This window comes from Coloeus monedula, assembly GCF_965178545.1.
Source record: "Coloeus monedula genome assembly, chromosome: 3".
Classification (NCBI taxonomy): domain Eukaryota; kingdom Metazoa; phylum Chordata; class Aves; order Passeriformes; family Corvidae; genus Coloeus; species Coloeus monedula.
The window spans coordinates 25,912,727-25,983,483 of NC_138783.1; the positions used below are offsets into that span (position 1 = coordinate 25,912,727).

The 70,757-nt window shown below is 44.8% G+C and overlaps 4 protein-coding genes across 5 annotated transcripts; 1 reads left to right on the forward strand and 3 right to left on the reverse strand.

Annotated features, from left to right (window-relative positions):
• Nucleotides 1–12,059: 12,059 nt before the first annotated feature.
• On the reverse strand, nt 12,060–28,887 carry LOC309570758 (protein spire homolog 1-like; the record flags this gene model as incomplete). The annotated part of the gene is made up of 16 exons (XM_082277771.1): nt 12,060–12,231; nt 13,390–13,532; nt 13,936–13,963; nt 14,808–14,872; nt 16,179–16,310; nt 17,234–17,385; nt 17,928–18,003; nt 19,687–19,811; nt 20,258–20,390; nt 20,866–20,934; nt 22,947–23,108; nt 25,962–26,027; nt 26,305–26,430; nt 27,181–27,345; nt 27,794–27,825; nt 28,647–28,887. 16 exons carry the CDS (start codon nt 28,885–28,887, stop codon nt 12,060–12,062), a joined length of 1,887 nt encoding a protein of 628 aa, XP_082133897.1.
• A 1,249-nt stretch (nt 28,888–30,136) lies between these two features.
• RMP64 (ribonuclease MRP subunit p64) lies at nt 30,137–36,579 on the forward strand (the record flags this gene model as incomplete). Its single annotated transcript, XM_082277886.1, has 9 exons — nt 30,137–30,290; nt 30,463–30,617; nt 31,398–31,474; nt 31,582–31,713; nt 32,077–32,154; nt 33,031–33,392; nt 34,064–34,125; nt 34,576–34,826; nt 35,281–36,579. 9 exons carry the CDS (start codon nt 30,137–30,139, stop codon nt 35,675–35,677), a joined length of 1,668 nt encoding a protein of 555 aa, XP_082134012.1. The 3' UTR covers nt 35,678–36,579.
• Nucleotides 36,580–36,691: 112 nt separating this feature from the next.
• Nucleotides 36,692–39,161, reverse strand: TAF13 (TATA-box binding protein associated factor 13). The gene is made up of 4 exons (XM_082277887.1): nt 39,105–39,161; nt 38,904–38,982; nt 38,332–38,429; nt 36,692–37,344 (listed from the first exon to the last, which is right to left on the reverse strand). The coding sequence occupies exons 1-4, from the start codon at nt 39,129–39,131 to the stop codon at nt 37,174–37,176; spliced, it is 375 nt and encodes a 124-aa protein (XP_082134013.1). The 5' UTR covers nt 39,132–39,161; the 3' UTR covers nt 36,692–37,173.
• A 1,428-nt stretch (nt 39,162–40,589) lies between these two features.
• On the reverse strand, nt 40,590–45,440 carry GTPBP8 (GTP binding protein 8). 2 transcript variants are annotated; one of them, XM_082278477.1, is made up of 7 exons: nt 45,126–45,440; nt 44,680–44,778; nt 44,087–44,217; nt 43,633–43,732; nt 43,103–43,221; nt 42,532–42,658; nt 40,590–41,938 (listed from the first exon to the last, which is right to left on the reverse strand). In XM_082278477.1, the coding sequence occupies exons 1-6, from the start codon at nt 45,417–45,419 to the stop codon at nt 42,574–42,576; spliced, it is 828 nt and encodes a 275-aa protein (XP_082134603.1). In that variant the 5' UTR covers nt 45,420–45,440; the 3' UTR covers nt 40,590–41,938; nt 42,532–42,573. The 2 variants fall into 2 exon arrangements, with proteins under 2 accessions (XP_082134603.1, XP_082134602.1); XM_082278476.1 differs by having other exon boundaries at nt 40,590–41,941.
• Nucleotides 45,441–70,757: the final 25,317 nt, after the last annotated feature.

Genomic DNA, 70,757 nt, shown 5'->3' on the forward strand with positions numbered 1-70,757 from the left:
GTGCCTTCTTCTCTTCCCTCTCTTGAGATGAAGCAGAGCTCTGGTTCAGCAGCTGGCATCTGTCACTGATTACAGCGGCTTAAGGTTTTACCTCTGAGGAGCAGAGGGGGAGCACACGGGGATCCCCAGCGTGTGTAACTGCACACAACTCTGCTCTGGCACTTCACACACAGTCACTCCTCCCTTCTAGGTTTGCTCTTCCAGACCTCCTCAAATCAGCCCTCTCCTCCATTAGCCCTCTTCACACATCATGCCCATGAGACAGATCCTGTTGACCTGCCCCATCCCAGGACCAGAGCTGAGCAGCACTGACTCGACGGCACATCAGACAAAATGCACTTTGCTTTATACTTTGGGTTAATCAGACTAATCCAGCACTTTGAATCCAGCCTGCTGTGGCATGGCCAAATGCAGTATCCATATTAGGCCCTACAGCAGACATGCTGTCGTTGGATTGAGGTTTCTGAGTCACGCTATTGAAGCCACACTCGTGGAGAAGCATTTTATTAATAACTTTTGTTGCAGAACTTTATCCCAACAGTCTAAAAATGGTACTACTCATAATTGCACTTAGATCTTGAGCATGGGGTTATTTTGTAGTTTATTTATGTCAAGTGGGTTTGGGTTTGGTTTTTTTTTTGCCATTTTAAACTTTCTTCACTGTAAGCTGAAGGCTTGCTCCTGCCCTGCTTTAGTTGCTGGAATACAGCTCTGTTTACTGAAGCAGGTTTTTCCTAGATGGGCAGACCTGAGGGTTAGTTCTAGTTCAGGTCTAGGACAAGACGGCTAACAGAAGCCAGATAAGTAGAGACAGCAGGTCACGGACACAGCTGACCAGAGCAGAGACTCTACAGAACTCAAGACACGTTGGTTTGAGTATGGCTGGTGCTGAGGAGGCTGTAAGAAAGAAACAGCTTCTTGCAGCACAGCAGCAGCAGGCTGTGGGTGGCAAAGTCTGTGTAGCACCTTCCTGCACTAAACTTGGACCTAGTCTCTGGAAATCTCTCACATTCCCCTGGCAACGGATTCACTTTCCAAAACAAAATGAACTCAAACAGAATCATTTCCTGTGAATGAAGTCGGGATGGAACATGAAACCCAGGCGGGGAAATATAGATGTGTGACATATTTGAAGCAGCAGAGAGAATGATTTCATCCAGCATCCAGCTGACTGGTAAAGAGTCAGCCGCCCCGAGGAGAAAGCCATTAACACACAAACACATTTTATGCTGGCCAAGGTGAGAAAGGAAGGGCTGTAGGTACTGAGGTGACAGCTACTTTAGGATCAAAGGAGAAGGCTGAGAGGAAACAGTAAAACTAACTTCAGATCTGTGTGGGGGAGGCTGTGTGAACAGAGGGGGAAACTTAATTAAATGTGGCAAACAATGACTATATTTTCTGGGAAAGGAGCAGCAATGATTTCACTTCCAAGATACTACACCTGAGCAAACATTATCCAAAGCTGGCTTCAACTAGGACTTCACTGCCAGTATGGTAATGCAGATCTAACCTTGACTTTGAAGGCTAAGAAAAGTAACTGAGTGGGGAGACTTTAGTCTGCCAGTGGTGCTCAGTATTCCTTCCCTCTCCAGTGGAGTAGCTGGAATGGATAATTGCTGGGCGTGGCAGGAGATGTGGCTGTCTTATTCATGCCATTAATTTCTGACAAGACCTAAAAAAAGAGAAAGAAGGTGGCACCAGTGCTGAGGTGAGTGACCCAGAACTTCTGCCAGGTAAAATTCAGTAGCTAGTACAGCTCAGGGAGAACACAGGAGCATCAACAGCAGAGGGTGGCCTACAGGTCACCAGGTGTGGGCCTCATCATCTTGACAAGTGTCCTGCAAACCATCGAGCCAGGAAGAAAGTAGCAGACTTCAGGGGATTTTTTGCACCCAGCTAGTTGCTGGGCTAGGAAGGCAGCAAGACACACTGTGCCCAAGCAAGCTCTACACCAGTGCAGAGAAAGGAATATAAGTACAAGAAAAGAATAGATTGACTAGAATGCCACTGTTGACCTTGAGCATAAAGAAGACATCTTCACAGAGTGAAATCTAGGCTGATTTTCTAAGAATTAATACAGAAGCATAGCAAAAGCCAGGGAAGTTAAAATCCAGAAGTCTTTGGGGAAAAAAAAAAGAAAAAGAGATGTAGAATTATAGGCTAATTAATTCAATTTCAATTACAGGAAAAATTCTGGAATTAGTAGTGAAAAAAGCTGTTTGTAAGAAACTGGAATGTAATGGGATGAGTAACAACCAATAGTCTGGTCTTCACAAACCCATCTAATTTCCTTTTAAAACAAGCAGACAGACCTCACAGGCCAGTAAGGAGAAGCAGATGTCAGTATCTTGACTCGAGTGGGTCCTTTGACACTGTCTTGCATGAAATTCTCATAAACCAGCAAGGAATGTGTGGTCTATCTACTGCAGAGCAGACACAGCACTGATACTCAGGAGGCTGGGAGCAGGACTTCACTCTCCACAGACAGGAACCTATTAAACAGAGATGTACAGGTCTCTCTCTGTCTCCAACTCCAGTCTGTTGGTGACTTGGACTGTGGACTAGAAGAAAGATGATTAAATTTGCAGAGTGCTCAAATCTGGAAGGATCTGCAGGGACATCAAAGACAGGATTAGATTTTTTTTTAAAAAGTAAACAACAGCCTGACAAATTCAAGAAACCGTCAGGGGGAAAAAAATGAAAGGACGTAGCAGGAATCCATACGAGGGTCCAAACTGAGGAATAACTGACTGCACAAATATGGACATGGAACTACTGGAGCTGAGGTTTAATGCAGATTAAAACCTGAAGTGTTTGTCATCAGTGCCATGCTCTTGGAAAAAGAAAAAAGAAAAAAAAAGTGGGCTAATTAAATACAATCCAGACAAAACCAGGAAGCATCATCAGAGTCTAGAGAACATGATCTGGGAGGAAAATCTGAAAGTCTTGGTAAAATTTAGCCTTAAGAAAAGAAGAACTATAATAAGCACAGCAAGTCTTTAAGTTCATGAAAGACTGCAACAAGGGGAGAAAGACACCAGTCACTTCTACCTGCCCAAAACAGAGATGTTCAGTAATAATAACAGGCTTAAACTGCAGCAAGAAAGCTTCAAACTTGATGTCACAAAAATGTTAGGGCAAATAGATGGAGGCAATGCATAAAGTGTCCAGGCATGAAGCCTCCCTAAGGGGAGAGCTTCAAGAACGCTGGGTAGCTGTCAGCAATGACAGTGGCGTCCTGCCTCAGGGGTTTGGAGAGGGAGCAGAGGTTTAGGTTTAGTCTGCATCTCTCCTGGGGGAACTTGACTCAGGGGAAGGGTTGGGAAGGGTCCACTGTACATGGAAGGCCTTGTTAGGAGTATTTACTAGGACAGGAATGAAGGAATACTAGGATGTTTCTCCTTCTTCTTTCCTCAGTCTGCCCCCCCAAACTTCCTTTTCCCTCTGCACAGGGCCTGTTTCCACTTACTCCCCTTTCAGTCTCTCATCTGCAGCAGGTGTCACTGAGCTTTCTGCACTTCTGCAGCTGCTGCTGAATGCCTGAGGATCAGGAGGTGCCCATCCAGACCAGCCTTGTCCTGGGAAGGTGAAGGGTGCAAGGCTAGATAGGAGACCACTGAAAAGCCTGGAGGTAGGGCTTGCTGCTCCCAGTGCCACTGGAGAGATGGGGTGAGGAAGCAGCTATGGCTGCTGTAGAAGGAAGCTCCCTGCAGCCAGCATCTCCCGTGGTGACAGGAATGGAGGGACAGGCCTGCAAGGGGTGACACACCAGTGCTTCGCCTTTATGGTCTGTGTCACCACTGGTGCCTGTCTCCTCTGCACTAAGCAAAGAGAATGATGGCAGGTCTGGCACCTGAGCACTGCCCGTGCTGCCTGTGCCTTAGGGCATGTTACACATCCCAGCGTGAGGGGCTTCCCCACAACAGCCAGGACAGCAGATGTCAAGGCCAACCTGCACCTCTAGCCTGATCTCAGCAAGGTTCCTACCCTGGCTACAGGGCAGCAGAGGATGACACTTTGGGACCTCTGAATTGTGCTTCTGTTATTTGGGATCAGAATACAATTGTTCCCCACTCACGTGACAGTATAAACTCAGCATTTCAGCTGCTAAGTGCCCTCTGAATCACTTGGAACTGCATGTATCTGCTATACACTAGGACCTACAGCACACTCTTAAGAACCCCAACTCCAATAGTGAATTAAAAGCTAGCCCCTTAAATATTTAGCTTTAATAATGACTCTGATGATCAATAGAAAACTTGGAATAAGATTTTCAACTCATGTAAACTGGCTGATTTAGATTTTATTGAAAGTAACAATGCCAGCACGTCAACAAAGCAACCTGGCCCTATGAGCTCACAAAATCCAATCTAAATCATTTACTTTCAATGAAAGATTAGTTGTAAGTGTTTTCCTGGCCTTCTGAGTGTTCACAGATTATTTGTTCAATGGCAGTTTCATGTGCATTGCTAATTATTGCCAATAATAATTTTGCATTGCACTAGCAATTCATCAGAAATGTACTTGTTAGTACATCAGCATTCTCTTTCCTTGTGTGTTTTTACTGGCAAAACCCATCTCTGAGGGTTTTCATTCAGCTGAACATTGGTGATATACATAGAAGGACCAGGAGCTGCCATAAGAGCTGCTATGTGCAGCACACTATATTCCTTTGGGTCAAGTCCTCTCCTAGTGTAAATCAGCATTAAAAATAGAGCGAGGCACAATGTTATCACAGATGTAGAAGACTTGTCAAATAATCTTCGTCCCACACTCCTGCCTTCCAGGCCATGTCCAGAGCACATGGCACAGCCCCTCCTGCTTCACCCTTGGCACCAGCACTGTACACTTTGCTACCACGTGGTTCATGAGCCTCGACTCCTGCCGAGTCCCCATCCCCTTGGCGAGGATGCTCTCCCTGTGTGCCAGGACAAACAAGCACCTTCAGCCAAACCCCAGTGCAGCCAGGGAGAAGTGACAAATGTTTTCTTGGTGGCAGAAGCAACCCCATTGTCAGAAATCAGAAGAATAATTTCCTGGTTACAGTAGCCTTCAGATACATTGATCCAACTTCAACCCACAAATAAAACAATGGGAGTGATATATTGGCTATTCTGTTTCGGTGACTGAGCACTCGAGAGCAGGAATGCAGCTCCCAGAGGCGCGACACAAGGACTTGAAGAGGTTGGCTGTATTTTCTTCCACTTAAAACTGGGAGAGGTGAATAGCTGGTGAAAGTGGGGAGGAGATTGATGGCTTTGGAAACTGCAAGGCCCTCTTGCTATGTGGGACAGCTTTGGTACAGAGAGTCAGCTTCAAGCCTGACCTTGCCCTCCCTGACCTGTCAGTAACCTCAACCCTGACCTTGGAAGGACCACCCTTCTCCTGGAGGAAGAACAATTTGGGGAATAGTGGGAAAATGTGAGTGGTGATCAGGTTAAGATTATTTTATTTTCCAGGAGAAGACAGGCTGTGAGGCATGCAGAAGCTTGGTGTCCTTCTCATGCTTCGGTATTCAAGGTACAGGAACCTTGTGGTGCTCACACAACATTAGCTCCAAACATGGTCTATCTCGTTACACTTCTGCATGGAGTGCCTTCCTGTCCGCTCTGCTGAATCCCCATCTTCATTGCATTTTGGATTCCATCACAGCAATCAGACCACATCCCTGATGGAATTTGTTGAGTCTCTCCTTCTTCAAAAGTCATCAAGATTCAAACCAGGCTCTTTCCAGACCCAAATATTTCAGCAGCAGGAGCCCCAAACCCATCTTGTAGCTCTCTGCTTCCCCCTGCAAGATCACCCCCTTCCCTTGGAGTTGCCTCCCCACTGCTTTCCCTTTCTCCTAACCAGCCATCCTTCACTGTCCTGTGTCTATAAAACACTCAGTACACACGGCAGCCGAGGGGGAGGGACCGAGGGGCTGGTGGAAGCCACTCAGATTTCACATTTATTTAAGAGCCGTGGCTGTGCTTGTTTGATTTATCTTCACACATACGTTTGACAGATATGGTCTCATAAAAACTCCACGGAGTAAAAACAGCAGAAAGGCCTGCAGCCATACTGCGTCAGCATTCCGTCTGGCTCCAGTGCTAAGCACAGATCAAGCTCACTGCAGCTGGCAGCACCCCTCACTTGGGAAACTTTTGAGTTTGCAAAGCCTGAAATGCAGAGTGCTCAAGTGTAGCTGGTCCTGAGTTTCCCAGGTGTCTGGGCAAAAAATGAAAAAGGTCGTGATTTTCTCTTATCTTGAAAAGTCCCGCTGCATTTCACATAAATTGCTTTGTTCAAATAAACTTACATTTAGGTGGCTAATCTCATCCTTTCCCCAAATCCTGTGGGATACAGCAGTGTTCAGAATATCTCGAGAGAGTTACGGTTTTTATAGCATTTCCAAAAACACCTCTACCAAATTGCAGCAGTTAAGGAGTAAGCTTGCTTCACCCTTACCTTGCAAGGGCCTTATAAGCTTGCTCTATTTGTATTACTCCCAACATTCCCTTAAAAAAATGAGGTCTTATTTAATGAGTCAGATTCATACTGTTGTGGTTCTGATAAATACGTTTTCATTGGAGCGGAATTGTAAAATTTGTGCACAAAGCAGCTACTATATAGTTTGGGTTATAGGCTCCAAAAAAGCACAGCCCACTTCAATATATGCATATTTCACAGTGCTTTTTTTAAAGGGGAGCACACCTGAAACTCTCATTCCCAGCATCAGGAGAGGCAAAGTGAAATAGCTGTCAATAAAGTCGCTGCCGTGCTAATGTTGCTCGAAGGTAGGACTCCAGCTGCATTCAGGTGGCGTTTTATTACGCGTATAAATAACAGCCCCGCCACGTCTGGGAGCTGGCAGCACGGTCTGCAAGAAGGAGCTCAGAGCTGAGAGTGAAAGGCCCTGTGTTCCAACCTGCTGCCGTGGTGGCCACTCCGTTTCTTTATACGTTACTCACACATATGAAATAACGTTCCTAATGCTTGTCACGCAGAGATAAGACAGATCTTGCTCTGTTAACAAAAGCAAATGTGAGGGCCCATGTAATGGGCCCACAATTATCTTGGCTGGTTAAAACCACTGGATGAGTAGGAGAAATTGTGACTGCTTCTCTGTGGGCAGATATTTGTGGTCCTCTCTCTCATTAGGGATGATTTTTGTCAGCTATAGAAATGTCACCTTTTCTGGTTTAGATAGATAACTAAGGAGTATGCAACAAAGTTTTGGAAACCTCATGTTTTCCTGACTTTGGATAACCTGTTCTGGCTTATGGCTATCTCCTCTATCACTGATCTCCTAGCTCTGATCCTCTTGGTGCCATATTCACCCAGTTTTCATGGTCACACTGAGCAGCGTCACCCCTTCACCATCCATACATGCAGCTCAGTGCCTGGTAGAGGGTTATTTTCCAAAGGTGAGGGCTTTCAGGCACTGGTTCCCTCTCTCCTTAGGGACAGTTTTTCCCAGCTATGGAAATGCCATCTTTTCTGTTTTAAGCAAAAAACAAAGGAATTGCAGACACGCTGCCTTCAGGACACAGTCGCCAGCTCTCCTGTTTTCCAACAGCACTAGTCAAGGACCAGATACTGCTCATCGTGGCCTGGCTTTTTCACTCCCTCTTCCCCTGTTGCTGGCAGATGAAAAATGTAATTCACCTTCATTAGTAACTTCAGGGGACCCAGCCCCAGGGCCAACTTCAGACTTCTCTCTGGAATCTGAACCATTTGAAGAGACAACATTGGTGGACAATGTATTAATTATAGCGCTTATTGTTGTACACATTGTTACACAGACATGCCACACACCTTGGGCAGTGTCTGGGCTTGGACACTTATCATAGAACCATAGAATTGTTAAGGTTAGAAAACACCTCTAGGATCATGGAATCCAGCCATTAACCCAGCACCATCATGTTCACCATTAAACCATGTCCTCAAGTGCCACATCCACAGGGTTTTTGAACACTTCCAGGGACGGTGACTCTGCCCCTTCCCTGGGCAGCCCATTCCAGGGCTAGACAACCCTTTCAGTGAAGAAATTTTTCATCATATCCAATCTAAACCTCTCCTGGTGATTTCCTCTTGTCCTGTTACTTGTCACCTGGGAGAAGAGACTAACCCCCACCTGACTACAGCCTCCTTTCTGGTAGTTGTAGAGTGTGATAAGGTCCTCCCTGAGCCTCCTCTTGTCCAGGCTAAACACCCCCAGCTCCCTCAGCTGCTCCTCATAAGAACTGTGCTCCAGGCCCCTGTGACAAACCAACAGCGAAGACCTGTGGTCTGACGTGATTCCTTTCAGAAACAGGCCAGCCTCGGCCAGAGGCAGGGCAAGACAAGCTCCCTCAGAAGGCTGCAGGCAACATGGAAAGGCAGGTCCCCGGAGTGCACAAAATGAAATAACCATGTGTGAGACCCAGCTATCCCAAGAGGGGGACCATATCTCCTGCATATAAATGCAGGAAAGGAGGGCACCCTCACACTGGTGGCATAGCCACCAACATGCAGCACTTCTATCCCTTCTTTTTTATTGTGTGTAGTTACAGAGCCACAAGGAAGGTACTGACAAGCAGTCAAGGAATTCAGTTGCTGGTTCGCTATGCAGGACTTGGGAGCTGGAGGGCGAAAGTGATGCATGGAAATTAAGTTAATTTTAAACCGCAGGCAAGAGAAGAGACTTGCTAGCAGTTACTTAAGAGAAGCTGCTGACTGTTTAAATACCATTAAGAAGATTAATGTCAGCCCGCAGAACCACTGAAAAATTAAGGCTGAAAGGGACCTTGAAAGGTCAGACCAGTCCATTCCACTAACCCAAGCAGGATCACCTAAACCTCGGACATCCCTGACAGATGTTGCTTAACTTCATCTTAAAGTTCTCCACTCCCTAGGCAGTCTATTCTTTATTATCCCTGTCATTAGAAAGTTTTTCCTAACATCTAAATTGAGCCTTTCCTGCTGTCACTTAAGCCTTCTTTCTTTTTTTTTTTTTTCTCCTCTCCTCCATCACAGACAAGGAGCAATGATTATGCCTTTAAATGTGCTTAAAGACTTCAGTTCTCTCCTCCTTTGGGTTAGAGAATTTCAGTTCTTTCAGGCTTCCCTGGTAGGTAATGGTTTCTCCATTTCCGTTTGTTCTCCCTGCTCTCTGCTGGGCTGGATCCAATTACGCCACATCTCCCCTTAACCTATTTTCTATCACCTCAACACCATGACATAGCTGACTTACATTCAGCTTTTGATCCCTTTTATGAAGAATTGCTACTTAACCCATCACTCCCTCCTCTGTACTCTGGGAGTTCATATTATTGCTCACGTGTATGACCTTCCACTTCTCTGTATTCAACTGCCTCCTGTTTCTTCCAGACCATTTCCCCAGTTTGCCCACATAGCTTTTAAATCTAATCCTGCCCAACATTGCATCTATGGTTTTATTTCATGTGTCAAATGAAAGTCCTTATGTTTGTCCTTTATAATAAAACAAAGCAAAACAATTAAGCCAAACTGGATCAAATGTAGGGTGAAACCCCACTCAAAGCCAGCTTTAACCTGGACAAGAAGGTGCTGGCAGCGGTGCCCTGCATGAGGTTGTTCAAGTAGGTTTGTTCCAAGTGACCTCAGCCACTCCTCAAAAGGCTTCCCCTCCAGACCGTTCACCATCCTCGTGGCCCTCCTTTGGAAGTGTTCAAGGCCAGCCTGGACGGGGCTTGGAGCAACCAGGTCTAGTGGAACGTGTCCCTGCCCACGGCAGAGGGTTGGAATGAGATGTTCTTTAAGGTCCTTTCCAACCCAAGCCATTTTGTGATTCCACCAGAGCATGTTTCCCCAGCTGGTTTCAAGCAGCAAACACCAAACTACTCTGACAGCCACACGATGTTACTGCAGCCAGTCCTCTCCCGCCTCTCCCCTCCACCTAAACCCCCCTTTTTGTGTTGCTGTGTCTCTGTCCCAGCTGTCTCTGACCCACGCGCCCTCACCTTCCCCCTCACCCTCGCCTTCCCACTGGGGAGTCCTGGCCGTTACCCAGGCCCTGTCTGCCAGTGGGATCTTCCCCGGCTTGGGGAAGTGCCACGGGACGGACAAAAATTAAATAAAAATAAACGAGGACGGTAAAATCTCTGTTATTTTTGAGGTCAATCGCTGTTATCTTTGAGATAATCCCCATCGTGCCTCCCCGGCTCTGGGCGGCGCGGCCCGCGGCTGCCCCCAGGCGGACAGGAGGTGTCCCGGCTCAGCCGGGGTGCAGAAGGCCCAGATGGCACTCGGGCACAGGGGACAGAGGTGTGACTGTCACCGTCCCGCGGCCACTGCAGCCAATGCCGTTGAGAGGAATGACGGGAACAGGGGTTATCCCAGCACCATGCTGCATCAGGGATAGACAGGGATAGCACAAACTCCCCCACCGCTTTGCCTGTCTGTTCTGCAAGTGAGGGCATTTCATCACCCCTGTCATGGTCCCAAGGCAGGGAAAGGGAAAGGCAGTGAAACAAGCCCCTGTGACCCCGCAGCAGATGCGCAAGAGACAGAACCAAGAACTACCTTTGCTCCACAGGTCAACTGAAGTCTACCTTAGTGCCATACAGACACCTTCTCTCCCTGCTGCTGCACCCCAGCTCTGAGCAGCATTTTGGCCTTACACATTACTCCAAGCAGGCTGATCTAAGCTCATTTCTGGCTCTCTCTAAACTACCGCACTCAGCAAGCATCCCAAAGCGCCTCACACCCCTGGCCCCACACTGTGCCCATCCTGCCAGCATGCACACCTGTGGCTTGGCTGCCATTCCCTGCAGCCTGTAAGGAGCCCACCTGCCTGATAAGGATGTGCTTCCCAGAAGCACCAGCAATTGGCACAGGCAGAAGAGGACCTGGACAGGCAGGCTGCACCCCTCCTAATTGACTGAAGGAAGAGGAACACTTAAACTTGCTCCAAAAGGAAGCACAAGCTCCAGCTTCCCCACATTCATTTACTTGCAGAGCTTGCCCAAACCTGCAAGTAGGCACGAGCTTGCAGACAGGCAGCTGGGAGGAAGCAGAGTCAGGCCAGTGCAAGCCAGCTGGAGATATTGACCCTCGTGGCAGTTTGGATGCAGACCTTGGGCTCAGCTTAAACATGTTTTTCTTCCCCTTCTCCTCTACCTAGAACTGGCCTTCCCAGCCATTATCTTCTTCAGCATGACTGATTCCAGCTACAGGTCCATTGTATCCTTCAACACTGTCTATCCAGGCCCTGCAAAACGCGCCAAGGCAAATGCCATCAGGCCACACATCCCTTCCATTAAGGCAGTTGCTGGGGATCAATAAATATACTATCAAGTATCTCTTTTTTTTTTTTAAACACACACAAAAATCTATGAAATGTTGCAATAGTCCAGTTTATTCCAGGGCAAATGCTTAAGGCCAAGACAATGAGCAAGAATCTCTCAAGACCAACCCTGTGCCCCTCAGCTGATGACAGCATTGAGATATAATAGGTATATCTGTGAGATGCACAGAAGGCTCTGGTGACAAAGCACAACATTGCACAGACAAAAACCAAAACAAGCTTCCTAAACCAAATCTGCTTCCTAATGCAAGCAGACAGAGCAGCCATCACTACATGCATCAACGCAGTGAGCTTCAACACTGTGAGTTATGAGGAAGGAGTGTTTGCAGTGTGCATAGTGATGTGATTGCATAACTGAGAACTCCACTTTCCTCTCAGAAATGGGGGTTTTGGTTTGAAGTTTCTCTCTGCTCAGTACATTAAATGAAGTCTGCTCAGCAATGAATGCAAACAGTGCCACAGAACAATGACAACTGCAGGTGCAAAGAAAGAAATGCCGAAGGCGTGATAGTGCTTCAACATTTATTTTTCCCAAGACACATAAAAAGAATAAAACAGTTCTAAAACCCACAAAGCTTTAGAATACTTCACAATACAGAAATACTAACTGTGCTTCCTGCTTAGACTAACCAGCAGGGAGGTCTTTTATTCAGGCCTTTATGTCAGTAGGTGCATAAAGCTGTTTCATTTATTTCAGGTACATAACAAGTGACAGGAGAAATGTATGGTAGAATCGTTCCAGTTTGGTTCAAGTCCAGGAAGTTCTCCTGAGAGGGATGCTGTGCTGTTGACTGGAAGCCACATTCAACAGATACTGCTCACACCGTGTACAGATGTCTGCAGTCAGCCAGTCTGCCATGGCCCCTGTGTAACAGCACAGCGGCCGTGCTAGGCAACGGGGCTCCAAAACAACGGGTACACTGGAGGGGGAGAGGGAACAACAAAAGCAGGAAAGCTGACCCAGGGTTCTGTTAGAGGGCATGGTGCTCTTCCACCCTTCTCCCAGGCTGCTAAGTGATTTAGCCAAATGCATAGGTTCAAAAGAGCCATCAGCACCACTTAGGAAGGCTAAAAAGCACCAGAACAGCTTCACTTACTGACACCTTCTCTCTATTGACAGTGTGTCAGCCAAAGGGCTAATGGATATCTGTGTCTGGTCCAAGGTTATGGCTGCATCCTCGTGCAGGAGGACATTTTTTGGCCATCCTGCAGTGTGACAGTAATGCAGTCTCTCAGGCCTCTTCTGCAGCACTTGCATTACAACACAGACCAAACTACTGCCTGCCCCATGCAGTTTACTTTAGTAATGAACACTGCTCCTGATTTTCGGCAACTGAAGTACAAGCCTTAGAACCAGAAACTGCTGTGTCTTTATTCTGGCTACATTAAAGAATGGTTTCAGAAGACCAAAAAGAAGGTATTGCTTCCCCCAGTAGAAAATTTAACTGCTTTGGAAAGAAGAGAACATAAAGAAGAGATAATGTATGTTTTCAGTCTTATATGCATGTTGTCTGTCTTTTTCACCCGGAACTGTCAAAAGCTCTTTTTGGAATAATTCGTTTTCTGGGGACAAAAGGAAAGGGTCTGTATGTGTGTGGAGGGACCACGAAACCATGTGTGGCATCACTCTTCAGTCAGTTATATCTGAGCCACAATTGGGACATTTCATGTCTAGGTAGAAAGTGGCTACTTCTGGGTTGTAGTGACAGACCTCCAGCTGTGGGGGATAGAATGTGGTGGGGGATAGAATGTGATGGGGTCTGGAAATCCTCATACTATGAAGGTATTGCAAGGAGCCTTCTATGTCTGCATTAATATAGACACTTCTAAATCCATGTCACAAGCCTGTTAGTTAAAAAGGAAAACGCATTTCAGAGCACCTACACTTCCTCCCTTTTGGTCATCTAAAATCCACAATACTTCCAGAGAACTGTAGCCTAGGTAGAGCAGTGGCTAAAACCAGAACATTCAGCAGACCAGCCCAATACTACATACTGCTGTCTGCATGTTTGTAGCTTTGCATAAGTAACTGGTGACATCTTTCAAAGCAAAAACAGAACAACCCCGTCCCAGCTTACCCAAAATACTGCCAGTGCTCTATTTCATGTAGCAACTCGGAGCTCTTCTGCTCTTGAGTAGCTGGGTCCTCCTCTCTGGAGAGTCTCAAAAATTTTAGGAACTGAAGTGGGAGATGTACACATGTTCTGAAGGGCATTGACATCTAGAATCACAACACAAGTCACCTGAGTTCTCAGGGAAACACATCCTTCTCCTTAGCAAGACAATTTGCATGCCATGCGATTTATTGGTGCACTTAAAAGGTAGACATTAATGCAGTGAACTTTCTGACCCTTGTATAAATAGAGCACAGTGTAATCCCAACCACTTTACACAGGATGAAAGAAAGAACCAGAGTTGTTTTAGCTGAGTATGACAAGAGATATCTGTGTCACCCCGGCTACTTTTACCACCTCATACTATTCCCTCTTCTATTTTCTTAGAAACTAGCTAGAGGGTAGATTTGAGGTATCAGTGGGATGAAGGAAAGCTTCTGAGGACTAGGTGAGGAGGAGGGAAAGCAGAAAATGTAAAAATCCCATATGCTGTTTAAAGACTAGACTTGCCTTAACGCAGCAGTCACAGCAGACAACCCTGAAAGAAAAAAGTCTCCAGCATCATCATTTGAGTAAAGCTCAGCAGATACCAATATTGCAGCTACAGGTGACATTCCCAAGTCAGTCTGAACTCATGATTGTGGCAGAATCACTTGATGGCAAAGTGAGCAAGCTGAGAAGTCCCCTATTCAGATTGCCAGCCTTCCTATTTCTGGTAGTTTAAATCATCTGAAATGTGTCAACATCCATAGTTTCAAGACTTTATCTGCAAATGCTCATTACACTTCACCCAGCACTACCACCAGACAGTTGCTCAATTTCCAGTGGTTGTTTACTTGCTGCTTGTAATCAATTCAGTGCTTCACAACCCCTTCAAATAGATTTAAGTGAGCCTTAATGAGCCTGAAGTTCCTCTCTCACTCTCCCATGAACAGAAAGCCTCTGACAAGTAAGTGGATACAAGTAGGCTCAAGTCCTTCCCCAGTCACAAGGTCTGGAGTTCTCTTTTTCAGTCCTCAACAGAAGATTCTGGTGTAGACCCTCTCCCAGAACCTGTTCAAGCCCTTGGCTGAAGTTATATCAAACCTTTAGAGCAAAATGCAGAGGTTGATCTCAGAGAAATTAATTTAATACTGGCACAGGAAATTTGTCTATTGCTGACTTAATACTAAGAGTTAAAACTGAGATACTACTTCAGAGACAAGACTTTCCACATCCTCCCCAGCTGTAGACACTTCAGCCTGGCTTGTGCAGTAAGGCAAAGCTGAAGGGTTCAGCAACCCATTCCTATCCAGTAGTACAACCAATGAATACTGAAAATTCTCAGCACTGTTCTTTCACTCTTTTCTCTCTCCTCGTTTTTTTCTTTTATATCAGCTCACCTGCTGCAGAGGTAACAGTTGTAAGGCCACTTAAGAAACATCTGCTTATGGCAGCTGAAACAGATCTGTGGAAAGGAAAGTTATTTGTGAATGCAAATGGGAAATATGTTTGTACCAACAGGATCCACTGCCTGCCAAAGAGCAAGCACATAAACCTTCTAAAGGCTTTATATTCATATACAACAACAGAGGTCCAATAAATGATAGCAAAGACACAGGAATTAAAAGCTAAAAAGGCAAAAAAATTCTTACTTGTAGGCCAGTGTTTTTATAATGCAGAGGTTTGGGGCAGCTGCCAGACAACAGGAGTTTAAAAAAAGGCTCTTGAGCAAACAATAGCTGTATTGTGCAAGAGTGTAACAGTAGCTAGTTAAGAGAGAGAAGAGAGACATTCTTTGAGGTAGACTGCAGCAATCCCAAAGAGATTAAATCAGGGCAAATTTGAATTCAATCCTGAAGCAAAAAATGAGTCATAAGGAAGCTGATGAGTTGCCTGGACTTTCTAAAAAAGAGCACATTCATACACAGCTGGCAGTCAAAGTGATATTATCTTGAGAAGTAGAACTTGAGAAAGCTAAAAAAACAGCAGGGGGTAAGAAAGCCATTTTAGAGTAGTCATACAGCAGGCAAGTTAAAGCAGGGTCAGTGAGGTGAGAAGAAAACAAGGATTCAGTCTCAGGAGCGTCAGATAGCTTGTGGAAGTAGCATAGCTCTGCTAGTAGAGCCTTTGACTCTGTCCATACTGCTAAATAAATGAGGGCAAGAAAATGACCCAAAAGCCAAGAAGCACAGGCCTCCTCACATCTGTGTTGCAAAGGGCCTGTACTCAGGACATCTGCTCTGGAGGGGTGGTTGCAACACCCCCTCTCTAAAGGGGACTCAGGGGATAAGCCAGGAGTCAAGAAACATGAACAGCCAAAACAGTCCTGAGCTACAGCTCCTTCCCTGTGCCCCTCATCTTCTTGGCCTTCATGTCCAATTGCCAAGGTGGTTTGAGTCAGCACAACTTGGGTGTGGGAGCCTGAGTCAAAAGCCTTCGTTTCACTGTTTAGCAGTACCAAATCCAAACTATTTACTTCGGGATTTCAGAGCTGACCAATGGTCATGGCAGTCAGCTCTCCTCACATGGAATTCAGACAAGAAGCAACAAGCAAAAGTTGGGCTACTTTCTAGGCAATTTATACAGTTTAAGATGGATTAGAAGCCATCACTGCATAAATACTAAAAAGCCTAGGCCAAACTCAGGACCAGCTGTTATGAATAGGATAAGTTGAGGCAGAGGGCACCTCTGCAGTTCATCACTGAGGGCCATGAAATCTGCCAGCTTTTGAAAAGGCAAGGGCAGCACAAAGAAAAGGAGAAGAAACATACCTTTGCTCTTGGAAAGACACCATCACTACCTCCTTGGAAGAGGCCTTGCCCTTCCAGCACCATCATTGCATATCTGGTTCCAATCAGCTCAACAATGGTTGGTGATGGCCACTTGGTAGGAAAGGGACAGTCCTATTGAAAGACAGAAGTTAAACATCAGATCAAGTTGAAGAAAGCAGCTGTTTGGGGAGGTCACCTCAAAACTGGGTCCCAAAGGATCAGGAGCATTTTTCTCCAAAAACCTATTTTGCTTGTGATGGAGACTATCAGGTGACTCTTTGACAATACTAGCAGAGAAACTACTACAGGGAGGTGAGTGGTTGCTGCAGTTTTCAAGCAGATTCCTTTGAGACATTTTACCTTTTGGAACAGGCCACAGAACAGATGCCACCTTGGCCCCTCCTGGATACAAGAGGTGTCAGAGAGCTCAGAGACTTACCAAGGTTGGGCAAGGAGGGATGCAGAAGGAAAGAAAGAGACAAGAGCACAGCACACCTTGTCAGGGCAGAATAGGGTGAGACCATAATTCAGAGGGTTGCACAGAAGCACACAGACCCCAGCATTTCACCCACAACCATCATTCAGAGCCTGATAACATCAGTTCTACATACATTATACATTTAAAAGTCACCGATGCTGTACTATCCACATTTTGTTAACTATTCCCCTTTACTGCAGCTTACAAGATCCTTGTGAGCATATCAGAGTCTAGAGAGAATGAAGGGACATGGAGAAAGCAGGACAGTCCCACTTTCAATTACATTCTGGTTGAGGAAGCCTTGATGGACACTTTCAAGTAATGCCATGGTATTTTTCTCTTCTTGTATGAGAAAACTTTATTTCATATCATTCAAAGTGGGAAGCCACCACAAGGACACTACAGCATCCAGTCTTCTCTTAAGCTGTCTCCAAGGAGAGAATAATATACATACTTCAGATACAATATGTCCCAAGACAAAAACCACAGAGCATGCTTACTGCTTGCATGAGGATCAAGGTGCAAGTCATTATCAGAGGTGTCAGACCAGGGTTGCTTGCTGACATGTTGGACTTACAAATTCCTTGCTTTGAAGGCCTCTCTCTAAAGATCTGGACCTTCCTCTGTAAGGAGGCAGCTTCTGTTGGCCAGTGCTCAGGAAACACTTCAGTTTAATGTCTCCTGGTGTGGGTGCACTCATGGGAGGACACATAAAATTTGCAGCAAAACCTGGATGGGAAGAGAGAGTTTTAAGGTACAGAAAACCAACTGTCAGTTTCTAAGTATTAACCCTGAAAGCTTAACACTCAAGAGCACTACACTGCCTTCTGAAGGTAGCAAGGCTTACACCTCTCCCCCTCCAACCCATCTGCTCAGATCACAAAAAAAGCAGAGGTTACAGTAATTATGCTTGTCAGTAGGCACTGATGAGGCTTCATTAGCACCATTTAGCTTCATAAAATGAAGTGCTGCACTTTCTACTTGAATATTCAAAACACTCATTTAGCTTTTACTGCAAATTCCAGTCAGGCCTTTGGGGACATGCAATCATTGTTTTGAAGCTGCAGGAGCTACACAAGCTTCAGTCAACTGCTGAGAAATTATTTTCTAAGGTCACCTCCCCAGACTTTAGTGTTGGATCTTCTCCTGCCAAGTATCTTCAGGTGATCAGAGAAGTGGACATTGAGCCCAGCCCAAGGCTTTGGGAGCCCATCAGACCACTGGCTGTACTTTGTGACCTGGTTTAAAGGTGCAGCCAGAAGTGCACTGACCTGTGCTGAAACAGGATACTCCTGGTGGCCTGGTGGAGGGAAGGCAGGCACTGGCAGGCAGCTTGGGAGTGGTTTCCTGTAGACCAGAGGACAGGATGTTCATAATCTGCATATAAGAGACACCAAGGCCACTTCATTAGAACTACTGATGCCTAACAAAATCCAGGATGCCCACAATGGATCAGAAATGTTCAAGGCTCAGCCAAAAGTGGAGCAGAGAGAAAAATCAATGGAGTACATTTAGGAACTTTCTACTTCCTCTTGGAATATCAAGTTAATTTCCCTTGCTTAATTTCCCTGGAAGTTCCAGCCGAGTTAGTGAAGTTTCAAATTCACCTGCTGTCTCTCTTGCCCAAGCCCAATAGTGGATACTAGTACCAGAGTTCTATCTGTTCAGGAACCAGCTTTGCAACAGCCTCCCTATGCAATCCATGGAATACACTGGAGCCATTTTCTTGGCTCCTGTTCACATGTAGCAACACTGGAGAACAGTTCAAGAGACTGTGACTAACCCAACCCATTAACTCAACTCAAGCCCCATGCTTTATCTCAACAGCATTGTTTCTACCTTGTCTAGACAAGCAGAAAACAAATTTGATTATATTATATATATATAGAGAATATATTATTGAATATACTATATTATATATGAAAGTCCTTCTAGTTCAGCAGTAATACATCAACCACAGGGCTCTCAAATGCTGAATATTCCTACAAGTAGCACAGACTGGGGCAAATATAGCTAAGATTTTCTGCTTTTATTAATTCATATCTGTTTTCCTCAGTTAGGCAACTGCATTTCAAGCAGAAATATTTACAGAAAACAGATTCCTGTTTATATGCCAGAGCATCTGTGCTAGACATGATGTGTTAGGGCTTAAGTTCTGTTCCACAGAATTTCGGAATATGCTCAGACTGAATCCCAGAACCAAGCAGTCAAGCTTTTCATGACAGAGCCAGGAGTTAAAGAACCCAAAGACTGTGTATCGTGGTTTACTGAAGAATGGTGCTCCCAAAATAACTACACAGACAGATGAGTGGGAATTCACCCATCAAGTTGCTTCCTGAAAATAAATCATTACATTTTCCTTCCATGAGCTCACATACCACATGAAATCAAAATACCTCAATACATCTAGCATCAAATGCCTCACTGTGAGGTAAGAGTGGAAATATTCTGGCCCTTATTGGTCAGACTCCCATGCTATTAAAACTTCTGCAGGATCTAGTTTTCAGAGACCAGAGCAGACCTCAAGTTCTGTAGAATCACAGAATATCCTGAGTTGGGACCCACAAGGATCACCAAAGTTCAACTCCTGCCCCTGCAGAAGACCACCCCAAGAGTCACACCATGTGCCTGAGAGCATTGTTCAAATGCCTCTCGAGCTCTGTCAGGCTTGGTTCTGTGACCACTTCTCTGGGAAGCCTGTTCCTGCAGGTGAAAAACCTTTTCCTCATAACTAACTTAAACCTCCCCTGACTCAGCTTCAGGCCATTCCCTTGCATGCTGTCACTGGTCAGAGAGAGAGATCAGTACCTATATGCTTCAGTCATGCCACAAACAGAGGTGTCTGAATATAACATGAGCTTCTGTAGAGGAAAGGACTTCAGTGAACCCAGCAGTACCACATTTTTTCACTTTTGAGACAAGATTTCCTATATTAGGATTTGTTCCTGACCTTCCAGGTTATGTATGTGCTTGCAGCTCAATTCCTGAAGTACCCATGCCTCTCCATAGTCCTTTCACCTAAAGCCTTACCTGAGCTCCTGGTCCCAGCTGCTGTGTTGTAGTGTTGGCAATTTTAAACTCAGTACTGGCATCTTGGAGATGGAAGAAACTGTCACTTGGAGAGTTCAAGGCAGTATTTGATGCCACAAGCATTTCTGCAGGGAAGAGGGAGAACAAAAAACCCCATACTCACAGACTAAATGACACACTGAGCTGGGACAAGAAAATGACATTGGAATTTGAGATTTAACCAGACTTTGTCCTGATAGTTACATAATCTTTTAGTCTTAGGTGATGGTCAAAATCCTAAGTAATCTCACTTAGTGGACAGACAAATTTGAACATCCATTTAAAAAAAGCACAAGCTGAAATATCTTTTGAGTCTTAATAAGACACAAACAGATTTTTTAGAAATAACTCTTCTTATGCCATACCATCTCTATCACACCAAATTTGTATATTCCTCCCTGCCCCTTACATTACAAATGTTATTGAGAAGATAAGGGCTTTCATTTCCAAGGCCATCTGTTACTTTTAGCCAATGCTGACATCATTTTCTTGCTTGCTAAGTGACTCTATGGCAGTACTTTCAGTATAGTACCTTTGGACCTGCTCCCCTTTTCCTGTGCTGCTGCTGCTGACCGAAGCTTCGGTGGTTGTTTTATTTCTGCCATGAGCTGTTTGTGCCAGCTGGGCTCCTGGGGCACACACTGTTTCAGCTTCACCTTCAACATCTACAGGCAAAGCATAGGACCACAAAGAGCCATTGGACAGAGAAAGGAGACCAGTGGTGACAGAACAACTGCATCAGCAATGGCTCTGTTTTGCAAGTGCTTGTCACCCAAGAGGGCACTGGGCCCTGCACATGAGACACCCTTCAGCACTATGCTTAGTGGAACACTATAGCGACTCAAATTTGAAATTGAGAGCTCCAGGAGTTCTTTGAAGACCACAAAGTGTTCCAAATTAAAGTAGCAGTGGAAGAAGTAGGAAGATTGATCATCTTTCTTCTATGAAGATGTCAATTCCCATTTTCCTAGTGCCATGTTTGGCAGGAGGGTCTATTCAAAAGTTAAGCATGGTTAATATAACCCCCTCCCAAATACAAATCAGTAGCTAAGGTATTAGCTTTATATTCCTTCAAAACATCCTGTCAGCTCCAGAATTAACTTGTTTTGCTATCATCAGATTCAGCACCAGGTCACCTACCGGCTTTAGATGAGGCTTGGGAGCAGCTACATCAACTTTGGGGGCCCTGTGTTTTTGCTTGATGGTCACCTGAAAGAGCAGAAGTGATGCTTAAGAAATAGATCTTTCTCTACTCCTTGTACACCCTGCCATTCAGCAGCACAGCAAATGATGCAAGTAAGTATTTGGGAACAAGGGAGGTAGGGAAGGCATTAAAAAAAAAAAAAAACAAAAAACCCCAAAACAAACAAAAACCCCCCACCTCAAAACCAAAAAAACCCCCAAACAAACACAAAACCCCCACAAAACAAACAAACAAAATACCCCTAAACAAAACAAAGAGTCAGCAAGTGTAGGATAATGGAGTTTCCTTACATGGGTTTTTGGTAGGGTAAGATTTGCCGATGGCAAACCAGAGGCAATCGGAAGTACTGCACAGCCCTTAGAGGCTTGCACAGGGAGCACAAAGCCTTCTAGCCCCAGCAGCTCATGAACTGCTCTGAGAAGCTGCTGGAAAACCCTCATGCTCACACACTAATGCCAGGAGTGATCCTGACAACCACCATGGTCACACCATATTCACCAGTAAAAGCTCGGCTCCAGGGAGGAGAGCAATGGAACGGGTTAACAAGACTAACAAGAACAGTAACAGCAGGCAGCTGTATGCATAAGCCAGAGTCCCAGAGACTGGCTTACAGCCCTACATAAACTAGGAACAATAGCAAGATAGAATTGCAGGGCAGATATTCATGTGAAACATCAAGGCCTGTGCTTGCATAGGGGAGAACTGACAAAAAAGTCAATTGCACATGCATGTCTTTAGCTGCCTTGTTCACTTATTCCTATTTTGAGGCCATGCCATTTACTTTCACTTGTGTGTACAACTTCAGAACACGTGGGAGTGCAGGTAGAACAACACTACAGCTTCCCACACTAGCTGTGCTTTCATTCATTTGCAAATTAGACCACTCTTTGCTAGACAAGCTTTAAAATAGCTTTGCAGATGGGGAAATCCTAGTTTAAGAGCCTTCACAAAGACCTGAGCAGTAGCACTCTGCTTTCTTTCAGTATTTCTGACTACTACTCTTCAAACATGTTTGTGCTTCTCGTGGACCAAAGAAAAAAGTTACCAAAAAGAAAAAAAAGGAAAGGGAAAAAAAAAAACCACAAAAACAAACCCCAAAACCCAGATCATCCTGCCACCTTGAGTTACAGTTCTGTACTGCACAGCGAATTGATACACAGTACATTGCAAGGAATACAAGTTAGTTATGATGCACTGTCTCCTTTCCAATACTATTAATTTACATATCCATCAATAGATAATCTCCAAACACATGACATAGCCTTACCTGGAGGCAGAGTCAAGCCAAGCAAGAGCTGGGATTTTATAGAGGTGCATGGTTTAGCTGAAGCTTTTAAACCTGCTACATTCTAGCAGCACCAACATAGAGGAGAAAAAAAGCTGATGCTTAGTGCAGTATGCAAAGTTTTCACTTTTTGTAATACCGCTCTTTATTACAAGAAGAGTTGTGTCTCATCTGCTGCCAAGACGTCTGTTTGCAAAGCACGCCAATGCCACAAGGCCTTGTGCCAATGTTTTAGATCTGCTCATCATTCCCAGCTCAAGCTGCAGCAAGCAAAGAGCATCCCAAGCCTTTAGAGACACCCCAGACATTTTTGTACCTGGTCATCTTCACCAACCAAGTGGTTAAGCTGGAAGTCCCTACCCCTCCCTGAGAGAGGCTCAACATCTTTTACCCTGACTAAACTCCTGCAGTAGTTGAGTGCACTGCCCAGAGGACTCTGCCTGAGGCTGAGCAGAGAACTGTCTCAAAAGGGCTTTTGCACCTGCATACACACCACAGTATCTGGGAAGACGTGGCAACAAGTAAAAGATGCCAGGCACAGCTCAGCTCAAGGAGCCTGGAAGGACACAAGCATCCAAGGTGGAAAGCACAAGCAAGCAAGAGTCTATTCTACGGAACTGTTGTGTACCTTTGAGAAAGACAAGCCTTTGGAGAAGAGGCCTCAACACATACTGCTCAGAAATTAAGTAGAGCAGATGCTTCCAAAGTTGTCTGCTGACTCCAGTCACTCACCTTCCGCAAGGTGTACCTCTTGTGCTGAATGTCATCCAAAAGTAGCTCGTAGGGAGAGCGAATGCATTCTTTTGGAGACGCACAACGCTGTGGTCGCTCAGCGGCCTTGCGCAGCCTCACGCCAGTCTGCAGCTCACAGATGACACCAGGCCACAGGGATGCCTTGGAGAAACCAGCAAGGGCCAAGTCAGTAGCTGGCTAGAACTTTCAGAGCAGCATCCCCTCCCTCCATGTAACAGGGCACACTTAACAGCTGAAGTCATTCAGAAACACAGAATTGTGTCCCTAACATGCCCTTCTCCTCACTTCCAGATCAGGGAGCAGTACCAAAGAAGTTAATTTACAACAAGGAAACTGGTAGCTGGCTTACCAAGCTCATTCCCAAATTTTGTCATTAACTTTATGGATGTACTTCAGCAAAATACAGCTTTTGCTGCCAGGTAAATTAATAGACATTTTCTTTCTGCAAGTGCTCCAGGTGCAAGGGTGTTTTCATCTTACTGGATCCTAAGAAACACTGGGAATGAAACCCCAAATCTTAACATTAAAATCCCCTAAATTTTCAGAAACCAAGGGTTGAAGTACCCAGAAACAAAAGAAGACGACAAGTGGGAAGGGATCTCATACTTAAAGGCAGCATAGGTTAGTAATCTCAGCCTGGAGACACAAGCTAAAAACCCTGACATCTGCTCATCCTGTTTCTGTACTAGTATCTGAGGATGTTCAGGCATGCAGCATAACCCAACAAAAGTTAAAGGCAGGAAAAAAAATCAACTCAATAGCATTTTTAGACAACATTGTAACAGAAGTGCTAAATCAACAGCTTATCTGGACCCCAGTGGCAAATTGAGTAAGAACAACTCATGGTATTAGAAACAGTGATAGGGAAGCAAAACATTTTAGAAAACTGCCTCAGAACAAAGTATCTGACTTAGGCTTCTCTCTCTTTTCTACTTACAGCATGAAGCACCTTCTCTCAACTCACCCCTTCAGATACCAAGAAGAGTCTTAGGCAATCTCTGCCTGATGGCTGCCTTCAAGGAGACATATTTTTGTTGGACTCTTTTAGCCTGGCTTTGGTACAGTCATACCTCAACTCCAGAGAACTAGAACTCTCAAAGAATGATCAAACACTAGACATATCTTCTAGGCTATATTTAATACTGTGTGGGAGAACACACAAAAGTCTCTGGGCAAAGTCATCAGTACTTGAGACTTTTGGAATAGCTTATTCCAAGGCATTTGCACTTTATAGAGTTGTATTTCATATGGTGACTGAACTTGACTGAGAGACATGACCTGAAGAGAGACTTCTGTACTGTAATATTGCCACATTAGTTTGGGGACAAGAATTGCCTCCAGCTGGTCATTTCAGAGCAGCTTGCACACCCAAAACATTTTTCAGATGTTGGTGACATCATTAGCACTCATGCTTTTATTTCCCTACTGACTGGATCACTGCAATTATTCTATTTGTGCCATCCCATGTATTGTCAAAAGCCACCTAAACTTTCCACAACCTATGCAGTACAAGACAAAGGACTACAACACTCTAAACCCACTGCCTTGAGTTCAACCGTGAGTGGTAAAACAGCTGTGTTTCTAACAGATCTCACTGCTTAGATTTCAAGGTGAATACCAACAAGGGACATGTAGAAATAAGCTCTGCTGAAACTGTACAACCCTGCATGCTGTCAGGCTGTAGTATGCATTTCAGAAGACCTGTTTTGTATCAGTCAACATGAAAAAGTGTGGTCCATAGAGCACATTACCTGCTTAGCACCACTCAAGGCATCAGCTCTAATCTGTGGGATCGCAGAGAAGATGGCATCCTGGTTATTTTAAACTCAAGAGTTTGTCAGAGCAATGCAATCAACTGGTGCTTAAGGACTTGGAAACTAGAGGCAGAGGATTTGCAACAGACATCCAGCTTTTGGAATTCATGTCTCCTGAAGGAGCAGAGGCCAAATACACTGGCCTTCGGGCCACACGGCAAAGCCATGTATTTATTCATGTATTCCCTGCAGAAAAGAGCTACAGCAGTTGATGAGTTTGTGGTTTGAGATAGCTTGCCAGTTTATTTTAATAGATCACAAAATTGAGAATATGCCCAAACACACATTTCACAAACATTTTCATACAAATAGTTTGAGCACGCTTCAAAGCAAGTGCTATTTAGACAAAGGGAGCAAGTCCACAAGTCTCTTGGGGCTTGCTGTTTGTCTCCACAGACTCCAGACTACAGAGCATTTGTTTATGCTGGGCAGAGCTCCAGCCTGAAGCTATTTGTTTCTGATTGAGCCCTGACTGTGTAGAGCCTTGAAAAGAGCACAGCAAGTTGCTTTCCCTGCCCCAACCACACAGTCCAATGTCTATGGAAGGACAAAAGGCAAAGGCAAGAAAGGCAGAGCACAGAAGGCTGGAGAGACATCTCCTCACCCTCCTTCACCCCTTTGTTTGAGCTGCTGGAGCTGCACAACCACAAAGATGGACAGTGCTACTGGCCTTCAGTCCCTGCCAGTCCTGACCAACAGAGATCCCACATAATAAGAGTGAGCTAGTCCACCCCAGGACTACCAACAACAGAACAGGTTTCTGGGAGTTTTCAGTCCAGCTATGAGAAAGAAACAGATTGCTTTTGGCAGATGTCAGTTCCTGCCAAGAGCTGGAATTTGGGGCTCATTTGTGGGTAGAAAGAGCCTGAGTAACTACTTATGGGCACTTACTCCAAAGACTGCCTCCAACTTCATTTTTAGAAGTGGTTTAAGTTGGACCACAAAGACAATCTTTGGGTAGAATAGAAGTCCACGTGAGGTTGACATATGAAATAGTTTAACTTCAAGTTCACTCCCCAGCTTGTTTTGCAAACAAGTCTTTAACTACTCAGGCTCCTGAACAACCTAAGCAGTTTGTGTTCAAGCTCTATTTTTCATAGAGGAATCAATGGAAAGCCTCAGAGAGCCAATACTGACCAAAAAACCCAGTCCCCCATAATGAAGAAAATAAATCCCTTACACCATGGGTTTTCTTCTTTTGAATGGGGTTTTCCACCCTATCTTCCACATCCATTTTTCTCAGTCTCTGAGAAGCAAGCACATGAGGTCATTACTTTACACTCTTCAGTGATCTCCTGTTTATCCAGCATAAATTACTAATGTTCATCTGAAAAGCCTAGAAGCTCTAAACACCTAAAATTTCAAATGCTACAATAAATAAAAGTGGTGCAGAGCCAGCAGCTATTCACATAGTGAAAACAGACCTTCATCCAGGTGCTCCACTTCTAGTGCAATAAGTAGGTTACTTTAGAACTTGGTGAGTGTGTGAAGGTAGAGGGAATAGCAGCTAATGGGTAATGTACCTCTTTGGAGGTCTGGATGATGGTTACAAGCTTCTGAAGTTCCATATATTCAGTAAACAGACTCCTACAAGTCATTTCATAGTGGCTGGTAGCCTCAGAAGGCCTGGACAAGTGCTCCTCGCAGACCTGAAAGAAGTGTAGCTATTTTAAAAAGATCTTGAAATTTAAAAAATCATGGTAGGATGGAATAAAGCAAGATTCAGTTTCCTCAATCCATGGTTAAAAATCATCTTCTTCACTGCCCCTTTATATTTTTTTCTATTGCAGATACAGAGGAACAAAGAAGGAAGATGTCCAATCTTTTATGTACAATAATGGAAGCAGCTGTGTAATTTGTATACCTTGTTTTCCATAAGGTGTGCTTTGAAACAAGCACCTGAAAGGGGAAGCCTCCAGTTCAAAGAGCAACAACCCACAGCAGGTGGAGTCACTTGCCCTGTTTGTTTTCCCTGCCCTGATCAGACAGAGGGATGGGAAGTTTCTCATACCTTTAAATTATGGCTGAGGGGGAAATATTTGTTTGAATTGAGACTTTCAAATCCCAGCCTTTGCAGAAGCTGAATTCTATGGAAAGTAAGTTTTTTCAATATCCATAGTGTTCTAGGTATTGAATTTGGAGACTGTGTACAGGATTTTGTAGACACAGCTGTGGGAAAGCCATGCTCAGTCTTCCTTCTTAATTCTTTTCCATGGGCACTTACAAACACCTAAAATGGTTTTGCTTTTTCCCTCTGATGGGAAAGCCAATGCTCCCTCTGTGTCCTCCAACAGCCCACCCAGCTTTTTCCCAGAAGCAGTCTTGCCTCTCGGTTAACAGCAAGTTGTTCCATCAACTCCTCTAAACCTGCTATATTTACTAAGTGGGAAGAAGGAAACCTTGATAACATCCTGCAGGGTGACTGGTGGTTTCATTGTCTTGTCATCCAGTTTCAACATGAGGCACAGCAGTTTCTCCAAAGGATCACTCAGTTCTCGCTCCACTTGGCTGTCGATTCCCCAGTCCAGGGCTTCATAGATCACCATTCCCAAGTACTCCAACAGCTGCAGACAGAGACCAAGGAAGCAGTGCAGCACAAAGCATTGTGGAGAACACCACAGCTTTCACTTTCGACCATTCCAATACCCTCCTCTGCTCCCAAGGACTGAGCACATCTCTCAGGATGAGATGTACCCTCCATTTAAGCTGGTTTAAAGTTTTTAAATGGCCTTAATTGGCAGCCCTAAGATATCTGTTATTAAGACAGAAAGACTCTGTTCTATTCCACAGTAGACAGCATCTGTCCACATTGTTTCCCAGTCCCATTGTCTTACTTAAATTCAGTCCAAGAATTTTGTTTCCTTTTCCTGGTTGCAGGGAAGTCACTCTCACAGGGCACAGCAAATTTAAGCACCTTGATAGTTTCCAAAGACATCTGCATCTCCTGAGCTGGCCTTCTACTACAACAGGATTATATCTGCAAACACAGTGAAGGTAAAGACACAGGCTTACCTTGTCCTCTGACTGCTGAATGCTGCCAGCATCTGAAGGGGAAAAATGAGGGTCAGGGGAGAAAGACATCTGTACAGGCATTGATAAACAGCTTTTAGAACCCTCTTCAAGGGAGGGGAACAGGAAACATTTTTTTTAATAAGGTAACTAACTCCTCTGACTACAGTCAGTCCCACTTGGGGAAAGTAGGCCTGTATTTGGGGGAGTCCTGGAAAGCAACATAGGAGACTCATGCTACTGTGAGCATTAGCCCAAAGTAACAGCCACTGCATTTTGTTGTTTGCTAATTGATATCCAACCACAGGGGAGGCACAGGATGTTTGTCTTTATTCTTTACTACCCACTCTAGTCCCTGAAGAGTTAGCCTAGCACTGACCTCTGCTGCAGCCCAACCAAGCCCTTCCTAACACAGACTGGTTGCCATTTGCTGGCTACACATAGTGACCAAAAGAAGGGAAAGTACCAATCATAAATCTGCTGTGAGAGTTACCATAACAAAGGAACCATATGCTGGAAGATGAACAGAGCAGTACATATAACAAAGCCTCAGACTATTTATTTCAAATAACATGGGTGGTAGAAGGCTTTCATCACAGCTATTCCCTAAAACCAAATGATTCAACAGAGCACTATGAGAGAAATCAGTAGGTCATACATCTGTATTACCACTCATCTAAAGTCCTCTGAAATGAAGTACAGGCAGGAGAATAGCTCCATGACAATGTACAGAGAAAAGAGAGGGGAAAAGAAAAACAAAAAAAAGCAGGGGAAAAGAAGTTTCCCCTACTTTGTCCGCACACTTCAGTCTGTTAGGGGAACAGCCCTCAGCATCCGCAGCTACCAATGCTCTTACCAGATTTGTGGTAGACCTTGAAGGAAGCAGTACCATCAGCATGGATAAAGATGCTCCCAGAACCTTTTATAAATACAGAATGGAGTGACGGGAACATCCCCTGAGCCAACTGCTCTATTTTTCTGCAACACTGAAAGCAGATAGCCCAGGCTTGCTCCTCACTTATAGGATGTTCAAAACACCTCAGAAGCTCAGCTAGAGAGACCTTTGTGATCCTCTGCTCACACTCTGGAGGCTCCATTTTTCTTTTCACCTCTAATCACCACTCTATACCTAGGGAGCTTAACACTCCCTTTTCTAGGATAGGCAAGTGCTCACAGCAGCCTTTTATCAGCTCTACCTCTTGGTTTGCTCTTATCGCTCTTCCCCGCAGGTGCAACCATTAATGGCAATTTTTGCTCTGTCCTTTTAAAGGGACATGACTTTATCTGTATCTGTATGAGATTTCTTAAAAGAACAGGGTAAGTGTACAACAAAATGGAATCAAGAGAAGAGTGTACAAAAATTGTGCTCAATTTAATTCCCTTGTTCCTAAAAAATATATCAATTGGAATCCCAATGTTTGCAAGTAGGAAGAGTACATTCAACTTCAGGCAGGGAGGGAAAGAGGCAGGAAATGTCTTGTATTTGAGGAGAACTCAGAACACCACAAGAAGCTTTTTGATAGGAAACTATTCCACCAACAGTAATACATTACAGCAGTCAGTTCCATGGGGCACGTGCACCCATCACAGGCCTGGCAGTGCCCCTTTGTCCCTGCCACAGCAAATTCCGGCAGCCGGGGTTGGGAGCATGGAGCGGTCGGGACGGCGGGGCGGGTACCCGGGCTGTGGGCAGCAAGGCCCTTCCTTGCTCAGAACGCCGGTGCCACACAACCACAGGATCAGCTGGGCGGGAAAAGAGCTGAGATCATCGAGTCCAGCCTGTGACCGAACACCAGTGTCAGCTACACCAGGGCACTGAGCGCCACGTCCAGTCCTTCCTTAAACACCCCCAAGGATGGTGACTCCACCACCTCCCTGGGCAGCCCAATCCAATGCTTAATCACCCTTTCTGTGAAGAAATTCTTCCTAATGTCCAACCTGAACCTTCCCTGGTGCATCTTAAGACTATATCCTCTAGTCCGGATATGAACTGCTCCTGGTGTGAAGCCAGTCACGCAGCTTTTCCAGCACTTTGAGGGCTGTGTGTGACATGGGACGGCACAGCTGCAGTGTTGGGGACTGGGGTCACCCCCGGAACACCCCGGCACCGCCTCACGGAGCAGCTCAGCTGCTGCTGGGCTGCGTCCCAACGGCCACAGCTCCCGAGGCACACACTGGAGAATTGCGAGGTTTAGAAAGTGTCAATAACACTCAAAATGTCTACTTATTTCCCTTCTCGCTTATGGCATTTGGGAATGCAGTACATCAACGGCAGGCTCCGGGCCATGGCGCACCCCCGCGAGGTGACTTGGTCCGGCCCGCGACTCTCCCCGCCGGCTCGCCCGGATGGTCCTGCCCACGCTAGGGCTCGCCGCGCGCAGCGGGAAGATGGCGGCGCCCAGGGCGGCGTGGGACGGGCGGGACGCGCCCTGGAATCGGCTGGACGTGCCCTGGCCCGCGAGCAGCGCCACGGTGCCGCTGGCGGTCCAACACCCCGCAGGTCCCGGCGCGGTGCCGAGGGGGGATGGGGGGTGTTTGAAGCCGTTCCCGGGCGTTTGCGGTGGGTGGTCGATCGGTGGGAGCCGGAGGCGCGGCCGGGGCGGCGGCGGGCGGTGAGGTGGTGCCCGGTGCTGGTGCCCGGCGCTGAGGCGGTGCCCGGGTCTCGTCCGCAGTGAGATTGCTGTCGGTGCTACGGCGGCGGTGCGACATCGCCGGGAAGCGGCTGACGGGGCCGGGCCTGGCCGCCGAGGGACGCGTGCTGCGTGCCGTGCTCTACGTGTACCACAGCAGGCTGCTCCGGCACCGGCCTTACCTGGCCCTGCAGCAGGTGAGCACCAACCCCGCCTGGGCGGCAGGGACCCGGCAGCTGGCTACTCCCGGCTCCCAGTCACCACTCCCTGAAAAGCCTTTGGAGTAGCACTGGGCGCCCGGAGCATCGTGCAAAAAATGTGTGGGAGCAGGTGCATTTTTGTCCCCTCATAGTTGAGCCCAGCGGGTTTCTTGGCTCTGTACAGCGAGTGCAGTTCCCATTTTCCAGCCGTGGTCTCCAATACTCACACTGAGACCTGAAGTAGGTACAATTCCATACCTTTGAATACATGAGTAATACAGGGACATCATTCTCAACTAATTGTAATAATGGGAGGATGGAATAATAATCCTAGCCTACTTTATTAGATACTTTCTGGTTTAAGCTGAAAAGTGAACACCTTGCCAATTTTCCAGGAAAGGGGGTGTCATCATCTTCATTAATAGCTGTTTCGAAATCGAGCAGGAATGGTGCTTACCTTCTTGATTTGTTTATGTGTTTTCCTTTTGACAGCCAGTACTAAAGGCCATTGTATACAGCAGGGGAAATCATGCAGCACCAATTAAACACGGCCTACTCCAGTCCTTCACGTAGTTCCTTATTTTCAGTAGAGTGATGAAGGGATGTTTTTCATCACGGTGCAGATGCAGAAACATCCCAGAACATCCCATGACACAAACCTGCAGTTTGGGCTGTTAAACTGATAAGGAGAAGGTGTCATTTAATATAGTGATAGTTCTTTGACCAGGGCACTCAGTATCTCAAAATACCAGTCAAAGGGATTTTCTTTTTTTAAAGGTAGAACAATGTTTGAAGCGCCTATGGAAAATGAATCTGGTGGGCAGCCTGGAAACTCTGGTAGAACTGATTCCCAAGTAAGTGTCATGGTCCTATATCTTGTACTATGCATTAACTCCATCTGCAGAGCTGAAGGAAGAGGATGCTAGTTCATAACCAACCCCTCATCTCTGTATCAACACAGGAAAAATGCATCCAAAGCCCAGACAGAGTGCTTGGTTCCCAGCCAGCCTATGCTGGAAACAGTGGCTTTGAAGGTATTGGGAGGCTGCAAGCTTGTACTGCGTCTACTGGATTGTTGCTGTAAAGCTTTTCTGTATCCTTTTTTCACCATAGAAACTTTCTTAGAGTTCACCAGTAGCACCTCATGAGACCAAATCTGGGTCTGCTCTAGGCCCCTCCCTGTATTGCTGATGGACTCAACTGTGCAATTCATTTGTACAACTTGAAGTTTCTTTGATAGCCAAACACCTTATTCACCTTATTTTCAAGTTATTATGTAGGAAGCTCAGGCTGTTGGCTGGCAGCTGTTCTGGCCTTGAGCAATCCAAAGTTTGGCTGCTCATCTCCCAGATTATTCCAGGATATCGCCTTGTGAATTGCCTCTAGTTGGTGTGTTCAGCAAATCTCATTACATGCTGTTTATTTTTTTTTTAACCTTAACTGCTGTAATCTTCAGCTTGTCCATTAAACACCTCTGCTCGAAGGAATTCATACTCCTGAACACTGTGGCTTCAGGGCTCCTGAGTCGGCTCTGGTTCGTGTGTTCAAAAGTCTGTCTTGTTTGTGTCTGTCTGTTTGATGTGCCTGTCAGGGAGAAGGGCTTGTAATTAGGCCTTGCTGCTAAGGGGAGCTTTATTCAGTTGGGAGGAGGAGAAGGGAAGGTCCCTCAATGCTTTTGGACTTGATTCTAGCACCTGCAGAGTTGTGCAAGTGGGGAGAGACTTCTTAAATGCACTTATGAAAGGCTTTGTTCTTGGATCTTAGCAAACTGTATGAAGCTCTAATGAAACCAGTGTTAGTGTCAGCCTGCCACAAACACCTGGAGCTCTGTGCAGCAAGCAGTAAGTCCTGCCTCATGCTGAAATGGAAAGGCTGGGATAAACATGTTCTATTATACTGCTGAGTTTTTCAGGGAAATTGGTGTTCTGATCTCTCTCAGTCGGCGAGAATAACTGCTGTCTGTAGCTGAAAGAGTAACAGCATTGTTAGAAGAACTTTCTTTGGCACAAGAAATCTTGTATCTCCAGGAAACATAGAGCAGGCAATTCTGTGGCATCAGGCTTAAGGTGGTACAGGGTGCTTTTGTGGGAAGACTTCCTGGCAACTGATTTGGATGTGACCCAAGAACCTGATGGGTTCCAAGTGTGGCACTCAGCAAAACTCTACAGAAGCAAAGGGGCTCCTGATCAGGAATTACTAGTTAAGTCACTTCTACATTCTGATCTGGAACAGTTCCTTAAAGCTCAGACTTAAGGAAAGCAGGGTGATGAAGTGTAAAAAAGTACGTTTGTACTGAGGGGAAATAGGGAAAGGGCACCTTGGAATCTCTTACCTGAGCTGAAGGTAGTTGTTCAGTGTGCATAATGTTTTGCTAGAGGAGACTCCATACTTTTTTGTCCTCTGTCTTTAGGATTCAGTACAAGTGTGTATTGCAGACCCTCACATCCTTGTATGGTGCGCTGTGGACAATGCTTCATCTGGTATCTGAGACCCAACAGACACCCTATATCAAGGGGTTTACCTTCCCTTCTGATATCAGCGACTTCCTTGGAGTTAATGTATCCTCTGAGGCGAAGAAGCAAAAGGCTAAAATGCTTACAACCAAAAAGTCTACCAGCTGGATGAAGAAGCTCTTCCCAGCAATGCCAGAGGCAGTATCAAAGGTTGGGAAAAAGAGAAAATCTGAGCCCTGTACAAGTGCCGTGAAAAGCCATAGCATCCCGTGCTCCGTGGACATTGGAGAGACAGTTGTGGTGCCCAGAGCCAGGAGAGGTAAAGCCTTGTGCCACAGTGTAATGGTTTCTGACACCTCAGAGACTGACTGCAACTTCTGTCCAACAGGGCCAAGCACTGCTACTGCCCACAGTGTGGTTCTGGTACAAACTCCCTGTCCTTGGGAGAAGAGAATGCTGCATGTACCCTTGCCTTTATAAAGCTGTGGATAATGTCAGTATCATGATTTTTTGGGGGGGTTCTTTTAAACAGGATACAGTCTGGAGAGAAGCAGGTAATGAATGCAGTATATAGGTCCTGAAAATAGTTACTTGTACTTTCCTGATTTTGTGTAGATAACAAGCTAAGGGCACTGTCTGCAGTCCCTACAAGAGTAGGTGAGGCTGTAGGTACAGGATACAAGTATCCTGCACTTGCTGTTCTGGACTATGCCCAAGTCTTCCTCTGCAGTCACGGCTATGGCCAGTGACTGCAGCCATCCAAGTGTTTGTGTGAAGCTTTACCCATTGAGCTCTACATTGCAGCCACCTGTAAACCTCTGCATGCTCTTCGTTCCTTGCCAGCTGCAGTGCACAATGAGTGCAGTTCCCTTGAGCCTGCCTGAAAACGTTGAGTACAGGTGGGAGCCTGCTGAGAGCTCTGTGGCATCTCCATGCAAAGAAATAAAACTGTCTTGGTGTTGTAATGGGAACTCTCCTCTCTCTCTGTAGGGAAGCACCCAGGGTTTGATGTGAAGACCTTGCTTAGGCCATCCAGACATCCAGCACAAGAGGTTTGTATGGTATTGTTTTACATATTAGGTTGGTGGTTTCATTTTTTTTTTATGTAATAGGTTTTTTTTTGTGGTTTTAAAGACTCTTAACACTTGAAACACGATATCCCTGATTGAAAATGTCCCTTTTTCCTGCCTTATTTTTGCCTGTCTAACAACCCAAGTTAGTGTGGAAGCTTTTCACAGAAAATCGCTACTTATTTCTGCTTAGGAATTTGGGCATTTGTTGGTTTGTCACATGAAATGACCAGAGAGCAAGTCAGTAGTAGACAGGAATACAAATTCTAATTATCTGCCTCTTCTTTCTGTATTCCACAAAACAAGATCGCTGTTCCCTTTTATCCTTAGAAAATAAGGAGTGTTCTCACAAAAACCCCTGTGTTCTGTTCCCTTCCAGCAGAAAGGATCAGACACATCATCTTTTTACAACACTGTTACTGTTTGTTTCAGGGTCTAAGCATTGTATCAACACCTTTTAAAGCAAAGTTGGCACCACCCTCCTCTCGGATAGCAAAATCACAGCATACTGGATCTTTTGTGCAGATGGTCCAAACAGCTGCATCATTTGGGGAGCTGTCAGAGGCACTCAGAAAAGCTATTCTGTGGTGCAAAACCAACAAATTCAAATCAGAAGCCTATTTTCTGCGTAACAAGTTGTTGAAAAGCAACCGGCTGCACCATGTGGAGGCTCAAGGATGCAGGTAGTTTTGCATGGGTGTGGGATTTCTGAGTCTAACACTTTACATTTTAATATTAAGTATTTTGCTCTTGTATAGTGAAACACAGTGGTCTAAGCCATTCTTTTAAAATTCAAACAGGATCACTAGTTCAGGTTACTGGGCACTCTGACGTGAGCATTCTGTTGAGCTTCAGTCACTTGTGAAAGGATTTAAAAGGCTAACAAATGTACAGTACTTAAGAGGGAGGATGAAAATGCAACTTAAATTATTTCATGTTTAATGGTAACAACCGTATGAGGCAAGGGCTGTCTTTATTCAGACTGCCCTGGCTACTATTGTACAAGGTGCTGTTCTGTTTCCTTGGTATGATAAGGAAAATGATAGAGGGCTAATAAGCAAATCTCTCCAAACTCCAAATGAAGTAACATTTTACTAGCTGATAAAGTTCTGTTTTGTGCACTTTCCTCCCCTTAAGCTTGAAGAAAAAGCTGCGCTGTGTCAAAACATCTGTCTGTAAATGCCTCCTGTACGGGTCACAGCACACGCGCCGGCCAAAGCAGCGCCTCGGGGCACGGTTCTGCCGAAGGAGGATCACATCATCTGCCTGCTTGAAGACAGCTCTACAGACCGCTGGGCAAAAGCCTCCTGAGCTTTTTGGGCTCCGTGAGAACATTTCATCCCTCATCCTCCCAGCTTACCAGGATGGGTCTCCAGGTCAGGAAGAACATTGCAACATTGATAGAGGACATGACAGACTAAGCACAACAGGGACCCCTAAGCGGCTGCTGCTGGAAGCAAGCCCTGGCCCTGTGTTGAAAGAAGCTGCTGAGCACACAGATATTGATTCTATTTTTGCAGCAATAGGTGTCTGACCGTGGACTTGAAGGAGGAAAGAGGTCAAGTCACTCTAGTTTTTTGTTGGTTTTTTATTAAGTAAACCCCTCTGAACCCTAACGGTGCGTCAGTAACTCATATTCTGAATTCTGTTAACAAAATAGCAACCATTTCATTATGTTTTTGTAAAGCAGCTTTTTTTTTTTTAATGGCTGGTTTTTTATTTTTAAGGGTGTTCCAAATACCTGGATAGTATCTGTCTTTTTACATAGCCTTGTCCAGGAACAGTGACTTTGTTACCCCTACTCAGAGTTCCCTCTCTACTGCTTGACCACATGTTAAATGCTGCTGTCAAATCCACACTGCAAATAGTTACCATCCATGGGAGAAGGCTGCATCTGATCACTTACTGCTGCTTTGGACAAAAGACTTGCCAACACCTTTCCAAGCCTTACACCCTTCCTTCCGTGCTCCTTGTACAGGGGACAGCCTTGATGTGCAGTATTATTGCTGTTTCAGCATTTGTTACCCTTGTTCTGAAATGAGGAATTAACTGAACCTACCTCCCCTGAGCTGTTCCAGAAGCAGGGAAAAGCACAGCTGTGGCCTGCAACAGTAAATTCCTGATGAACATGTTTCTCACTGTCCCCAAAATCTTTTTAATCTAAGTGCTGTTTCTGCCTGGTTGGCAATATAAGGCACAGGTACCCCATAGTGTTAGATAAAGCAGTGGGCTTAGTGGTGTCTGCCAGGCTCTTGCTTGTAACTAATTCCCACAATCAGGATCACCAGGAAGTATTAAGGAAAAAAAAATTCAAAGTGAAGAATAGGAATCTGGTTTAGTACAGAGCTGCTGCATAACAGCAGTATGGAGGGGGCTACAAATAAGTAGTACAAGTAAATCCTGAGTGGGCTAAGTTCAATTTCTTAGGCTTAATAGTGATAGAAAATAAAAGAGCTGTGCCCACTGAGACAAACAAAAATAACCTGCATAGCCTATGAAGTGCTAAACCCCCTATATTACCCACCTTGTGTGAACTGGTCAATGTACATTTAGCTGTGAAACGTGAGCACAAACATGTTTTATTCAAAAAGCATATACAGAGCAAAGAGCACAACTTTGATAGTAGTTTGGGCTTAAGGTCTTTATACAGATAACCAAGATCCATTTTCTGGGTTTCCTGTCACAGGAACACCCAGTGACAACTGAAATTATTTTAGAGAATCGTGAATCATCAGCCCTCGAGCCATCTGACTGAACACAGGCCTACTTCAAACAGACTCCTGCCATTGCAGGAATTTTTACAGCTCTTTTTCTCATTTCATCAAATGGTATAAAAATACCTAAGTATACCACATACAATCAGGTAACATTTCAGCTGCTTGAATATTTCTCAGAAAAGGCTGGGAGTGAGGGTAGACATCCCAGCAGTGACTTCCATCCCGAATAACCCTTCCAAACAACACACACGATCTTCCTTCTTACTGAGCAGCAGATGCCCAAATAATGCTCCAGTGCAGCTTGTGCACAAAATCAAGACCCATAGTTTGCTTCATCAAAGGCCTTTCTGGCTCGTTTCAGTTCTTCATTCATAGTTAGGAGGTCTTTAACTCTGGCAAACTTCCGGGGGTCCTTGCGTATTAGAAAGACAATGTCCTCAACCTGCACCCGACCCTGCCGCCCGATGGACATGGCCTTGTGTGTCTGTTAGAGGGCAAAAAAAAAAGATAGCAGCATTCCTTTGCCATGGTGGTTTTTTAAGCTCTCAATTCCACTTTATTTCCTGTCATAACAAAAAAGCAAGCAATTGCAGGTTCTGGGCACCATCATCCTAGTCACAAGAGAACTTGCCAGAAGACCATGGACTTACTCTGCTGTCCCAGGCTGCCTGTCACTTAGACCCCAGACATACCACTATATATACATTACATAATGGTATCAGAACTAAGGCCAGATCACATGTAGGGCACCCAGCCTGCAGAATACCTGAAGGCACAACTTGGAAGCAATGTGAGGTAACTGTATCAGAGGACAGTGTAGGGACAGTGTATCCATTTTGATAAGGATAGGCAAGACCAACCTTTCAAAATAAAAAGGGGTCTGTGAGAACATCTCATCACTCATCTTCCCAGCTTACCAGGATGGGTTTCCGAGTCAGGAAGAACACTGCAACATTGATACAGGAACAGGACATGTCAGACTAAGCACAACAGGGACCCCTAAGTGGCTGCTGCTGGAAGCAAGCCCTGGCTTGGATACTTTGAAACGCTATCCAGATCCGGAAAAGTAATGGCTTCAGGCCCAAGAATGCATTTCTTTTGTAGGGCAGAGCTAAGTTCCCATCCATGTACAGACACTGGGCAAACATAGAAAGTTGACAGACTTTCAAATCTGACCCTTATCTTCTGTCAGCTGCACATACAGTGACGCCACAGTGAACCCCAAACTCAGATGGGTATTTCCTCTCCTACAATACTAACCTAACTGCTACTTAAGGACTTCAGTGTTCCAAATCCACATGGAGCAAGATGCATAAATTTTGCTTTGATCTTGGAAAAACAAAATCCAAGTTTATGTTTCTCCTACTAATGCCATGAGTTTGGAGCCTGAAATAATGCAGAGGTATTAACCTTCAGAAGGCTAAAAGTTTTGATGAGGATGTTTTGACCATGCTGTCTAGAGCTGACTTACCATTTCTGTGATAAATTCTATTACCAGGTCCTCAAGAATGTCCACTGATTCTGTGTAAGGGTTCTGGTCGTCCCCGAATCCATACATCATGCACCTTACTGCACAAAGAAACACTCAGCATGAGGCGTCTTTCATCCATTCAGTGCTGCACACATCTAGTTAGAGCTCACCAGCCTGCACATTCCTGCACCAGGACGGCACTCTCGTCTGTCAGGCAGGACAATTCTTGAGGAAACATACAGGAAAAAAGCAGAAGCCAACAAAAGCCAGGTGCTGTACATACAGAAAATCATGTCTGAGGACAGGCTCTCTGAATATTCATTTAGGCTGTAAAGCACTGCACACTGACAGCGCAGCTGACTTCGGGCACACCTAGGTTCAGAGGATGCACTAGTAGTATTTTTGAGGGGGGTCTACACGGCAGCTTTCTGCACTTGCAGCTAAGGCACAGAATGAAAGCCGCTGCTTTGCTAAGGAGCAGTGAGTTTTGGGCCCCCATAGCTGTGAGCTCGAAGTTTCAGCTGAGTGACCCGTCCGCGCTGGGCAGGGCTCTCTGGCCCGGCCCGACTCACGCTCTTTGGAGAACAGCCTCTTCCTCCTGCCCTGCCCGCCGTCCAGGCCCCCGCCGGCGTCCTCCGCGTCCTCTTCGAACTACACGGGCACAGCGAGGAGAGGCCGCGGTCAGCGCCCGGCTGGCGCCGGCCCCTTCCCGCCGCGCTCCCGCCGCGGCTGGGCTGCGGATCGCCGGGAAGCGCAGCCCCGGCACCACTCACCGGCACATCCTCCTCCTCATCCGCCATGGCTGCCCGGCGGCCCGGAACAGCTCCCGCGGCCCGGCCCCGCCCCGCGGCCCCGCCGTGCTGCGCTGCGCTGCGCTGGGCGGGGCGGGGCGGGCGGCGCTGCCGGGCCTGCCTGCGCTGAGGGCACCGCGGAGTGGCTGGGGCGTAGGTCTGCTGACCCTCTCCAAATCTGTACACGACACTCATTATTGGATTGTCAGATCAGGATAGCGTGGTTTGAAAGTGAGCTCAGGAGGTGTCTGTTCCACCTCCCTGCTCGAAAGAGGGTCAGCCACGAGGTCGGGAAGGATGTCTTTTCACAGTCTGTTCGGTTGGCAGGGGCTTTTCCTTCCCTTCCGCAAGGCACACTTGCCCATGTTCACAGAATCATATAATGTAAAGGAGTTGGAATAATGGACCTTAAAGATGATCTAATCCCAACCCCCCCTTCTATGGACACGGACACCTCCCAACTAGACCAGGTTGCCCAAGGTAAGTCCCCTCTTTCAGTTTGTACCCATTCCCCCTTGTCCTATCACTACAGTTCCCGATGAGTGCCTCTCTGGCTTCCCTTTAGGCCCCCTTCACATACTGAAAGCTTGCTATGAGGTTTCCACCTTCTGGACAGCCCCAACTGTCTCAGCCTGTCTTTGTAGGGGAGGTGCTCCAGTCCTGTTGTATTTCATACAGTTGCTGCCAGCCCCTTTCCTCCAGCCCTGCCCTTGAGCATGTCCACTGTTCCCCCCGGTTTGGTGCCCTAAGCACGTTTGATAGCAATGCACCTCCTCCAGATTACTTGTAAAGATGTTAAATTGGACACATTCCAGAATGGATCCTTGCAGCGTTCCACTTGTAACTGCCATGCAACTGGAGTATGAACCACTGACTTCTATGCTCCCAGCTCAATTATTCAACCAGTTTTTACTGATTTACTAGTGCACCTGTCCAGACTGCAATGTTCTAGTTTTGGACACTGTTGCAAAAATACTGCCTTTGTAGTGTCAGGGTTATGGTGACAGACCAGACGAGACAGAGGAAGAAAATGGAGAAAGTACTGCTGAAAGACCAGGGAAGATGCACAAGGTGAAATCCTTTTCCACAAAAGCTAATACTCAACATCATTTCAGTAAATAACAGCTGTAGAAGAGGCAAAGCTTTACAAGGTAATGATAGGTGCCTGCAGTGAAGCTTATGCACTGCAAACAACTGAAGACATTTGAATTTAAAACTGAATTTAAAACTGACATGAGCTCTACTGTGTCTGTATGCTGCCAAGCCCACCCACCACTCATCAATAAGGGGCAAAGAAAGGGAGAGCTTTTGTGTCCCTGGCCTGAGAAAGTGCAGCTCCTCACTCTGCAACACAACAGGTTCCTCAAGAACTTGGGAAAAAAGGTCCAGTAGTGTGTCAAGACACCTGCTTACCCAAAGCATGTTCCCATGAAGGCACTTCAATGTAAGTTTTACTGTTTAGGGAGAGGACTTGATTTTATTTACTGTTTTGTCACAGGGGCATTGTCACACTCAAGAATCAAACTTTAGTGTTCTCTCTTGCAAATGACTGAGCAAAATGCAGGAGTTATTCCAATATTTGAAGCACTTCTGAATAAAACCAAGATGTGTACAGAGGTAAAGCTGCTTCTTCTGGAGAAGATGGTACCTAATGTTCCATGCACACACATCCAGTTTGTTTATACAAATGGATTAACTGGACATATTTAATGTATTTAAGTGGTTAGTAAAAGACTTCCTAGCACTGTAAGGGGTTGTACCATAATGTAATGTAAGGGGGTTTGTTCTGAAGAGGGACTAAAACCAGAACTGCACTGTTTTACATTTTTAGGGTTATTTTCAGAAGCTCTTCAGTCAAGGCTGAGGCCTTGAAAATTACAGCCTTGACAAGATTGATCCTTTTGGAAGATCCTGGGTTTAAGATAAAGATCCTTCCTGAAGTGTTCACTTTCACCTGTTCTGTCTGTATAGCTACTGCTGCACTTCTAGGATCATGCATCCCCTGGGCTAGTTTGCTCTGTAGCAATTTGGGATTAGAGATAAAATATTAACAGAATTACAGGTTTGATCACTGCTAAGATGCAGAAGCTAGAGAGCCACATCTACATCATTCCTCACATTCTCCACTCCTTACACTTAAGCTGAAAACAAGATCTTGCCTCATGTCTTGTTTGTTACAAGAAATTGCATGGTGAAAGAAAGTGATATTTCTAGTCCTTTTGCACCCTCAGAGTGGTTTAGAAAATAATTTTCCTGTCTTGAGGTTTAAACACTTAATGCAAGTAACTTTGACAACTGCATAATCACATTTGGCCATGTTAAGACATGACAAAGACTGAGTGCCAGGGTTTGACACAGGCACTTGGTAGTTTCGGACTAAGTTCTCCTGTGTGAGTGCTGCTATTGATGGCTGTCCTTTTGTCCAGTTCTGCACCTTGTAACTGGACAGTTTTAGGTGCTCTTAGCCAGACACAGCTGCTGTGGGACGCCGTTCCCCTAAAAGGCACAGGGCACATCAGTGTTGTGCTTCAGCTGCCAGGGTAGAGCGACACAGATCATGGATGGTGTGCCTCAGATCTGGCAATTCATCCACGTGCAGCTGCAGAACTTCGTGCTGGATGTCAAAACAGGAGGTAAATGCAGCACTGATGACAATGTGCAGGAGAGGGCTCCTCTAGATGTTAGTCTTTTATTCCACTCTGTTTCAAGCCAACAGTGATGGAAAAGCAGACCCCATCAAAGATGTGTTCTTTCCTTCATCCTTGTGGAACAGGGACAACTCAGTGCTGCAAGCAAGGCATGCTATCCTGCTGTACCTACTGAACACAGGACACAGAAGAGTTACAAAAGTAAAATATGCATGACATCAAACATACCTTCACAGACATGCTGGCTATTTCCACTCTGCACGGCCTTAGATAGAGCAGGTAGGTTGCACACGTGGTAGGTTTTGGCCCCCACTATTCTAACCTTAATTGAGAGGAGAAAACCTCTGTGTATCATTCAGTTCAACTGGGCAAGTACAGTTTGCTTAGTGTTAGGGCTGTAGTTTTTCTTTCCTAAACTAAATGCGTATTTATTAATATTACTAGACTATCTCTAATATCCTAAATATAGCAGAGCTTAGGCATGCAGTCGTAGCTTTTTGAACATTTCATTGAAGGAAGAGAAAATTTATTAAAACTTCCCTTATCTTTGGAAGTTCTCTGCTTTGTTTCTCCTTAGCACAATCATATAGGTTTTATGAAACAGTTTTTTAATAACCTGGATTAATTCACACTGCAAACTTCCTGAATCAATGAACTTAATAAAGAAAAATCTTAGCTTTATGAATACTAATTTATTATAAAATACTGTATAGTAACTTGGGTTATTTACAACAAAAGCCCCAGACATCTGGTTTTGGTACCTTTTGTTCTGGTTGAGCCAAGCAGAGCAGGAGTTGGTCTTTTCAGCTGGCCTCTACAGTGGGCAGGTTTCCAGTAACATGGGCTACAAAACACCTGAGCAAATGAACCCCTGAGAACTCCACAGAACTGTGGAAACAGAGGCATGGATGTTTAGTGCCAGATATTGCTGTGTATTGGAGTAATAAAGGCAAACAGCCATTGGCTGTGTTCAATTACATGTCCCACACTACACCTTGGGAAGAGCCTGCACTTTGGCTGTGTAATCCTACAATTACAGCTGCTATGGTTACTAGAACTCCAAATAAAATGGCAAAGCCCACTAGCATGTAGCACAGGGACTGCTGCCCGCCTTTGAAAAGTGCCAAAGGAAGAAGCACCCTTCGAAACAAGCTCCACTTACTTGCAGAAAAGGGGAAAGAGGAAAAGGGACTTTTCCCCATCAGCAGCCCACCCTCCACCCTTGGGGCACAGAGAGGTGCTGCATCTAGAGCAGACAGACCTGTTTTAGGTATCTTGCCCTACTGAGCTCATCACCAGAAAGGAAACAGCAGCAGTGGAGAGGAGCTTTACCTGACCAGGAACAGCTGAGGAAAGCATCCCTGAGTGTTCTCCTTTACAAACTCCTGGATCTCCAGTACGTTCTTTAACAACACTCCCCTGGAAGCTCGATCAATTTTTGTTAACACCATCTGCATGGATCCAGAAAGGGAGGATCAAAAGAAGAAAGTAAGATTATTTTGCTGCTAACCTGGAACATCTGTAAGAGTCCCGGACCATCTTACAAGGCAGTCTGAAAGCTCTGGTCATATCTAGGGGGAAAAAATGGGTCTAACACAGTTCATGAAAACACTTCTACTACAGCCTGCATAAGGAATGGGCCTTTTCAAGCTGAGCATTGGAAAAAAAAGTATCTATTTAATAAATGACACAAAAGACCCTCTACTTGTCTCCCTCAACACACTTTAAACCTGTTTTATTAACAATAAAGCGTGTGGGGTTACTGCTTAGGTAGGTCAACTTGCATAAGCTCAGGTACAGGGTACACACCTTTACAGATTATGTGTACCTTATAACCAACTCAAGAATGAAGCATTACGTACCACATAAGGAATCCCAAACTCTTCCAGCATCTCTACTGCAATGTTATCCGTTTTCTGGAGTCCAACTACACCATCAACTAATAAGAAAGTCCTCTTCAAGCTGCCAGAAAAACAAGCAACAGTAAATGCCACCACTATTTCATGCCTGCTCTGCTACTTCCAAATCCATAAGCAAAAACAAGTAACATGGGATCTGGGTATAGGAAGAGCCAGGAAGAGCCAAGAAAAGCCATGCATGGAAACTGAGGGTCAGCATGGAGCAGCACCTCAATCTTTCCTGCTGTTTTGATCTGTCAGAGTATGAGTGAGTGACACTGCAGAAGCTTCCAGGGAAATGATGTCAGAACTAATGGATGGAAGCAGCTATCCCTCTGCATTTTCTCCCCTCATTACATGACACTGTATAGGGGTGTCTGGCTGTCCTTTGGCTGTGAGGTACAAGTAGGTCCCTTACTTGCGCCGTTCCTGCAGATAGGCCTCAACCATCTCAACAAAGTCCTGCGGGGCACGATAGCCGTATCCTGGCATGTCCACCAGAGTAAAGTACTTCCCCACTTTGAAGAAATTCATCTTCTTGGTATGGCCCTGAAGAGAGGATTTAGACAAGATGAAGCACAGGAATGGTTTTTAAAAAAGCTGCTTTAAGCAGTGTACTAGGAGATGCTCTGCAAAACATCTCTATACCAGATCCCCAACCCCCCCAGAATGCTTTAAACTGTTCAGTCTCCTACCCTTGTACCCTATCGTACATAGCTCTATCCATAAAACAGACTAAAAATACCTTAATGAGTCTCTAAACTTGGCTCTTCTCAAAGGGCTTTATGGCACCAGCTCCTTTGTCTGGCTGAAGAGCTAGGCTGGGCTCCTTCTGCCTCTTCCTGGGCTAGAGCAAGGCCAGTGCCAGCCATGAGTTGATGGCCACCAGAGCCGGCACCTTCTGTCATTTCAGGCTACTGAAGAGCTTGTTCCCTCCAACCCTTCTCAGCCTTATCCTCCGGACTGGTACCAGCTTATGACCCAAGGAGGGAAGTTAAAAATGTCACTCACCGGAGTTTTTGACACTCTAACTTCCACTTCTGGAGCCAGCGAAAACAAGGCCCGGATTAAAGAAGATTTCCCCACATTGCTTCGGCCGATGAAGCACACCTGCAGGGGGAGAGGCGGAAAGGGCACATCTACACCTGCCCACCTCTCGCTACAGCCAGTCCTGGTCATTTCCCAGCCCGTGCTGCCAGTGGCCGGGGACAGAGGTGTTTTGTGCCAGGCTGCCGAGTTGTACAACGGGGAACAACAACAAATAAACGATGTTTTTAAAAGCAGCAGTAAGTGCCCCACACATTGCACAGCGCTCTAACACTGCCGCCCAAAGCTGCACAACCACTCCACCACCCCTTACCCCCGCAGCTCGCCCAGCCCGGGGTGGTCCGGGCGGGGGGAAGCCGCTGTCCCGGCACGGTCCCGGCCGAGGGGCGCGGGGGCAGCGCTCGCCTGACCTCGGGCAGGGCCGGCGGCGGGGCATGGTCCATGCGGACGGCGGAGCTCACGTAGTCGATGGGGTGCCCGCGGTCGGACCTGAAGAGCGCCTCGGCGCGCTGCAGGGCGGCCAGCCCGGGCTGGAAGAGGCGGAACCGCGCCGTGTCGGTGCCGGGCGCCAGGTACCGCTCCAGCTTCTGCAGCGGGAACACGATCCCGGTGCGGCGGCTCCGCTCCAGCCGCAGCACCTGGGCCAGGGCGGCCAGCGGCGGCGAGGCCCGGCCCGCAGCACGGCCCGCCCGGGGCAGCAGCATCCCAGCGGCTGCGGGCGGGACCCAGCCGGCCCCGGAAGGCGACGGGCGGGACGGGGGGAGGGACAACGGGGCGGTGCCCCGGGTGCCCCGGGTGCCCCCGCCCAGCCCGGGGCTGTCAGAGCCCGCTACGGGGTGTGTGCCCGCCGTGCGGATCGGCCCCCAGAGCGGCCGGCGCTCGCCAGGCCCGGCTGTCTATGGAATTACAGAATGTGCTCAGTTGGCAAGGACACACAAGGATCATCAAGTCCAACTCCTGGCATTGCGCAGCACCTTTCCCGAACCACACCATGTGCCTGAGAGTGTCGTCCAAACACTTCCTGAACTCTGTCAGGCTTGGTGCTGTGAACACTTCTTGGGGAACCTTTTCCTGATATCCAACCTAAATCTCCCCTGACACAGCTTCAGGCCACTCCCCTGGGCCCTGTCACTGGTTACCACAGAGAAGAGATCAGTGCCTGTGCCTCCTCTGACCCTCATGAAGAAGTTCTAGACTGCAGTGAGGTCTCCCTCACTTTCCTCCAAGTTGAACAGACCAAGTGACCTCAGGTGCTCCTCATACAGCTTCTCCTCAAGGCCCTGCTCCATCCTTGTTACCCTACTTTGGACGCTCTCTGATAGCTTTATATCCTTCTTATGTTGTGAGCAAAACTGCACACAGTATTCAAGGTGAGGCCACCCCAGTGCAGAGCAGAGCAGGACAATCCCCTCCCTTGCCCGGCTGGCGATGCTGTGCCTGATGCCCCCCAGGACAGGGTTGGCCCTCCTGGCTGCCAGGGCACTGCTGACTCAGATTCAACTTTCCATTGACCAGGACCCCCAGGTCCCTTTCCATGGCACTGCTTTCCAGCATCTCATTCCCCAGCCTGTCCATACATCCAGGGGTTGCCCCATCCCAGGTGCAGAATCCGGCACTTTCCCTTGTTGAACTCCATATGGTTGGTGTTATAAATAAAGTATGTAATTCATGCTATTATGTATAAAACTGAAATGTAATAAAACCATGCAGAGTTTCAACCCCCCCCCCCCCCCCCCCAACCTGGCTAAGAGGAAAATTTCACAACACTAGAGCAGTTAAACAAGAAGGTTTTTTTCAGCACAGATGTAATCAAGAGGTGAGGATTCCACCCCAGGTGGGGTTGGATCTTATCACCGGGACATTAACACTATGATGACTTGATCACCATCTTCTGATATCTACATCTCAGTTGATAAGGAATTGGACATTCCGGGAACGAAAAATAACTGTTCCAGGAACCAGAGATGGACCATTCATCATCCAAGATGGACAATTCATCAGACCCAGGAAAGGCTTTGTGCAGTCCAACTTCAGGAAAAGAATACAATTAATTTGGACTCTGCCCAGAAACTGTATAAAAAGGAATCAGCCAAAGCAGCATTTGTGAACTTGGGAGGTCTGGTGCGATAGAGATCAGATCTTTGCGTGTTCACCCAGCTCCGACCCCGGGCTCGGGGCTGCTTTTCTCGATCGTGGCTTTTGAGACCGATATTTCGGTCGCATAATAAATGTTATTTCTTTATTCATTCTGATTGGGCTATTATGCTTATCTCAGCTGGTGATTGCCCAGTCCTTTAATTCATCGAGGTCTCTGCGCAGGACCTCTGCCTTCGAGGGAGTCAACAGCTCCTCCCAGTTTTGTATCATCTGTTCAGCTCTGGGTCTTCTCATGTGTGTTCTCAGCCACACTGTGGAGCTGCTGAGGGCTCCGTGTGCTGACGCCCCGTTTGGCCACGGAGTGGAGCAAAGCAGTCCTGTCCTATAGCACCATGCAGCTCCTGGCTGCAGACACCAGTTTTCCAAGCACTAGTCTGATAAGTAAAAAAATTAAGTAATTTAAGAAAAAAATATCAGTTTCTTCAAGGACTACTATGTAGAGGTCAGTTCTATTTTGGATAAAATAAACCCAAACCAACCACAAAACTGTTGGCACCTGTGTTCCCACTACAGTAAGAAAACCCCTGAAGTTTTACAACTTTATTGATATGTATCAGAGTGCTATTTGCATATCAAAAAAACACACAAAGCTTTTTACATTGTTCTCCGTCATGACTACAGTTCATAGGGCTGCAAAACCACAGAAATAAATGTATGTCCTTGAAACATTTCACCTTTAAAGTATTGCAATTTTAACACCATCAAATGAAAGTAAACTTCATCAGTATCTTTATAAAAGTAATACATGAAAATATCCTGATGTTCAACCTTACACTCAGGCCAGCCTGGACATCCTGGGGAACACTGCCTTTCCTTAGAGACAGAGACCCCCTTTTCTTCTGCAGTCACAGCCCTCTGTTTAAAGCCCTGTAAGTCTGGATGGTTTAATTATTACAATGAATAGATTAGGGCCAGGAAGGACCATTAGAAGATAAAGGCAGCCAGCAACCTACATGTTTCTCAGAGAGAACTCTGAGTATTTGTAGTAAGACAAACTTCTACTGAAATCCATAAGCTGCTTCTCAAATCTATGATCAGTGAAAGTGGTTAACAGGGAGAGGTTAATGGTGTAAACCTAGAGAAAAACCCTGTGTTCTACTTCAGTCCTGTAAATTAAGTCCTCTTAAAGCCTGCTTTGTTTCACAGCAAGACAGAGCTCAAATGTGTGTAGCTCAGGACAGACCACAATCACTGGCTGCTACATGCACACTTAGAAGAGTGCTCCCAAATAAATTTACAGATGACTTTTATTTGGAACCTACAGGGCAGGCCTCTCTCCTGTCACTGCCTATGGCACAAATAACTATAAATGCAGGGGGAAAAAAAAGCAAAACCTTTCAAGAATTACTTCAGGAACACTGCTAATCCTTTTTTTGGGGGGGTTACTAAAGCAGCAACCTAATTGAATTGAAATCTGTGGTGAATCTATTAACAGAAAAAACACACTGGCCAGAGAGAGATATGTTCATAACCACACTAGTAGGCAGATTTCCCTGTTTCTATGTCAAACTGTGACAAATGAAACAGAACAAGTGCTTTTAGCTACTTTTGCCTCAGAGTCCCATACAGCTCACGGCTGCAGGGAGCAGACTTGCCTGCTTCAAATTACCCTGCAATAATTACCCCTGTCAGGCAAACGTTCTGCAGCACATTACACCCAGAACAGCCAGCCAGACACAGGAGGAAAGGCAGCAGAGAAACCAATCGTCCCATTTAACACTACATCTGCTGGTGTGATGATGGGAACAGAGGTGCCCTGTTCACAGGCCAGGGTCCCAGCCACTAATTAAGTCTCTCTTTTTTATGTGACAACATAGGTGGCAGGAACAAATTAAGGTGGTACAGGACCTTTTGCCTACTTCTAATTACAGCAGAAGGTGGGATAAACAAGAGCATCCAGTAAACCCACATCTAAAACCTGGAGACTGGAACTGTACATTTCAGTGGAAGGTGGGGTTTTTTTCCTGGACTGAACTGCAGTTGAGGTTCTCTGGGGGCAGACCATACAGAGATGGAAAATGGCAGGTTACTGTGGACAGAGCTGGTAAATTAGCAACATTTAAGCCTGCTTTGTGTCTCCCCTGAAAGACTCTACTTTCTATTGTGCATGTTATTACCAAACATCAGGCATTCACACTGACGTTGCCTATGGCTCATGTCTGCGGCAGCAGATGTCTCTTTTCAGTTGCTGGTTATGTAGTTCAAATGTTAGGGAATTACTACAGAAGTAATTTAGTCCACATTAAAAACTCTGACAATCATTCCTCTGGAGTTTGAAAGAGGGATCTATAACCATTGACACTGACCTAAATCCTAAACAATAGTCAAGAGCATGGAGCTGGAAGGAAGTGGCAACACCAGTTGTCTTGTCTGGTCTGATTTTGTCTATCCTAGCATTGTGAGACAGGTCAAACCATCATTCATTTCAGATATCTGAGAAGAGTAGCTGTGAGACCAGCTGGAGACAGAGTTCTGGGAGAGTAGTGAGGTGCATTTGGGACAGTTGGTTCAGGTTCTGTGAATGAAAACCAGATAAGTCTTGAGTTTCATTTCCACCAAGAGAAACTTGGACCAAATATTGTCACCAGGAAGCATGCTGGAAAGGACAGGGTGAATGCATCAGCCTGTCTGCTTTTTTTGTGACATTAAGAGCACTACTGGCTGTGTCTGAATCTGTGCTTGCCCTTCAAGTACAGCTTACGTTCTTTTCACTTGGAAGGTTTCAGTTGTCAAGCAATAATGTGCTGAACTTGGTAATGATTTCCTTGGACTATATTTTTAATGATAATTAACAAATTTATTATAAGCACAATTGATGGGAGGTTTTATGATCAATCTGATCACCCTATCAAGCTCTACTCTTTGATATCAGGGACTTGTCCTGACAAGTGAAGTATAATGGGATTTTCAGACATTAGGCTCAGAATGAAAGTTTTACTAAGACTTAGAAGAGCAAATTCCAAAAATATGGGATCTGAGAATGCAGCTCTAATCCTTCTTCCTAATCTACAGTAATTATGCAAATTCCTGGTTGTTTTTCTAGTTTGCTTTTGTTAGTACAGGTGGAACAGGTCACAAAGCTGTGATCTTGAGACTCTCAGGGATCTCTGCATGTCACAGCAAACAGGAATGTGTTTTCTTTCCAGTGAAATGCCTTGGAGTCCTCAACTATTTCTTCTGTCCCCACTATAGTGAGGGAAATTGGTTCCTAGAAGCTTTGGAGTGTCAAGGCAGAAATTGCCACCCGTGCTTGACTCCATTAAAAGGGCGGCTTATGTCCAGAGCAAAAGTGGGGCAAATGTTTTCACACACTCATTCTTCTGCTGGACTGGGCAGTGATGCAGAGGGAAAAGGCAACCTGAGAGATCTCCACAGGGAGATGGGCTCTGCAGCTCATTCAGACTCTGCTTGCCAGCCATGTTCTTTATCCACTGCCCCAGGGAGAGGACCTTACAGAGGGAGGGAGTGAAAACAAGGCCCAGCGTATGTGAACACAGCCATGAAACTGGAGATGTATTCCTGCCTAAGGAGAGAATCACAGCTCTTGGGCTGGCACAGACATGGCCTCATGCTGGCGTGTCCCAGGGCAGGCATTTCTCTGTGAACTACAGACCAGACCTCCAAGGCCATGAGTGATATCCCTGGGCACCATCTCACATGCCCTTATTGTTCTTTCCCTCCTCAGGGAACAGCAGAGTGTCAGTGAAAATAAAATAAATAATATTTATCAAAATAAAATAATCCACCATCAAACTACTTGTATTTAGGAGCCAGATTGTTACTGTGTTTTGAGGAGATTGGATTAAAAAACTAAAATCTTTGTGCGCTGTGGTTTACACAGTGATGCTTAGATGTCTGTTGGACTGCACTGTCCTTGCACAAAAACTCAGGACACCATTCAGGGTTACAGCTGAAAATACAGTGCAGAGGAGACCAGACAGAATCCTGAACCAAAGGCAGAGCTGGAAGTATATTTATGATGGATGTTGAATTTCTGAGTGACTCAATTTACTTCAACCAAAAATGCCTTAGAGTTAAGCATTCAGATTCAACATTTAGAAACACCTTTGAGTCTTCCCTGAAGTCTACCAACAATAAAAAAACACCAAAAAAAAAATCCCCACAATGAATCAGTGCTGTTTTGGCTCAGTTTAAACTCCCTGTCTGCCCTAAAAGATAAGTGCTATTACTTGCCTGACACGTAAGATAGAGATTAAAGAATAGATAGCATATTTTAGGACTGTTACGTTGGTTTTACATGTAACAAACACATCAGAAAGAACATTGGCACATCATCGTGGTTTGACACTGGGCAAGCACCTGGCATCCACAGAAGTTGTTCACTCACCCTCCCCTACCACAGCTGGGCAGAAGAGAGAAAAAAATTAATGAAGGGTTCATGGGTTGAGATAAGGACCAGGAGAAAACACTCCAAGGGCAAAACAGACTCAGCATAGAAGTACAAAGTGAATTTATTACTAACAGAGTCAGAGGAGGATAATGAGAAGTAAAACAAGTCCTTATAAACACCTTTTTCCTTCCCCAACCCCTCCCTTCTTCCCACCAACAGCGCAGGGAGACAGGGCATGGGGGTTTTGGTCAGTCCATCACCTGAGATTTTTCCCACTGCTCAGAGAGAGAAGTCCTTCCCCTGTGAGACCGTGGGGTCCTTCCAACAGGAAACAGTTCTCCATGAACATCTCCAGCATGGGTCCACTCTCACAAGCAGCAGTCCTGCCACACCTGCTGCAATGTGAATTCCCCCACAGGCACACAGCCCTCCCAAAACTGCTGCGATGTCGGTCACTCTTCCCCGGGGTGCAGTCCTCCAAGGAGAGGCTGCTCCAGCCTGGAAGCAAGGGCCCCTCTCTCCACCGCGTGTCCCACTGGATCACAGCCTCCTCCAGGCATCCACCCACTCTGGCATGGGCACCTCCCTCAGGGGCTGTGGGTGGATCTCTGCATCCCCCATGGATCCCCAAGGGCTGCAGGGGCACAGGTGCCTCACCATGGTCCTCACCATGGCCTGCAGAGGCATCTCAGCTCCAGTGCCTGGAGCACCTCCTCTCCCTCCTTCTCCACTGACCTGGGTGTCGGCCTGTTGTTTTCCCTCACATGTTCTCACCTCCTCCTCTTCTCTGACTAGAAGAAAAATTGTGTGCACTTTGTTTTGATTTTTTTCTTAAATATGTTATCACTGAGGCATTCCCAGCCTCTCTCATTGGCCCAGGTTTGGCCAGCAGTATGTCCATCTTCAGAGCCATCAGGGATTGGCTCTGCCAGACATGAATGAAGCTTCCAGCAGCTTCTCACAGAAGCCACTTCTGTGGCCCCCCGCTACCAAAAACCAGCCCATGCAAAACCAACACACAGTTCTATGTAGTCTCATGCACTGAGATATGAATAACCAGATAAAAAAATATGTGGAGGCATATCAATAAATGTATTCCCATGCAAATGTAAGAGAGACAGCATTTTCAGTCCACTTTTGAAGCAGAGAAAAGGTTGCAGATGAAAAGAAGAGCATTTCTCCCCCACATTCACCCAGATGCTTAATTGTTCTGTATGTCAACTCATGATGTAGCAGCAAAATACTATACTCATGTAGCAGTTGGCATTATGCTGGTGAATGCAGTCCTGGGTGAATTATTCTCTATGTTACAGTCATTCCTAATAATGCCCTGAAGAACTGTATAGCCTGAGACTTGAGACAAATGAAATTGCCATGTAACTCTAGAATCTGGGAGTTTATTTTAATTGGATGTTTTCTTCTTCAAACCTAGCCTTTACCTCACCCTTATATGCAGAAATAAAAGAAACATATTGTAGAAAGGTCTGGTGAGCGAGTTTCCACAGGAAAACAAACCTAGCACAATGGAAGGCACTCAGCTGATTGGAATCAATTGAGCTTTGCACACACTTGTCAGGATACACCTCATTAACAAGTGTACTTGTACTGAACATTTCATTCAACTTTGAGTCCAAGCAACTTGCTACAGCCAGGAGCCATCACTAGTCTGGGTCAAAATTTCCTAAGTGCCACAGAGACGTTGCACTGGTCCTTCCGTGCTAGGGCCTGTCAGGCTGAGATTGAAGCAGTAACATCATCACTGCAGATGGAGGTATCCAGCCAGAGCATAAGAGAAAAGAAAGTGGGAGCATCTCTTTTAACAGCTCTTTTCTACAAACCCAGCCACAGGTTTCACTTCTCTCAAGGACAGCGAGGCTCGGGGACACCACAGGATCACACACTGGAGCTTTGCCCATTTGAAGATAATCCATTCTTGAACTCTCTTGGAGGAGGAAAAAGAACACATCTCAGACCAGGAGAAGACACTACTCCGAGTTCCAGCATGGCATCTGTGTCAAGCAAGTGAAAGCCTCTCACTAGAACTTCTAATAAACCTGTTTCCCCTGCAGTTTCTTTTCTCCTACAAGACCAAGTTTGCCTCAGCTGCAGGTCATTCCAGTGAAGGCCCAGCCACAGATGGTAAAAATAACAAAGTCCCTCATTAATTCTTTCTGCATATTCTTTCCAAGTGGTTTGTGTGCACTGCCATATTGTGACTAATTACTGACTGTAAAGTAATGCACATATGCTGTGCAGTGTTTGGGGCTTTTCTTACTGCTTCCAACTGCTTAATTTTCAAGCCTTTAATAATGTGCATATAACATATGACTTTCTTTGCTGTTTTTTTCCTATCATCTTCTTGATGTAGTATGTAGTATGTTTATGCTAATGGTACAAAGTGAGCAAGGGGTAGGTGCAGCTTCTTGTGAGAAAACAAGCCATTACTTCTAACTTTCCATTACCAAAACAGAGATCAGTAAGTTTCAAGTCTTCCCCTGCCACACATGCTTATTTGCAAGGCAGCAAATCTGTGACCACAGGTTCTTTATGTTTTACTCAGTGTATCTGTCCATCAGAAGACTATGAAAAAATCCACCCCCATCTTTTCAGTGTGTGAGCTCTCCAGAGACCTCCGTTCTACCTATCCTAAGTTAGCAATACCGAGCTAGGTAAGCATCTCTTAATCTTCAGCATGTTTACTCACACAACAGCACTTCTAATATGCATGGGGTTATAGTTAGAAAAATACATGCACTTACCTGCTCAATAGAAAACAGGAAGTCTAAGATCTGGAACAAGGCTGAATTTAGGTTATGTTACAGAGTGTGCCATCTTAATCCATGGACCCTTGTCTTTCATGCAGTGGGACTAATGGAAGTCATAACAGTGGCTTAAGGACCTTCCGTTAAATGAAATGTGTCACTTTGGAAAGGGATTAGTTTAAAAAGGAGAGGCTAAAAAGGTTCAATCCGGAAAAGAACACCCTGAAACATGAGTAGGAGGAAAAGCCTTTTAGTCTGGTGAAACTGTACCATGTTTTTTTCACAAGTAGACTTTATGCAAGTCCTCTGCAGAATCATGAGTGAGTGCTTGTAGATAGGACTGATACAGTCAGCTCTTAAGAGTGTGCAACATTTCCCATTATAAAAGTCTGTTTTCTACAATTTATAATATTATCAAATGTTAGGAGTTTGGGCTGGAATTATCTGTGGTAAATATCTGCTTCAGCCTGATATTATTTTCCTCTACTTTTTCATTTAGATCAATAATTCAATAACATTTTACTCATACCAGAAAGTGTGGATTCATTTGAAAACCTGTAGCACTGACATATCTGAGATTCAGTGTTTAATGTTTTGCCTTTCTGTTAGTGCTGAGTCCCCATAAAGGCCTGGCCAGAATTAATCAAGGGACAGAGACTTCTTAAGTGTACAATTCATATATGCAGTGCACAATTCACTGAATCTTTCTTCTCAAAGAAGACAGTCATGTAGGTTCCTTTCTTCCCAAAGGAACATCCAGAGAATGAAAGTCCAGTGCTGCTGTAAGATTTTATACACAGATGTGTGAGTGTAGACCCAGACCCTAGGAGTCTTGGCAAAAGCAATTATATAATTTGGAACCAGAAAGATTACTAAAGGCAGGAAGGTATCTGTATAAATTAAAATTCAAGCCAATTCTAAGCCTTTAAGTAGGAGAAAAATAAAAACAAAGGGCTAAGCCTGCCATTTCAGAAAAGGGAAATGGAGCAAGAGTGACACAGCCCTAGGTGAGTAACAGGACAGAGAACAAGACTCATTGCATTTCCCAAGTCAGGGGGATTTAAGATTGCTAGATTTGTCATGAGCCTCTAGAGTTCAGAGGAAAAGTCCTATAGAAGTATCTCAAGAGGAAAACCTCTAACCATGACCATCAAATCAAATCCCAAATACTGCTGAAGAGCAGCAAGGAAACTGAGAAAGAGTGACAAACAAGTGTTCCCATTTAGTCCGTATGCCCCATGCAGAATGAGCTTGCTTTAGAAACTTGTTTGTAAAGTCTGTTTCCTTGTAGGTCACATTACCCTGAAAGAGAAGACTGTGTGCCAGAAAGATGACAAGGGTAAAGAGCTGGGAAAAAACAAAGTCCAACTGTGGGGGTCAGTAGCTTTCCTGGGAGTCTGTGGCACTGGGATCCTTAGGTTCCACTTTACAGAGGTATTCCACATACAGACACTTTTCTGGGTCAGACCCAGCAGAGCCAATGGTTGAAGCAGGATGTCTTGCACCAGCCTTTCTTTCTGCTTTTTGCCTCTAGCTGTGTCAACACCATGACCAGTGGCAACTACTTCTAGCTGGCCCCTTCTCGCCATTGATGAGGAGGAGCACTGCACAGTTTCATTACTGGAATTACATGTGTCCATAGTAGGAAAACGTTCATTTTATTAAGTATTTTGTATCTCGCTCACTGTCTGGGAGGCCTCAAATCTGCCAGTGAGTGTGCCCCTCGAGAAGGGAGACATTGTAAGGATGCTTTTTCTACAGAGAAATTCTGTGGTTGTTCTTGCTTCTGGGACATAAATAAATCAAATTGTTCTTCGGAAACGCAGATGCTATGGATAGGTTTCTTTCCATTTTATTTTGTCCTGTATCACTGAGCCACATGAAGTTGCAACCAGCGTTGGGAATTTTTACAGAAGCCATAAAATGTCTGCATGGGCTAAAAACCTCTTTGTTTTGGGGTTTTTTTAGTTTTTTTTTGTGTGCCCTGACATACCAAGCTCTTTTCTTGTGACCAGATGAATGACCACATAAATGACTAGATACAGCAAGAGTCAGAGACAAACCTGTTATGGTCTGATTTTGGAGGTTTTGATATTCCCTGTCCCCTGGACATTTTTTATGCTCTTTCCCTCACAGCCACTCTCTCGTCAGCAGTATATGTGAAGAACACAGGCAAAAGTAAGATTTCCACCTATAACAGTAATTTGACTGTTAGTTAAAAGAAGCTTCTGCACAGCCACATCCATGTTTTATTAAGTATTTCAGAAATGATAAACATACTAAGAGGTACTACCTAGGCATGCAGGTTTATGTGTGTGCCTGTGTAGGCAGTAGAGTTCCTAAGCAGTGTAAACTCTGTTTTTAAAAAAGTGTTTTTTAAAAGTTTCTTTTTAAAAAAAGGCAGTGTGGTGTGTAAATCAGCCATCAGAGCAAAGAGAACATTTTCCTTTTGCACTGAGAAGCAGCACAGTAAGCACTTCACTAAACTAGATTGGGGTTGCTATTAGTTCTTTGTGGTAATGCAACTGCGTGACTGAAAGCCACAAAGAATCCTGCAGCAGAAAGCTACACTGCCCTGAATATATATTTTAAATTAACATGAAGATCAAGTTCACAGAGTGAAAGTGGTCTTGCTGCAGCAAAAAGGTGCTTGGTTATTATAAATCAGAGTGCTGATCATGTATCTAAGCAAGTAACTCTCTACCACTGAGGTAAGTCAGGTGATTTTTTAAAGCATTTTGGAGATGGGGGGCAAAGGACAGAAACCTGGGATATCCTGTTCAGGCCTGCCAAGAATTGCCAGAAGGGGCAGGAGCAACTTAAAATAATGCAGGGTTCTTTCCAGGACAGCTTCTCACTTAGACGAGTATCCAATGGACAAATAGGTCTGACAAGTGCTCCGAGCTCCCCCAGGCTATGTGGTTTCCCTTTTGATTATGCTAAATTTTCCAGAGGTAGACAGTATGCACTAGAACAGGCATATGGAACAGGATTGGTACCACTTCCCAAGCTTGACAAGAATGTGCCAGGTGTCTATGATCTCTGCTCCATTCCTTGTGTTCTCTTGAAGTACCTGCCTGGGAGGCCTTCAGTTTTCAGGACATGGGCTCAGAACTCCACTCTTGCTGATACCTGAGCACCACTTCGCTGCAAAAACATCAACACCACAAACCTAACAAACCATATATTGGTACTGTTTTGTAGAAGGATTGGGGAGACGCTGTGTAGTTTTCACATTTTCAGTGCTAAAGAAAGAATAAGTTTTTTCCACTAGCTCAGAATAAGAAAACTCTCTGATATGAAACACAGACAAGAAGAAACTGCTACCCCGTTTGAGCTCTGCTGTGGGGTTTATCAGTCACAAATCAGCCCCATAACAGAGGCAAGGCAAAGAAGGTACAGGAAGCCCAGCTCTGCAAAATGACAGGGGGTGGAAGCTCCCCAGCTTCAAGGACAAAATCCACCAGAATAATGGGGCGTCATGGCACATAAGTGAAGAGAGAACCATGACTCTGATTGCTGGGGATGTACTGCACAACAGGAATCTGGCACAGGCCAGACTGTATGGAAGACCCATGTGAGACAGAGACAAGATCAGGCCTGAATATTAAGTGCAAAAGCTGCTTGTGCCTTGCGTGAGAGGAGCACAAGTGCAGAGTGCAAGTCAGACTGTTCTTTGGAACTGCTCTTTCAAAGATAAACATGCTCCAGGGTAATTGGAAAAGATGACAGAAAGAGCCGACCAGAGACCTAAGTCCACTGGAATTTAACTGTCTTCATCTGGCATTAGGACACCACACCTTAGGGAGGAGTAAAAACCTGTGAGAACTCGGTATCAAACTTACAAAACTTGCAACATATCTTATGAACTAAATATTAAACTTCTGAAAACTAAATGCCACAGAAATATCACCGAGTACACGCACAGCTTTTCTGCAAGTGCTTAAAAAGTAGTTCTAAGGACCGCATCTCTTTGTAATGTCTTTTTGGTTCAGTGCTGAAAATATGACAAGATTTTCTGAATATGATATTTAAAAACAAATGGTGTCACCACCCACTGAGGAGTTCTGCTCACAGCACCACTGCATGGGAGTCTTGACATCTCAATCAGACACGTAATTCTAAGACCCAATGGAAACTTCTGTCCTAATCTTATCAGTGATTTAGATACTTTCTTTTCTTTAGAATTAAAAACAATTGCTAAAGAACTAATGACATAAGAATGCAACCACCATCCTTTATTGAATTATCAGATTTTAGCTACCATTAAAAAGGTTTTTATAATGCCCAGCTTGGCAAAACAGCCATAAGGCTATGAGATATCTATCAAGGTTTGCAGACATCCATTTATCTGCCTTCATCTGGATTTCTCTCAGTAATGAGATTGCAAACATAGTAACACTACTGGAGTCAGAGTCAGCTCCTGTTTACAGCAGAGTAGAAGGTCAGAATTTCAACTACAGGAATATCTGCTATAAAAGGGAGTTAATAACAAATTTAAGGGGTTTTTTTAAGTACAAAACGGTATTTGTGGGATCATAAAGTGGGCTGTGTGTCACTCATAGCTACCACTGAGCTGGACATCCTTGGTCCAGAGGGCTGCACTTAAAATGAACATAATGCTAGGGTTTTATATAGGCTTTGTCAGCATCCAGACTTTTATTCACAATCAAAATTGTTTTTTGCTTCAGCTGCATTATTCTTTGGATATAATCAGCCTGGAGAGAGCCCTACTTATTTCTTTGCAAAAGGATTTAAAAATCTACAAGTTCCAGCCTGACCAACAGTACAAAAGATCTGGCTGGGATAATCTCAGAGATGGGGAACTGTCCAGTGTCAAATCCTGCAGATAAGAGTGCAAATGCTCACAATGCACCTGGTGTAACAATACAAAAATAATAGGGCCTGCCTAATCTTCGCTTACTGCTATCTGTCTTTCTATCATCAGGCTTGTTGGCCCTTGCTTATTTTTACTACATCTAGTATTTCAACTCATGCATATGAACATTTCCCTATTAAGTAATTTGCTTAATAGCTCTAAATCAGGAGTTTCTCTTACATTGAATCAAATAGAGTTTATTCATTTCATGTGTTGCTGATAATGTCATCTAAACAACATGTTAGGAGCCAGGGCAAGCACAAACAGCCCTCTAAACCAGTGAGTCTGTTTTTGAAGCCAGGTAGCCCGTTGCACCAGGAAAAATATCAAATTACGAAACTCCTTCCTATATGTACCTTGTCACAATAAAAACTGTGCCTGTGTTCTGGCCCATTCATGTACACTGCATTGAGAAGCAACTACAAATTCAGTGTTTTATTTGAAATCAGTGATTTAAATTATAGTTATCAAGTACATCAGAGGCAATTTTCCCCTGGTTCAGCTCTGCTTGTTTCAGGTTTTATGCCATGGGGTTGAAGCATGAATTCTTACAATGCTTAAATTCTTAAGTCTTTACACTTAATGTGAAAAAAACTGCATTAAATTACATTTTGTCTTTTTTCTAGTTCTCAAATCTACAGAAGAATGAACTTACCTTACTTTAAAAAGATGAATTTTCACAGGAGTCTAAATGGAGGTGAATGTCAGCATGGATTAAAAAAAAATCTAATAAAACTTTTCAATTAAATATTTTAAAATAAACCTGCATATAATGAGGACCAAGTATTACGCCATACTTATTCAAGCAATTACATTAGGTAAAAATCATACAGTGGTACATTCTTTCACCTAAAGTTTCACAAAAAGTACACCTTCAAAAATATATTAACATCACACCGCCTTTGCCAAATTCTACTCCTTTGAACAAAAAAAGTCTTAGGCTCTGAATAAAGTATTTAATTCCATCCTAAAATGTGTTTTTGAAACAGGGCAGCATCATCTGATGTGACCACAAGGTGGTGATGAAAGGGCAACTAGAGTGGGTTTTTTAATCTACTAAGATCACCCACGAGTCAAACGTGTGTTATCCCAACTGCCTGGTCTTATGCACTGAACAATGAGGCAAATAAGGATTATCAGATAGCAAAACCCAGGGGACAGAACGGAGGAAAAGGGTCAGTTTTCTCCTCTAGAAGAAGCAAATGACCCATCTCTCAGATCCTACTGCTACAATAGCTGAAAAGTAGGGTGGAATGTAAATAGATAAAATGGGAGAATTCTGCAACATAGATGAGATGTTGCTTCTAAAGTAATTTCTGGTCTTTCAGTATTTCTGGTGACACAGAAGCTCATAACACGTTTCTCAGCAGAGATAACAACCAAGGAGAAAAGGCGGCTGATAACTTAGCAGATTCCTTCTCACAGATTGTACAGGTGATCAACTTCATCAAGTTAAAAATCCAATGCAACAAATATTGCTTATTTCAGCTGCCTGGGCCAGGTATTTTTAAGACAGTTGCATGATTTGAGTTCTCAGATTATTCTTTTTACTCATCAAGACAGTACCTGTGAAAAGATTTGCTGTATCAGTAGGGTACAAAGCCGGGGCTGAACTTCATGTTGCAAGTGTTCTCCAGTGACTTTTGTTCTGTTTGTTCTGATCCTTCTGGACTTAAGTTTAGATCTTTGATTCTCACAGAAATCAAACATTAATAGGTGCCAAAAACCCTCAGTGACTTCAAGGCATTAACTATACATGCCATTTCATATACAGTCATTCTGTCTTCTAGATGGTATTACTGAACTAAGTCTTGGCAGGGAAAAGTTGGGAAGCTTGAGCTGGTCTAGGTAATGAAATAAATGTGTGTATCCCAACCTACCCTGAGAACAAGCAGAATATTTAATCACAGGGGATTTAATTCTCTGTTCAGACATTATTTGGATCACAATAATATATTGAAAAGGTGATCTAGGGTGAAAACAAAGCTGCTGTACTCCTGCTGCATACTCACTAAAAACCATGCCAAACTCGTTAGTAAGCTACTGTTGGTATTTATAGCTTATCAGGGCAAACAGTTCCTTTTTGCAGGGCTCAAGTTGTAAGTTGCCATTGTAATCAAAGGGCACAGGGTTCAGAAAGTCAGCCCAAAGTGGGAAGCTTAAAATGCTGTGCTCAGTACCACACTTTTGTCTCATCAAAATTCAAGTTGCAGCATTTCCTGGATTTTAGTGCTGTTTCATTCTACTTTCAGCATTTTTACCCAAAGAGTAGCTACAGTAGTTTCTAAAGAGGGAACAGAGCAGCATGAGGAAGCATGTCCCCAGATTACAATGACTCACTGGCTTTTCCTGCTTACTGTTCAGGCAATCTTGCCAAGCACTAGGGCGTTGCAAATGTCAATCACTTGTATTCACCAATATCTAGTTTAAAAATTTGACCTGATTAAAACATAAAACTCCAAATTTATTGTCACTACCAGTGTTGTAGTGTTCTTTCTTTCACCTGAAATGTTGTCAGTATTGCCAAGTTCCCAAATTAAGTGATGTTCGGAGTTCCGTGCCAGATAAAGTCATATGGTTCTGAGATCTCATGTTTTGGCCATTGTTGTTACAGAGCAAAATCACCCAAGCAAATGCTTTTCTTTTGCAGTGATATGAATAGTGGACAGCAAGCTGAGAAATTATTTTTCAATTTTCAGGGATGTCAAGGCTCTGTTTTCCAGATCATATAGATGCCATGCACCACCAGTCTGGTGTTTCCCTGTGTCAGACAGGCCTTGTTTGTTCTGTAGCAAGCAGGGCTGATTCCTAGCTTTACATTAGTATCAGAAAAATGAACTGTTAGGTTAGCAAGTCTGCTTACACAGGAGAAGCCCATGGGTTCTCAATTTCCAATATATGCATCCCCATCATAGTACAGGCATTGTATGTATGGAATACTTGTAGCCTTGGGAGTGTGGAGCTTCTCTGAGACAGAAGCAGTGTTTACAATTTCACTTATAAAAAGAAAAGGTGACAGAATGAGTCAATAGCAAAACTGCAAGAGAGATCTTTACCTCTGGACTATCCTGAACCCCCCATATCAAGTCGACCTTCCTTAGAAAGTGTCAAGAACAGCACCATGAAATCAGGTAATTCCATCCTGTACATTAAAATAATTGAGACTATCAGGAAAAATCAAGGCTTGATGAATAAACTGACCTTTCTGGAGTTAAACTAGAGATTCTTTTGGATTTACACATCTTAATTAAACAAAATTTAACTTAACTACTTTATGCCTAACACAGCTGTGATGGACTAGTCTCAACTCACCTTATACCAATTGAAGGCAAGGAAAGGAAGTAATTTTACATTAGCACATAAATGGGCTGTGTACATCCTTATCACTAGATATTGTTGAAGTAAGAAAGCAAGCAAGCCTGCATAAAACATAAATCATTAATTCTTTTGCAGTGATATGAATAGTGGACAGCAATTGTAGTAAACATGAGAAATTAGAGCAATGCAGGCACAGTACTGAAACAGATACTAAGCTTTATGTACTGTCATTTAAACCAATACCTAACTCCTGAAGATTAGAAAGTGTCTTGCACCTTTGAATGATCTGATGCTGGACTTGAATTTCTTCAATAGAAATAGAAATAGAGATGTCCATTCTATTAGAATCATCTGCTCTCACCCTTACTGCAAAATAAGACACAAATAACTGTCCAAACCCGCAAAATCAGGCAGAAGAGTCTCCTGCTTCTGCCTACACATGTAGCATCTGTTGCAGAAAATTAAATGAAGCCTCTACACCCTGCAAAAGTCTCCATACACCAGTTTCTTTCCACTAACTTCCATTGACTTATGTCAGAGAAAATTTCCCCACAGATTTCTCATGTTTTCTTAGTCCAGGTACTTGAAATATAATGGAGGATAGATCACATACAGCCTTAGTATTCTGTGCAACCACACTGGGGATCATAGACACAGCACAACATGCAGAGCAGCGCCAAGGTTAGTCCCAGACTAGCTGAACTAGCAGACTTCCAGGCCACATCATTGGAGTACTACAAAGAGTTTGCAAGTGCAAAATTTCCTCCTTCATATCATTAGCTTGCCTATCCTGGGAGATTGCTAGGGAGCATCTCTACTGGAAAAAAAATAGCCTCAGTCTTTGCTGTCAAGTGAAGATATCCTGTTCATTCCTCAAGTATCTAAGTATCTAAGGAATCAGAGAAGTGAAACATCTTCCTGTTTTTCAAGCAGAACCTTAACATTTCCTCATTTCTTTGAAACCTCCTGACCAAAGAAAAGAAGGGCAGACTGAAGTACTTTGGACCTCCAGAAGAGAGGGGAGTTAGGCTTCATCATTCCTCTCATGAAATGTGTTAGTTCATCCGGTCCTCTGAGCCACTTCCTCCTCACTTTTCAGTCATCTGCTCTCAGAGCACATTTGCGAGTAAGCCCAGTCTTCCTTGCACAATATGGAGCTGTGCTCAAAGGGAGCCTTGCTGAGAGGTAAGCTAGAACACAACCACAATGAATCACAAAAGGAAGTTCCTAGGCACTGTGACCTGCTCAGGATCCTGTGCAGGTGAACATCATGCATTTTAAGGATCTTAATGCTGATTTCAAGAGAGCCACAACATTTCATCCCAGCAGAAGCTGTGTGCCTTTGCTATGTGTCAGTGACCCAGAAGTGATCTGACAGGCCATTGCATTGCATTGGGTGGACTCCTTCACGCCCACCAGGTAGCACTGAGTTGCACACACAAATTGCTGTGCCTTGGCCACGTGCAGTGCTGTGCTGGCTTCAATGCACTGCTTCTCTCTCTGAAGCCAGCTCAAAGCCAGCCCAGGGAGCTCTACACTGTCACCATCTGCACAGCACGGACATGGTCAGCAGAAGCTGTTAAGGAAGGATTCCCAGGACTGATGGGAAGCAGAATTTCAGATTAGGCTGCAGGGAGGTCTTTAGTACTTTTATCACCTACACTCAATTCCAGTAGTACTTTGAAACATGAGTAATATTTTATTTACCTGCATATGTGTATAAAGGGTTCACAACAGCTCTGAATTCAAAGTCAGGTCCACAGGTTTCAGTCTTGCTATTTAATGTAAGCTTCCCTGAAGGGAGAAGGACTCTGGGAATGTGGGCTTCACCTCAGCCTTACCTACCCTCCAGTAGGAGTTGTGCAAAAGGAAGTTTATTCTCATCAGGACTTTCAGGTGCGTGGGTGTTTCTAGGAATAAGCAACACCCAACCACAGAACAACCAGGAAGAGGCTTTTATAAGCATATTGTGCCACTCTGCTGCCACAAAGATTATACATTATATCTCCATAGCCAGTCTGCTACATTATGCCATTCTGCTAGGGAACTTGCCATGTGGTGGGATCCATGGGCTAGGAAATGACCACTGCACACTGGCCTTCATGGCATGGTGAACACAAAAGCTCAAATTACAGAGTCTGCAATCGCAATACATTCAGACAATCAAATCTAAGGCATACCTGTCAATCATGTTCCAGATAGAGTGGATGAACTCTGTTAGAGTCAAGAAATGGAGTAGCTGGAGGAACATCAAAGTGCATCAGCTAAGTAGATAGAGAAGTTTTGCATCTGCCTACACAAAAAATGACGCTATGAATACTTTCGTTTTCTCTTTCTCATACTTCGATATGCAAAATTAAAGCATTTGTTACAGAATATGCAAATAAAACTTCTGAAATTCTTTTTCCACCATTGTAACAAGTTCTAGGTTCTAAGACAGGTCATCAAAAGACAGGAAATTCACTGACAAGTGTGACACACACTACAATGTCTGAAAGAATTAAATTGGTTTTAAAGCCCTTTACATTGAACAAGGCCATTGCATACTGTAATCCAGCCTTAATTTTACCTTCGTGCAAAATTGCCAGACAAAACCACTGTATTTCATTGTTAGGGTGAGCACTTCCTCTGTGACTGAAACAGATCTCTCAGTACAGAGACCCATGATCCTTTCCCAGAACCATTCCCAGCTTCAGAGATTTACTAATTTATTTGCAGACAATTGAGCTATCTGTATCTTTAGGATTCTCAGCTGACATAGGAAGAGACAGCGGTGAGAATTCTCACATGGAGAAAGTCACGGTAGCTTCGTGAGAAGTGAACAAAACTGGGCCAGCTTAACTTTGTACCAGACTGGGTTCCAGCACTCTGATATTCATGTCATCATTGGAAACTAAGTTCCTGGAACAAATTTAATTTCTGTTTACACTTGAATAAAAGTTAAAAACCAGCTTTACAGTTCCTGCACTTCTTGTTGAATTAGTTATTAGCATGGAATCTGCTGTCAGCAAGGACTTTAAGCTCAGTAAAACCACTTCAAACAGAGCAGATCACAGAGACTGCCAAATAATATCTGATGACATTTATGATAATTAACATAAAATGGCTCTGCAATAACCCACACTGAAAACCACAGGCAGAGCCTAGATCTGTGCTCTTAGAACTCGGAAGACAGGGAAAGTTCAGTCTCCAGCAAGGCTATGAGCATTCTTCATAGCACCTTAAACAAACAATGCTTGAGTTTCTCTGCTGCTTTGTGGAAACAGGCACTTACTCAAAGCATCTTTAATTGAACTTGTTTGCAATGTCTTCATCCTCAACTATGTCTCAGGCTTCAGCTTCAGCTATCCCAATCTCTCCACTTTTCTTCCTTTACATTAAATGCACACTATGTTTCTAATTAATGCAGCCAGCAAATCCTGACAACTTTCATTCCTCTACATGCATTATTTCTTCATCTAGGTCATCCTCTGTCCCACTCTGGCCTTTCTCAGGATCAGATGTGGCAGTCTGGTAAAGTTCACACTGACTGGAAAAAGGGAAACATACCCCTCCCCCCATCCCTTTCCCCACCGCCCCACCACACCTCTTAAAAAGGAAAGTAATGAAGACCCAGGGAAACTACAGGCTGGTCAGTCTCACCTCTGTGCCTGGCAAGATCATGGAGCACATCCCTCTGGAAATTATGCCAATGCACACAGAAAGTAAGGAGGTGATTTGCGACAGCCAACATGGCTTCCCTCACAGATTTGAGGGCCTTCCATGATGGGTGATGGCATCAGTGGATGAGGGAAGAGTAACTGATGCCATCTACCTGGACTCATACAAACAAAGAACACGACACTGTCCCACACAACATCCTTGTCTCTAGACTGGAGAGGCCCAGACCATACCACAGTGGATAAGGATTTGGCTGGATGGTCACACTCAAGCAATGCAGTCACTGGCTCGGTGTTCCAGTGGAAAGCAGCAATGAGTGCCGTTCCTCAGGGGCTGGGACTGGGACAGTTTAACACCTTTGTTGGCTATGTGGACAGTGGGACTGAGCACACCCTCCGTGAGTTCACCCACAACACCAAGCTGTGAGGTGCAGTCAACACCCTGGAGGGAAGGGATGACACCTGGAGGGACCTGGACAGGCCTGAGAGATGGGCCAGTGCACACCTCATGAAGTTCAACAAGGCCAAGCACAAGATCCTGTGCCTGGGCCAGGGCAATCCCAAGCACAAACACAGGCTGGGTGGAGAATAAATCAATAGCAGGCCTGAGGAGGAAAGACTTGAGGGTGTTGGTGGATGAGAAGCAACATGCTCCTGCAGCCCAGAAAGTCAAACATATCCTTTTGCACACAGCCAGGATGTGCTTGGTTTTCTGGGCTGCAACCACAGCAGTGTGGCCACCAGGGCAAGCAAGGTGATTCTCACCCTCTGCTCTGCTCTGCTCTGGTGAGACCCCACCTGGAGTCCTGCATCCACATCTGGAGCCCACAACATAAGAAGGACATGAACCTGCTGGAGAGAACCCAGAGGAGGGCCACCAAGATGACCAGAGGGCTGGAGCACCTGTACTATAAAAGCAGACTGAGAGAGTTTGGGTTGTTCAGTCTGGAGCAGAGAAGGCTCCAGGGAGACCTTAGAGCAGCCTTCCTAATGGCAATCTGATAGAGAGCTGGAGAGGGACCTTACAAGGACATGTAGGGGGACAAGGGGGAATGGCTTTAAACTGAAAGAGAGTAGGTTTAAGTTAGATATAAGGAAGAGATTCTGTTCTGTGTGGGTAGTGAGACACTGGAACAGGTTGCCCAGAGAAGTTGTGGATGCCCCATCCATTGAAGGATACCAAGGCCAGGTTGGATGGGGCTTTGAGCAACTTGATCAAGGGAAAGATGTCCCTACCTGTGGCAGGAGGGCTGGAAATAGATGATCTTTAAGGTCCCTTCCAACCCAAACCATTCTAGCATCCTCTGAATTCTATGTCATGGGATCCCAGCTCTCAATGCATAACTTGGAGAAAAGATTGCTGTGATTACTCATCCCTTCTTGTGGTAAACTTCTGTTTTTTGTCATGATTTGCTATGCACTTCTCATATCTCACTTCCCAAGTTCTGCTGCCCTCAACCAGAAAGTTGCTTCCAAAGTATTTTAATGACATCTGTAGCGGGTTCAGTTCGTAAACCGGGTGGAAACACCAATTAAGTGCAGTGGTTTGGTTCAAAATATCCATTACTTACTTATTTTCCTTCTGTGAGATAAGAATTAGGAGAAAGCAAAGCAGGCACAAAATTTAAAAGAATAAAGTTTCTTAACAGACCTAAAAGAAAAGAAAAAAGTCAGACTAAACCTTCAGAACACATTCCTCCCCCCACCTTTCTCTCTTGTCCCACTGACAATGTAGAAAGACAACCCTTGAGATTTTCAGTCAGTTTACCACCTCTATAATAACCTTTTTCAGTTCACTGAGGGGGAGGAGTCTCTCTTGCTCATGCTATGGAGAGGACACATCTCCAAAAGAAACAGTTCTCTCATGGCTTCAGTATCACAGTGAGACAGCTGCCTGGGATGGTTCTCTGCTTGCATGTGAGAGTCCCTTCCCTCAACTTACAGCTTTCCCACAACTGCTTTCGAGGGTCCAATCTTGAGCTACTGGGGTACCATTTTAAGGATGAGCTGTTCAGAAGCAAAGGTTCTCTTCACCTATCTCTGGGAGCATCTTCATCTCTAGGAACAGAGGTCTTCTTCCCTGGGAGCAAGAGTCTTCATCACTTTCATCTCTCTCTGTCCAAGCTTACCATCAAATCATAGATACTTCAACATTTGCTTATTTCAGCACAAGTACTTTTGCTCACTGTTGCAATTTGAACGCTCCACCCCCCCATGCTTTATGAAATTACAGTGGGTACTCTGATGTATCATAGTCCATCACCATAGCCTTACAAAGGAATTTCAGCTTCTAAGCTTGAACCATCTCCTCCTCTTTCTCCTCCCTCAGGGTTTCAGCTCTTCGTTCTTCACTGACTTTGGTGTCTTTATGGTGTTCTCTTCACGTGCCTTCACCCTTCTGTTCCTTTTGACTCGGGAGAGGATTGATAGCTGGAGGCTTCATCTGTTCTGGAAGGAACTTAAAACACTACAAGGGTTCATCTCACCCGGGCCTTGCAGCTGGAATTCACCTCTCGCTGTTGGTCACATGATCTTTGCCGGGCAGTGGCCTCAGATGAATTTTTGGCTGCACTTGATGATGGGGAGGCCTGCCTGGCCGAGCCGCGCTGCAGGGCCACCTGCACGGAGCAGGGCTGCAGGTGGAACAAGGCCACTCGGCTCCACGATGGCTGTCTCCTGGCTGGCTTGGCCCACACTGAGGGGGCTGTGCCGGGTGTCCAGCGAGCAGAAGCGGCTGAGAGATCTCAGCCAAGCCACGCTGTGGCCGACCCGGCCAGGCTGTGCTGAGCACGGCCTGGCCCGGCCCCACTGGCCATGCCGCAGCCCCCAGTTACCTGTCTGAAAGCTGGAAGCAAGAGAGGCTTTCCTGGGGTTTGTCCGTTCTTAAATGTGGATCACAGAAGTGTGTCAAGCTTCTTAAGTGGCTTTAAAAAGTTGCCAATATTCAAACTAGCCAGTTGATTGGTTCTATTGCATCTAGAGGAAGCTGTAAGCACCTCTTTGCAAAGAATCACTTCCGTGGCTGATGGAGCCTTCTTTAACTAAAAACCCAAACTATGCTAAACCATGACAACATCTTAAGTAATTCTTCCCTACGCAAAGGATCTAGCTGTCTAATTTCTGGTTCTGAATTAATTTCTATAGTAAAGATCTTCCATGATGACAACTTAAGGTTGGACTTCTCTTATTTAGAAGAGAGTTTGCTCTCTTCCATAATCTCCTCTATTCCATTACATCTTTTAGTTTTTTTATGTTTATGCAGCAATCTTGTATCCAGTACGCAACAAGTCTGCACATTTTCTACATCTTAATATCCTCTGGTCTTTGCATCAGATTTGAGCACTGCTTCTTTTACATTTGAGTCATGACACTGCTTACTTTTTGCCCATTTCTTTCTCCAGCCTTGTTTCTTATCTTTACTTACATAAGCATATCTTCTTCCTCTCCATGCCCTTGTCTAAAACACAGCTATGATATCTATTCACATGCATTACTAATTCCAATGTCAATGGTAAATACTCAGTAAATAATCCAGTGTTACTGTGAATAGCACATCGAAAACCTCAGAACAGTGGAGCGTCAAAATCCTATATTGAGTTGAAAAAATCAAGTGGATGAAAATATACAGATCACCATCCCACAAAAAGCTGTAGTCAACGAGATGATCCTGGGACCCAGATGATCCAGCTGCATTTGTGTCTTGCATTATTTTCTTTATATGATCATTATCAGTCTTTCTTTTACTTATTTACATAAGACTTTAATTCACACTCGTGTGTTCCAGTGAACATCAATGCAGACCATTGTGGAAGACCAGTCTGACCAAACAAAATTACCAGAACATCAGACTGCAGTCATCAGTACAGTTCAAACATGGTGTGCAGTCCTAGTGCCTGAGCAGTTCATTTCCTGCCAACTTTGATCTGTTCTCTGTCTTTTCCTCTTACGTCTCTGTCCTCACTGCTAATTATTCTGACTTGTAGCTTTCAATAGCTGAGGCCTTTTCTCTACCACTGACCCACAGAACTGCACTGGGGAAATGCTGTGGCTTAGGAAAGGAGAGGGAACCCTGACTCTAAAATTATGATATCAGTGAGGAAGTGGAGAAACTGATACAGTATTATTTTAAAACAACCCACACAAGGGTACTCTGAAAAAAACAACCCCCAAACATATTTTTCAGTGAAAGATGTGGGCGACATTCAATTTCTGCGTTATTTCTGGTGAAAAGTATGTAAAATAAACTTTTCATTATGAAACAGCTTCACGCTTTCCCTCTGAACAAGTGCAAATCTCTTCTACATTCTGATTGCAAGACTGGATTACCTGTCCTTATCCACAATAACTGTTGTTTCCATTTTTTTATTCATAAACAAGGAAAAGAGAGAAGCAGTTTAAGACAAAGCTAAATGAAAATCATAATTTCCCTTCAAAATACTGATTTAACTTTATATTTTTCAGGTTGTTTTTCCTCAAAGGAAATCTCAGTTTCTTAATAAAAGACAGTATTTTCCTGTGGAAATTTTCAGGACAATTACTATGTTGCCAGTAGCAGAATGATCCACAAGACTCTGCAGCTCTTAATTCACCCTGTACAGAATTAGCATAATACACACACGTGCTTTACCCAAATCCTTCTCATCTACACAAAGCTCCTGTCTGTTCTATTTGTGTTCCCACACTGCTCAGCATCTTCCCCGTGGTACTGACATTTATGCTGCTTTATGCATCCCGTTTCTTTACTCTCACCACACCCACGGGCTGGCTCCTCTCTCTACTCTGTGAAGTACCTCCATCTTTGCTGGTACAAAAGTCAAGGCACTTGGTGAAAAAGTTTGTAAAAGGAAAGAACCTTATTAAACTCTGAAAACAAGTCTCTGTGCACAAAGAGTGCTTCATTTCTTTACAGCTTCTAG

Bases quoted from the DNA above. Each gene is read 5' to 3' on its own strand.
- TAF13 (XM_082277887.1), bottom strand. From the start codon at position 39,131: ATGGCGGATGAGGAGGAGGATGTGCCG. The intron at 38,983-39,104 runs GTGAGTGGTGCC...GTGCCCGTGTAG, and splicing joins ATGAGGAGGAGGATGTGCCG to TTCGAAGAGGACGCGGAGGA. The intron at 37,345-38,331 runs GTAAGTCAGCTC...GCCCTCTAACAG, and splicing joins TAGAATTTATCACAGAAATG to ACACACAAGGCCATGTCCAT.
- GTPBP8 (XM_082278477.1), bottom strand. From the start codon at position 45,419: ATGCTGCTGCCCCGGGCGGGCCGTGCTGCGGGCCGGGCCTCGCCGCCG. The intron at 43,222-43,632 runs GTACGTAATGCT...GGATCCATGCAG, and splicing joins AGTTTGGGATTCCTTATGTG to ATGGTGTTAACAAAAATTGA. The intron at 42,659-43,102 runs GTAAAGCTCCTC...CTGTTTCCACAG, and splicing joins CCTCAGCTGTTCCTGGTCAG to TTCTGTGGAGTTCTCAGGGG.